The sequence below is a fragment of the Saccoglossus kowalevskii genome, chromosome 12 (genome assembly GCF_978046115.1).
Source record: "Saccoglossus kowalevskii chromosome 12, keSacKowa6.1, whole genome shotgun sequence".
Taxonomy (NCBI): domain Eukaryota; kingdom Metazoa; phylum Hemichordata; class Enteropneusta; family Harrimaniidae; genus Saccoglossus; species Saccoglossus kowalevskii.
The window spans coordinates 38,088,551-38,160,639 of record NC_140652.1 but is presented as its reverse complement, the minus strand read 5'-3'; the positions used below and the strand labels follow the sequence as shown (position 1 = coordinate 38,160,639).

Below are 72,089 nucleotides of genomic sequence, written 5' to 3'. Positions count from 1 at the left end.
TTCATGAGATGTATGGTAATGTAATTTTAGTGCCTCATTCCGATCCTCAGACTTGCATTTTCTCAAACATGCATCTCAATTTGTTTTACTTTCACTTGTGATCTATGTTTTTCTTTGCTATGTCTTAAACCGGAGGGGTCGTCACGCAACACGTGTTCGAAATTGATGTAAATAAACGATCTGTTGTATTTGCCACTTGGGACTCAAGTTTCAAGGACACGCTCGCGACAACCCCTCCGCTTTAATATGACTACAGTGTGTGTGCAGTAGATGTAAGCAATAAAAGCTTTAGAGTTTACATGAATTTTCCCGAAAAATTGCAAAAAAAACGCTTGAAAATCTCCTTCATTTGGAAACTTTAGTCTGAAATTTGGTTTTTAGCATTTTTGGATTTTTTTGCACCATTTTGGATTACTACCAAACGTCTGATGCCACTTTTATGGGAATATTTAGAAATTTGTTATTCTCTATTTAACTCTTTAAAGTTCAGATCAGTCACATGGTTTGACCACTATCTTTAATTTTTGGCAAAAATGACAACAATTGTGTGCATTTGCTTCTCATGAATGCTTCAACTGATCACTTGCCATTTTGCATGTAGTATGTATGACCAGAGCATCTTCTGAAAAAAATTACAGATATTAGCAAGTACATATTAAGGCATATTTAGCCTTCAAACTTGGACCCAACAAAGTTGCTCTGCGGCTTTAATTAATGAAATTTGACGCACATGAGATTTCGGGCATTCCCTAGACCTTAATATTTGTTGGACCAAATCTGCTAATTAGCTAATTTGCATACAATTTTTTAAACAATTGGGATTATCTGAACAACTTACAGGTAATGGAGTTTGTTTTAGTCAGCTGAAAATGTTTTGGTGATTGTATCATTAAATTTTAGATAAATGTCAAAAAAAACGTTATTGGGAAAATGTTTTCTATCATCATCAACAATGTGGAAAGCAATGAAACCTATGCATCAAAAGAACAAAATAAATTGTTAGACTGCTTTGCAGAAAAATTAAATTGCCCTGAAATATTTCACAGTATCTTATTTTATAAAAGTACGTTGAGACTAATACAGTATATGTAGTATTAATTGAGGATCACATTGCTTAGTATGTTTTTTGCCAAATTTTTTTAAAGATATATTGCTGAACTATTATTGTTTAAGAACTTTTTACAATTCAAATGTATTAATGTATGAAGGACATTAGATTAATACAGTACATGTTGTATAATGAGGAACATGAATAGTAATTAATTTGTTTGTGAAATTATGATGACTTTTTGGCCTGCATTTTCCACGCAAAAGAATTTTGAACATTCACAATCAGTATTTATTTATTGATTGCATCTGTACATTTATAACCAGAGTTATGGGAGAACCGGAATTGTAATTTCATATTACAGGGTATGACGTGTACAAATCTTTTGCAATCTGAGTGGTTGCTGGGGTGGTATGGCTTGTTAGCTTGTGTACATATCTGGTAGTGTCGACTTCGTGTGGGATTCGAATACGAACACATCGTTACCTCGCATAAAACTTAAACTGCAGTTGACCTCACTGTGATGACGCACACGTTGTGGAATATGGAAAATGAACCCAAAGCATGTGCACTGTGTATACAATATGCTAATAACTTTAACAAGGTTATGACGTAGGCATATCTAATGATATTATTTTTATAAATAGAAATATATATTATTATTAATAGAAAGCATTTATTATAAACACCGGAATCATGTATATTCGGTCTTGACACCCACTCTGTCTATTGTGGGTTAAAACTGTGCATGCTTTCTATAATACAGTGTACTAAATTCGTCAGCAAATTTAACAAGTCTCTGCTGTTTACTCTTATCGCGGACGTGAACGTTGACAAGCCTAACTAGATTTTGATTGTATACAGCACCACCAGTGGCTGTTCCTGTCTCAATGCGTCCAGTACAATAAATAGTTCAGTAGTTTAGTAATAACAAGCACTTTTGTGGTTATTAGGAGCACTCACATTTTTATTGGCGATCCGCTCTGCTAGGATTGCCCTTAAAATCACCTTTGTGTGTTTGTGTGTGATTTCCAGTGTTTTCACGTATTAATTCTTGTGTGATTTTTTGGGGGGCTTGGCCGATTTCGCTAGTTAGATTGTAAAATCTGAAAACAAATTCTGGCTCACCGTTTCTACGACAACAGCCAAAAAACTGATTTTTTAATACCTTCGCGCCAAATGTATGTCACCCTACATTTCTACGATTAAAAAGCACGGACGTAGCTCACTTTACTCAGGCAGGTCGTACCGTCACTAATTGGAAAACAATTCTGGCCCCAATGCTGCCATGGCAACAGCCAAAAACAGATTTTTAATACTTTCGCCCCAAATTTATTACCTCCTACCAGTTTTGTAATAGCAGTGTTCAAATGATCATGCTTTTTATTTTGGCTACGTTCAACATTGGTAAGAGATCACCGGCGCCGACATTGTTACGCTGTACCAACGTAATACCAATGCAACTTTGAACTTTGAATGAACTGTAAATGCTACCTTCAATCTAGAAAATACTATCGCAAAACGGTTGAAAATAATAAATTTAACAACACAATACGTCCTAGCAATAAAATAAAGTGACTTCTGAAGACTGAAATTTTTTTACGAACTTCGTATACGGGGCTCGGTTTTAGTTATAACCCAACGTTAGCTTCACGTTCATGTCCTATCATGGCAACAGCCGAAAACATGTTGCTTGTTTTTTGAGCGGGGCGGTTCGCCAACCAGCCTACCGGCTTGTTTGAGTTTATGTGTCGTTCTAAGCAGATTGGTAGCAATATCCTAAAAATAATTTGTTGTTATTTGATGAATAGGTTTTCAAGAATAACTGACCAACGTCTTTAATTTTAATCAATGCATATTGATTTTAGGGAACTGTTTGATATACAATAAATAAAATGCATAATTATTACATGTTGTTTCATTATAGATTGATCGTCATGTGATTCTATTGATGACTGATGAAGAATTGAGAAAGTACATACCAAAATATGGGGATCGCATTGCAGCATTGGGATACTGCAGAAGACTGAAAGAAGAAAAGGAGAAAGGGGGCAAACCTAATAGGAAAAAAAAGCTTCTCAAACCATTGTGTGGTAAATTGAAAATGAAGACAAAGGGTGCTTCTTCTAGGGAAGAATCAGAATCTGAAGATGAATATAGCAAAGGGACACATAAGATGCATAAGATGTATACATGATCTATGAAAGCATTGGGAAATAAAAATGCTAAGTTCAACTGAAACGTAGAGCTGGGTTGGATCAACTATAATGATCAAACAAAAAGCTTCAAGCAAATCAAAAAAAGAAATGATTGTGGAACTAGAACAGTGTCACTTAGCAAAACAACAAGAAAGGCTGATCTTATGAAGTTATTGTTATCTCTTTACTTTGATGTGAAAGACTTTCAAGAGAATAGGTTTGATGAAGTAACCACCATGGGTAAGCTATATTAGTCAACTAAGCTCACAACGCTGATGTTTTATTTGTCATCTGTCATAAAGGATGAATCACCTCCACATGACAATTCACAAGGTACAACTGTGTCTTCTGATTCATCAGATGAGCATGTCAGTACTGGTCAAGTACAATCAGAGATGAATGATCAAACAACTGTCCATCCAGATCCGGTAGAACAAATGCAGTCTGAGATTAGTGATCAAATAACCGTCCATCCAGACCTAGTAGAAATTGACACACAACATTATATTGCCAAACATGCTGGTGTGCCTGTAATTTGATACTGATACTGATTCCATGTTTGTAGACCCTGACATTGGGTTTGCACAATCAAGTTCATTCTCAATGGCATCCCACGTGGATGACACACTCATCTACGAAGAGTCAGAACAGAATGACTTAATGGATGTTGACTTTCAACCTCCCCTTCCATGGTAACATTGCAAAAAAAGGTCAAACACTATGGCTCAGATCCAGATATAATGAAGGTGGATATATCGATTGTAAGAGTATTGCCCGATGGCGCCACTGAATTGAGTGTAGGAAGCGGTGTACTTAAAGATACACTGCGTGAATTTTGGAGTGAGTTTGTACTGTACTGTTGGAGCACACTTTAAAGTACTTTATGTAAGGCATGACTATAGTCGACTCAAATAGGAAGCAGTTACACGCATTCTTGTGACGGGTTGGAAGACAAATGGCTCTTTTCCAATATTCATAGCTCCAGCGTTCATGGAGGAACTTCTTCATGGTACTGAGCAAGCTAGTTTACCAGAGACATTTCTGCTGTTTTTGTCTCCGTGTGAGAGATCAATAATTGAGGAAACAGTTAAAGATTGTAGTTCTGTGGATGAAGACGATATTCCTGAAGTTTTGTCATCAGAATTTAATTCTGTACTTAACAGTGGTGTGCGGGTATTCGATATTGCATAATAGTATTCTAGATTATGAATCACACATAGGTGTATCTCAAGATTACACCTCATTTAGTGACTTGTTGATTTGAACTTGTGAAATGTACTAAGCAGAATTTCACTTCGACAGTGGAAATATTTTTATATTGGCAGGACAAATGGTATAGAGCAATTATTAGTTGTATTCCTATGGTAAGATTGAGTAATGATAATTGCATTTCCTGAAATACAGCTGTATGGCTATACTTGTATAATTACCATTACTGATTTTTACAAATCAATCAAAGATGTTGGCGACAGAGAAATGTGATCAACCATAGCTTGGGAAATATGAAATGAACTTATTATAATTATATTTCTACATGCACACATGTTGATAGTGCTAAGCAGGCTAGGAGAGAGTTGTCTTTATATTTACATTATTGCATAGTCTTAAAGGACTATTTTCTATATTATGTCAGGATACTGTAAACACATTATTATTTACTAATTAGGTCTGCTGACAGCAAAGATTGTAACGAGACAGCAATTACTGTAGCATAAACTATATAAACTACCATATAGTTTTGATATGGCAAGAATATTGTAGTAACAAGAACATTGCAAATAATGAATATAATCTATACGACAGCGCAGTATGTGATGAGGGGAAATACTAGTGCCTTTACCATTAACTCACATGATTTTTTTATCAAGAAATTTACGAATTCTCCAAATGGCGCCCAAGTCGTCTTGAAACAGATTGGGTAATCATATTTCCATGATCATTAAAATTCAAATACTGGTCTAAAATAACGCCTAAATATTTAAAATTATCAACTACATTTTGAAATTATTATTTTGAATATTAAAATATTGAGCATGAAATATTTAGCCCCTGAAAATGTATTAATGACGTAAATAATGTAATATTTCTTTAATAAGTACTATGTTCTTTTACACAAACGATAGATTTACCTAGCTATAGGGAATATGCATGTCGTACGATCACATAGGGAAACAACCCTGGGAAAAGTAAGGCCATATATGAACGAGTACCACATGTGTGATCGAACTGACGTATCTAGTACATACCGTATAATCGTCTTAATAAAAAGATGTCAAATATAGTTTGTCATTACCCAATAAGCTTAATTTTCACTGCACATCTCATAGTAGTTACCAATGTAATGGCACATAATATTGCTCATGGCATTAACCCAGAGATCATCGACTTGTGAAATTGGTGTAATCACATTAGTTTAAGAACTTACAAACAAAATATTAGTACTAAATAAAATAACTGAACTGATATTTGTTTGAACAGGTCGATGCAATGCAGCGCATTTAAAGGATGAAGTTCGGTCATATACTGATAAATAATAAATAAAATATCAATAATGGCCTGTTTTGTTATGTATTTTGATACGAGTATAAACACATGCAGCATATGAAATATTGTAAATAAGTTATATTTCAAGTAGGTTCTGATGATTGAGAAATCTATAATGGGGCGTATTGCGTAGTGTCTTTTGTCATGAAGTATCATTATTGGTATTGCACAGTGAATATTGGCATGAGAAACCCATTATGACGCTGGAGGAGTGTGCTTAAGCCCATGATAAATATGGATAGTAGTCATCTCAAAGATTGAAAACAACATTTATTTCAATTCACGATCAATTACAAATCCACTGTGTGTAAAACAAGTTGTTTTTACATCGAATTCAAAAACTCAGCACGGCCCGGCACTGTCTACGCAAAAAAAATGAAATGGCAATAAATGTGTGGCAGATTCTAGAGGAATATTGCTTGAATTCAACCACATAACCCAAATTGATCTGATGTTCATGATTTTCAGATCGACACGTCAAAGTGAAGTCAAGGAGCGAGTTATCATATTATTAGGTTATATTGCATTATCGACAGCGACTCACGTGACATTGGCGGTTAGATTTGTTCTCTTTCATTCATGAAATAATGTACCTTTTTCAAAATAGCTGATTACTCGGGCACCAAATACAGCATTTGGCTAATGTGTTTTGGTCCTGCTTCAGCAATTCACTATCTTGCCAAAACTTGCCAAATATCTTCAATAGGCAGGGGGGGAAGATTTGTTAATGTAAAAGATAAAAAATATAATGTATTTAATTGAGCTTTCAAGGTGAAAGTTTGAATTCCTAAAGGGTCATGTATGTATAAAAAAAACTTGGTTAAGTCACAAATGTTGTTTATGAACTCTTAAAAACGTATTCTGTTGTTAAATTTATTATTTTCAACTGTTTTGCGACAGTATTTTCTAGATTGAAGGTAGCATTTACAGTTCATTCAAAGTTCAAAGTTACATCAATTTGCGACTGACCAAAGTGGAAATTCACTGGAATCATGATTGGAGTTGTCACAATTTGAATTAAACACATCGCACAATTTATTTCTAAATTATCTTATGTCTTTATTCAACCTCTTGTTTAATTGATAAAATATTATTTTATGCACTTATAATAATAATAAAAAGAAGAAGAGATATGGTAATAAAAAATACTCAAAAAATTAGTTTAGCAATTCTAATTATCTCTAAAAAGGATCGTGTCACAATCAAAAAGTTTCCAATTCATTTGCAGCGACTGTGACGACATGCGCAACAATCCAGAAACGTTACGAGGTTTACTGTGAACAAAAAGCTCAAGAATTCTGTGAGAGTCGTGGTGGCACTCTCGCCGATATAAAGAACCGTGTGGAGATTGCAGAAAGGAAGGTTTATCTTTGATAATGATATGGCTTCTTCTGAATGCGTAACAAACTATGAGGTCAAATCAGAAATACTGTGGAATAATAGATACATTTTAATTGGTGGAAAAACAGTGTGTTATTTACACTGGCTAAATAATGGGGTAAAGTGCATACAACATTTATTAAATACAGATGGTAATTTTATGTCATATGAACAATTTATAGAGAAATACACAATTAAGACAGATTTTGTAACTTTTAATGGTATTCTGCACGCAATTCCAGTTTATTGGAAGTCCAAATTAGTTGCTGGAAATATCAATGCGAATTTAACTAAAAAAATAAATGATACAGTTGTTGGTGGTAAAACAAGAGATTTTTATAAGTTATTAGTTGAAAAACGTTTTGAAACGCCAACATCCATGTCTAAATATGAAGCAACTGTGTATGTGAGTGATGCAATTGATTGGAGATGTATCTGGAAATTGGCGTACGTTACCACAATGGAAGAAAAACTGCGCATTTTTCAGTTCAAAATATTGCATCGAATTTTGGCAACCAACAATTATCTTTTCCAAAATAAAATCCGATTGGACAATTGTTGTAAATATTGTAAACAAAAAGAAACAATTGAACATCTCTTCTGGGAATGTACAACTACAATTTCGCTTTGGAAATTATTTCAAAACTATTGGGGGGCTATACCAGGAAGTGATGATATAGTTAATAAATAATAATAATAATAATAATAATAATAATAATAATAATAACTCTATTTAATTAAGCGCAACAATTCCAACATATGAAGATCAAAGGCGCTGATACAATAAACAATCAGTCAAATATTAAAAGCACATTTAAATAAGTGCGTTTTCAGTCTGGATTTAAAAATGTCTACTGAAGGACTAGAACGAACAGACAGAGGTAATTCATTAAAAAGTTTAGGACCTAAATTTTCAAAAGCACGGTCTTTGTATAACACCTTGGACTTTTTACTACACATCTGACGAGTTTTAATAAGAAACTTCGATTCAGATCTTAAACTACGACTCGGTACATAAAATTCGATTAATTCACATAGATAATTTGGGGCAAAACCATACAAAGATTTATACACTAGTAAAAGTATTTTGAAATTGATTCTTTGTACAACTGGTAACCAATGAAGTTTAATAAAAATGTCTGTAATGTGGTCATATTTTCGAGCACGAGTGACAAAGCGGGCTGCTGCATTTTGTACACGAATAAGAGGTTTTATCTTAGTTACAGGGAGACCAGACAATAATGAATTACAGCTGTCTAAGCGAGAAGATATGAAAGCATGTACCAACTTTTCAGTATCAGATTGGGATAATGATTTACGAATACGATTAATATTTCTTAGATGGGAATATCCAGATCTACAAATAGTAGAAATGTGTGTTTCCATAGATAGCTGCGAATCAAACAAGACACCTAAGTTTCTAGCACTTGACGAAGCACTAACCAATTCTTCACCAATTGCGATACTAGACAAAGGACACGAGTCTTGTGAGAATCTCCGAGACGACATGCACACAAATTCAGTTTTCGACACATTCAAAAGTAGGAAATTACAAGACATCCAATCGCTAACATCTTGAATACATGTCTGAAGTATCACCCGGGCGCGAATTTGATCATCTTCAGAAACCGATAAATAAATCTGTGTGTCATCGGCGTAAAAATGATATTTTACGCCGTGACGTCGCAATAACTCGCCCAATGGACGCATGTACATTGAGAACAATAATGGCCCTAAGACGGAGCCCTGTGGAACACCGGTTACTAATATAGACGTCATATCAGAAAATACATTTCCAATTTTCACTTTTTGAATGCGGTTACTCAAATACGACTCAAACCATTTGATGATGAGACCATTTAAACCAAAATTTGATCTCAACCTATCGATGAGAATCCTGTGATTCACAGTATCAAAAGCGGCTGAAAGATCCAAAAGTACGAGAGCAACTGAATTCTTAGAATTATCAATACTGCATAGTACATCGTTAGCGACCCGCAAAAGAGCCGTTTCAGTGCTATGTGCGGTCCGATACGCTGATTGAAACTCTTCATACAACGAATAATTCTCTAGTTCTAAGTTGTGAACGTATTCTCTTTGGATTTCCCCAAAAATGTATACTATTAAACCATCTTATTTTAATAGGTAAATATGTTTTATATATCTGCCGCTTTACAAATGTAACGCCTTCTCTTGATTATTTTATAAGGATTGTCAAAGAAAAGAAATCTATTGAAAAAAATGTCTTGAACGAAACAAAGTACGTTTTAAAATAGAGTGCGTTGGCATCGTTGTTGAAATGATCATCCCCTGTACTAAACTTTTTTGTAATGTTTTGTATGTCGTGTCTGTGACGTTTTTACTGTTATGTGAACATTATTAGAAAATAAAATTGTATTTGAAAGAAAAAAAAAGAAAAAAAACTATGGTTTTTGGATAGGATGGCAAGATGGCGATGGCGCAGATGAAGGAGTATACAAGTGGGGAGATGAAACCACACCTTGTTACGAAAACTGGGCAAAAGATAATCCTAACAATGTAAAAAAGAATGCAACAAGTGGCCAAGATTGTAAATAAAGGCGTTGTTCACCAGAATACCAAACATGTACTGTCAAATATTAAAAATGTTTGTGATGATAAACAATGATGACCATAAGCAAAGTAACACATAACGTAATACTAATCACACTGAGCCAATATTTCAGGATATTAGCTGATTATTATATATTAACTGTTACCTATATATGGTCCGCACACCCAATCCTCACAGTCGTATATATTTTGAAAACAACAATAATTCAAGCAATAAATATTCAAAATATACTAAGAAAACAACATATGCTATTTTTCAGGGCCCGGGATGACGAGTATTGTGACTACCGTCCAAAGGGGATTGTGTGTCAGTTTATTATAGGTAAGTTAAAAAAATAACAGCCCTAACAATTGACAGAAGTAAAAATTGTTTTACATTCACTAAAAGTTTGGCTTCTTCAGATGCATCAGAATAACGTGAGGATCACTACTTGTTTGCTTAATTATTCACTAATTAATTTAATTTGAACAAACTAGAAAAATAACCTATTTTCAGAATAAGGGTATTCTACACATGTCTCGATTGGAGATCTAGCAATACAGTTGAAAAGAGGCTATTGCTTGATAAAAGAGCGCCCTAAGGGTTCAATATGTTGTTCGTTTGTTTGTGCAACTCATCCTAATGCCATTTTTTCAAACAGACGAATATTTGATCTGATGGGACGACAGTTGACTTCCGATTGTGAAACTGACAAAGGATTCCGTGAGTATGTGACAATAAAACATAATAAGACATGAATGGAAAAGTAACTGAGTGTGTTTGGGTTTGTTCCCGTTAGGCGTTCTTCATTTTAAAATTAAAAGTAGAACATAAGTACATTCTTATGTTCTACCTATACGTTTAAGCATTTACTTCTACGCTATCGATAAAGAGCCATTGCTCGAAACGTCTAGCTATTTTTAATAGTTACTTAGAACTACGATTACCAAATATTATCTACTATATGTCGTTTTACATTCATTTTTCACGTGTTAAAAACAGAGGATGCAAATATTCTAGGCATAAGATAATATATTCGAAAGATAACGGCATTTTTTGTGGTGTTTGTGTTATGTGTAGAGCATAATCTCCAAGTTGTGCTGGCCGATTCTGTTCGCATACTGGGACACATCCATTATTATGTCTTACACAAATAATTTGAACGAGTTCAAATTATATAATTACACCACACCGTTTTATTATTATTATTATATTATTATTTATTAAGTTTTTTTTCCGATTTAGTACAGAGGCAGTATATTATTTCTCGAAGATGCCAATTTGGTATTATTATCATACATATTGGATTACAAGTGCAAGTGTGATGAGTAGTTTATAAGATTACAGTTAGTTTATTTGGATTATAATTACTATGTAAATAAAAGTCAATGTAAATAAATAAATAAATAAATAAATAAATAAATAAATAAATAAATAAATAAATAAATAAATAAATAAATAAATAAATAAATATGAAGATGAAATAAGAAAAAATAAGCACTGATAGATGGGTCGCTGTTTAAGTGAAAGAAAAAAATACGACTATATATCTGGTAAACACTAACAGTGCATGTGCTTTCAATATAATTATAAGGTTGATCTGACTGATCTTCAGCAGATTCAACGTGGGGCCATGGGTTCCCTGAATGTACATGATCATGCGTTTCTAATTATTCAATCCAGAAAATTAATACTGGTACAAGACCATCATTTAAAATTATTTGTAGCTTATTTGGTTTTTCATTATTTGATATTGTGTGTGGTTTGGAGAACTCTTGAAGATACCCCTTCAGAAATCAGTCTGAAATTTCTCCACGTTAAACTAATATGTTGAGAAACACAAGTATTTTCTAGGATTCTACTTTCTGACACTTTAAATAATTTATCTATAATTCAAACAATGGATGATATTTTTCATTTCTTTTCGCGTGTTATATCGGCTGATAGTTTCTAAACAATGACAGTGTTGACAACCATTCAAATGGTTAGTGAGCGAAATCATCAATACGTGTTTGAGAAAAGCCATGACCTAAGAAACAGATATATAACAATTAAGGCTAGTTTAAATCTTACTGTGCATTTGTTTTTTGCTCCTACATTGTAGACTAAAACAAAGGTGATTAATAATACTTTCTATTGCTCTCCCCAGCGAAATACCACATCATGATAATTTACATACTGAGTACATATCGCCGCGTTTAGTGTGAAATAGACAGCTATTGTGAATAATATGCACCATGCTCAGGTGATAATACGAGAGAACCCTACACCTTCTCTTGATGCGATGCATCCTGCTTCGCTTCGCTAGTGAAAGGACGGCCGCAGGATACACCGCAACACTCGTGAAAATAACTTCCATACGCAACAAAAGCCACGGGGAAAGTGTGGGATTCTGTTATTATTACATATGTACCATATTTTATTATTTCATATTACAGAAATAACGTGCAACAAAGCGGGATGGAATTTAGGTCGTGGAACGCCATTGCCCATTAATATGTTCCAAGATAGTGTTACGCCCTAGCAACGCGTGTCAGTGTAGAACGCGTGTCACTGTCTGTGTGAAAGTGTGAAAATTAAATAATCCGACGTCTAATCTGAGTCGATTCCCGAATTAATAACTCGTGGATGTTTAGTTGGGGCCACGACAGAACCAGAACTTGAACTGGTCGACTGTGATACAGTCTGTTTATGCTGAAGTTAAAAATTCATCCATAGATCTGTGCATTGGCAAAAAAAATGCCGTGCAACTGCGGTACTCTACAACTGCGTTTATGATGTTGCTTGCTGGTCGTGGATTGAATGAGTCTTGGTTACCGGTTAAAATGTTGCTCATTTGGCGTTGGTGATCTTTATTTGGAACTGAGTATCAATTTAGACTGCTGACATTCTAGTGAACCGGATAAAAATAGCAGACGAAAATTTGTTAACAAAATAAAAATAGTTCGGTTGCCAGTGGAAATGTTCATTTGCATATCGACCGTGAAAAGACCGAAAACAGTATTGCATGGATGATATGCAAATTAGTTTTAGTCAAAATAAGTTACTACCTAAAAGTGCCAATACTGTTGTTCAAATTTCATTTCACTCGGCAAGTATATTTATGTACCCCACGAGAAAAATATCATACTTCTAAATATTGTTTAATTTTGCTATGTTTCGAAAAACGACACTCTTGAAGGGACTACTTTGTTCGCTATCAAACTCATTTGCATATGGGGCTTGGAAATACCGATTTTGATTTCAGAGACGAATCAAATAAACTGCAGTACATATGTAATAATAGCTGATATTGTTACGGTTTAAACTCTGCAAAAAGACAAAGAGATTGTGTAGATGTATAACCTAATTTTAATTTAAAGCTGAAAACTATGTAAATGGAATAAGATCACATTTTGAAATGACAACTGAAGAAATGTAATAACATTTAAAGCATAAATGTAAATAACAACACCGAATTTACTTTTAAGATTATTTTGTGGTTAAGGTATCACAATCTGTCAATATATGTCACTCAGATTTTTCAATTTAAAATTCCTTTTATTAGGTGACAATTTGTAAAACTTCACATGAAGAGCTACTTTCTATATTCACGCCCTATATAACTTCTGAAGCCCATTTTTCAATTAGAATTATTCGTGACCTAGAATGTGCAAGTACGTATATCTCCATTATTCACAATGTCTAGTTCCAATTTGTTCTAACCTCTTTTAATAACTTACATTTTCTGTGGTATTAATCATGTCATATTAGACATTGACACCAATGTTGTATTGCCCAGTGGGTAAAAGGCCGTTTATCGAAGCCTTGTAGGGGGATTACACAACCTTGGGGGAGTTTAAGATAACATTTTCTGTAAACAAAAATTAAAAATATTATGTGCACCTGGAGCTGACTTGAAGATGATGTTTTCAATTATTAAGCAAATGTTAACTTACAATTATTAACTCCACTAATTTGTCATCTGCTTTTATTTCATCAGCTGGTAGTGGGATGACTACAGGTGGTTCTTCGGATTCAACCTGTTACAGATTCTACATCTGACTTTATGTTTCGAATAAAAATATCATAGTGTAACACATGTGGTATAAATGTATATCGGAAACTAATAAATGTAGTTATTTCGGTAACTTTAGTAACAGGACTTTAACTTCAACTATGTCCGAAATATGTGGAAAATAACCCAACTTAAGATAAAACTATGCGCCTATTCTAATGCGTTTGTGTGACCTGTTACTAACCAGTAGTGTACAACCAAGGTCGACGTCTCAAAATCGCGATATACTAAATTGTAGAATAATTGTCTTCAGCCATTGGTTGTTTACCCAGTCAAACAAAAACAGCACACAATTTGTCACACTTCATAGAGGAAACCCCGGTAGTATGTGTCATCCTTGAGGCTTGATTTCCACACCATTTTGTAGACTCCTTGACCCCGTCTTTGATTGGTGGACCATTCAAAGGATTTCGCAGTGCGTTTAGCAAAAAGACAGTTATGCCACAGAATGACATCATGAAATCTAAATTGTCCATGCATGGAATATGACGACTCCACAGTGCCGTCACTAGCTTGATTACGTTGTCAAATATAGGTTAATATGCTCAGATATTCGTCCAGCTGTGTTAAATAAACATCAGAGATCGAAAGCGTCGCAATTATCACTATGGTAACAGATAATCAGACCATGTTCTAGTTTCCAGCAAATTCCAAACAGACACGAAAAGCTGTTTTGAGGGGTCCACTGGCGGAAATATCTACTGCTCAACGCATTATTCTAGGTTGTAACAAAACTGTAGGCATATGAGGTTTAGTGTATTGGCTGTCCAAATGAGTGGGAATGTATGTACTTAGCTCTGAGCTAAAAGCAATAGCGCATATTCTCTGACTAATAACTATGTATGTATATAACTGTGTATTTAAGCTATCTAGGTTTTATTTAAGTTTAAAATTAAATGTAATGCCACACAACTGAACTATTCAAAAAATGCACACTTCGACTTTGACTTTGACATAGTATTTATTAGTATTGACATAATATTTAAGTCAATTTCGGCAGTGCCACAAAATCCAGTTCGACTCGTTATTTTGAGACTATTTTAACGATATATAGTTGGTTTTGAGCATAGTTATAATAATAATAATGTTTATTTCCAAAGTACCATAGGCCACCTGCCCTAAGTACACTCAAAGATACACCACTAGTATATGCGGTCACAGGTTACACATGGTTAAGATTAAACAAAGATTAAATACAATACAGTTAAATATCACTAAGAATTGTTTCCTCTAACAACGTTTCTCTATTACGAAAAGAATAAAATAAATATTTAGCACAATTTCTAACCAGTTTGTGGATTTTTGTTGGTCATTAGGTTAATGAACTGGTGTTGTAGGCGGGGCTGCTTAGTGTATATGTTTGAAATATAGCGCTGCCTCAGCTCGTCGTAGGCGGGACAGAGAAGTAAAAAATAAAAACTCATCTTCAACCCCATTACGACAAACTGGGCAGATCCTGTTTGGTCTCGGTATGTTTAGGTGGCGTCCCTTTTCAATCATTAGACTGTGTGATGATGTTCTGAATTTTAACATAGCAAGTCGAAAAGCTGTTTTCATTTCAATTACAAGATACGATTCTAATTCCAGGTGAAGTTTATTTAGTTTATATGAAGTCAATCTTTTAAATGAGTCTACAACACCACACCATTTTTGGAGGTCGATGTCAAAACACCGCTGACGAAACAAGCCAAAAAACGCATTTTCATCGCCCGCACCATGGTTGTACCACAACTCTCCAAATCCGTAACTGAATAGTATTTCTTTTAATGACTTAACCAAGCATGTTTTGTTTGAGTCAGCTAATGTGCATTGAAAATTGTAACACTGATAAACGTAACGGTTTGGGTTCATTTTAAGTATTTTCAGCCAATATTTCACCATTCTAACTAAACGACGAGAATACAGTGTGGGACGACCAAGTTCCCCTCTTACTGTTGCGTGAATTAATGGTGTATTACGAATGTGAAGCAAAAACTTACAAAATTTGATGTGTACATTTATAACAGCTGGAGACTCAAAATGACCCCAAATCTCGCTACCGTATTGCATTATTCTAACAATTTTTGTATCAAATATTTTAAAACATAGAGAAATAGGCACTGGTCCAATTTTACATATAATAACCATTAGTGCATGGAGCGCTTTTGTTGCCTGATCTGCTAGATGTTGTTGGCATAATGACCAAGAACCACGTAGTGAGAGTTTTATACCCAAATAAACGTAATACGGCACTACTTATTTTTCCATCGTATCGCCACTGCTCGTATCTTCGTAACGGTCCTCCATTTCTAAAAACTATTACATTGGTTTTGGTTGAATTAACTCTCAAATGATAATTATCACAATATGATTTCAACTTATTAAGTAATCTTTGCAATCCAATTGCATTGTAAGACATCAAAACTAACACATCCGCAAAAAGAAGATAAAATAACTTAATTAAACCTACAGAACAACCAACACTATCACATAAAAGCTCATCTGACTTAAGTTTTACGTGAAGGTCATTTATAAAAAAAAAATAGAACAGAAAAGGTGACAAAATACAACCTTGACGCACTCCAACAGGACAGATAAAGAAGCCTGCCAGACCATCACTTGTCAAGACACATGATTTTACTTATAAATACATAGAGTTAAGAATGGAATACATTTGACCTTTAATACCTGCTTTACCAAGTTTGAAAAATAAAGCTGCCCGATTGACTCAGTCGAATGCTTTTTTGAAGTCAATAAAAGCACAATAGAAACGTCCCCGTTTAGTTGCTAGATATTTTTGTACCAATGTGTGAATAATAAATACGTTATCTATGGTGCTATAGCCTGCCTTGAAACCCTGCTTGTTCTTCTCTAGTAAATTCAGTAATTTCATCCCATTTATGGAGCCTATTGTATAAAATTTTATTGAAAATTTTACTTAATATTGGTAGTAATGTGATACCCCGATAATTACAAGCCTTATTCCTAGAACCATTTTTATGTATCGGGAATATAATACCCTCACACCATTGCTTAGGGAAAATGCTTGTATCGAAAATACTGTTAAAGATGCCATTTAATAATTAAATTAATTGAGGAGAGCAAAATTTGTAAAATTCAGGTGGTATGCCATCACTGCCTGGTGATTTACCAAATTTCAACTCTTTGATACTAACCTCAATTTCAAGTTGGGAAATTGGACAATTAATAAAATCAGTAATTTGGTCCTCCTGTGAGTAGTTGAAATTACCATCCTGGACAGCAGATTCAATACTGCTCCACAAATTGTCGTGCTCATGGTCAGTGTTTCTTTCCACGTTAATAACTGGATTAAATAAAGAATTGAAATAATTAAACCATTCAGTTGGACTAATTGAGGGTGGTGTGCGCTGGTCTGTATTTCGGAAAAATCCCCAAAACGTTTTGCTATCACTGCCACGAGCGGCTTTTTCTAACTCGGATATTTGGTTATTTAGATAGACCTTTTTCTTTTTTATAAGCATATCACTGTATTCCTTTTTGCTAGTACGATAATCAGTTAAAGAATCAAGTGTTCTTGTACAACGAAATTTTCGTAGTTTTCTTTATAAATCTAACTTAGCGTTATTACATTCAGTGTCAAACCACCTAGCACAGTGAATGCTTACACCCTTGTTATTCTGACGCAGGTCGAGTATTCATAAATAAATCCGATAGTTTAGAGAGAGCACAATTTATATCACCATTATCAGTGTCGAACTGAATGATTTGGATCACGTGATCAAAGTCACCTTCTATCCATTTCGCTTAAAATATTTTACATGATTCCCGATTCACATAATATCTCCTAAATTGCGGCATACTTTTATTATTAACAGTTACAGTTTGACGATTACCAATAAAAAAACCATCTATGGTGCATTCTAATGGCATGTGGTCCGATTCAGTTCTACAGCCAACATGCAAATCAGATATAGTGCTAAAAATATTTTGTGACGCTATTACATAATCGACCGTACTCGCCCCATTGTAAGTTATGCATGTGAAGTGCCCTATGGTGTCAGAAGGTCCACGTCCATTTATGATCCTAAGATCAGTGGTTTTACATACACTCAATAACTTATCTCCATAATTATTGTTTTCTACATCACAGTTACTACGCACGCCAATATCAATATTAGCACTGTGTGTGTCACCAATAGGCACATGAGTAGAATTTTCATCTTCGATAAAGTCATTTAGTACCCCTGTCCGTGCATTAAAATCTCCCATTAATAACACATTTGCGCCATAATAACGACTGGATAGATTTGCTATATCAGATTCAATTTCTGCAAAAATAGAGTCGTTAGCATAGTGAGACCCAACAGGTGGTATGTACACAGCACCAAGAAATAGGATGTTTTTATTTGGCACTTCTAACTTTAGCTAAAGAATATCGTTATAATGGGGTGAAATTATCCTGTAGACTACTGCTGATGCCGAAGAGTATTCAATGAATGTGCGCACAACACAGGATCCAGTGAAGGTAGTGATACCCCAAGAACATATGTTCCTAAAGCATTCGTTATGCACGAAACCTCAGAGAACTTCACAGTGATGAAGAATGAATGGGTTCTCCTTTTTAGCCATCAATTATAAATTTTTAAAATAAAGGGAAAAGAGTGTTCAAAATGATGTATGATAAAGCAGGTATCCTAGGAAAGAACCATTCCGGAAGACGACTATTCAACGTCTTCATAACAAGGGAATCCCACAAAGCTACTGCAGGTATCCAGCCATAGAAATGTTGAGTATAAAACTTTATGACATGTTGGATAATAATGTTGGATATACTTCATCACATTGATCCAAGCATTCACTCTACAATATCACAAACATCGACATAACATCATCGCTATGCCCTTCCTCAACATTCCACCTCTACTAGAAAAATCTTGATGGTGAACGTTGCACGAGTGATGACAACCCCATCAGATCTAATCTGTCTGGGTTTTTTTCCAATAAATACGAAAGCAGCAAAATGAAAGGCCAAAGACGGAAGAGATTGTGCTAGATAAACAATAATGTTGGCTTCTGGGTCATCAATGACATCCACTCAAGGAATACAAGTAACATATGATTAGGCTTTATTAATGATTTATTATGGATTTACCTACATGAAAAAAAGACAGAACATACCATTACCGTGATTTGTTGACTCACATAATTCTTTTTACACTGCCCTGTGTTATTCAACACTTGCAAAACAACGCAATTGATCAGATATAGGTTTCACGTGGTATCGTGACCACAAGTGAAATGGTCTACTACCAGTGGGCACAAATGTGATGACGTTCCAGTGGGTGCACAGTTTTTTACAGTAAAAAATACTCAAAACTCAGGATATGTCATTTATGCTTTTCGTTGTCCTTTTGTCGCAATATTTGACTTTGTTAATTTTTATTTTTAAGTCTAGCTGTTGGTTTTAGTAAACAGGTTATTATGCGCGTGTTTCACAATGACACACTCGTGTTCTTCCGTTCCTCATTTATCGAAGCAATATAGGGAGGATGATTTGGATTTGACTGAATGACTTTAAAAACCTATTTTGACATATAAGAGCGTATTTTTTTCTGTGATATTCAAAAGTTAGTTTTTTACGTGTTTATATCAGTACATTGAACGAATGGTCCTCCAAATAACACAGTTCTCAAAGAGTCATTGAATCTACACCAAACCATATTTCATATTATCGGGGTACACACTTTCATTTACACCCACAGATGTATGTAAATTAATGAAGTGGAGGCTGTGATGTAAATAATAATGCAATAAATAATGTTTGTTAATTTGTCATTGCAATTATATTTCTAATAATCCTGCTGATTTTTTCCATGAAATATTTTCCTGTATTTAATATTTCTCACCTTAGATGTCACCGCCTAGTAACGATGAAATGAATACCATAATATAAACTAAAAGCGTAAGCGTTTTTTTTAATAGTCACACTAGACGGTAGGGATACAAAGATGGAAAATCATACTATACGAAGATAGGTAAACATGTATATAATGTGTTATAACAGAGGAGGCGGCATCTACTCATCTACCCCCCCCCCCCCGTGCCGCCGCCACTGTATAACTATATCAAATTTGTAACATTGAGAACAAAAAAAGAATATGAAATATTCATGTAACATGTTTTATACAGATATTTAAAATTTATAAATTATCAGTAAAATTATGACAATCCGAATAATAGGAGCAAATAATTCGAGAAACATATTGCAAGTTGCACTCATCATTTCGATTGACAATAGTTTACTATTTTGTATAAGTAATATTTTGTGTAATTAACATGTTACATTTTGAAAGTCACATCCCCCCTCCAGTCCATAGCCCGGGCCTTATTAAATAACTAGACTGTCACGGACAATTGTGATATAATATTGTTGCTACTCCAGACCATCGTAGTGCATTAGCCAGACTCTCCGGAGTCTTAGTTTATAATATAGCTAGAATGTTCCGGACAATAGTGATATAATAACGAGGCTACCCCAGACCATCGTTTTATGAAAGATACATTGACCCAGACCATCGTACTGTAATAGCTAGACTTCCCTGTTCCTTCGTATTATAATATCTAGACTGTCCTAGACATAAGGAACATGCATACCGTACGATCACAACGGGAAACAACTCAGGGTAATGTATTGCTATATATAAGACACATATGTGGATCGAACTGGCGTATCTAATACATACAATATGATTATCTGAATAACAATATGTCAAATATATTAGTTGCCAGATTTGTTTGTCATTACCAAATAAGCTTAATTTTCACTTTGCAAAAAAAATTAAAATCAAACAGTGGAATGTCTATTTCTCTACTCAGAACTACTGCACATCTCAGAGTAGTTACCCGTGTAATGGCATATAATAACGCTCATCGCATTTAACCAGAGATATCGACTTGTGAAGTTGATGGTGTATTCATATACATTTTAGTTTAGGAACTTACAAACGAAATATTAGTACTAAATACAATAATTAAACAGATATTTGTATTATTCCGGATTATGGCCAGGTTTTAGTTGATGCGATGTAATGTATTTAAAGGATGAAGTTCGGTTCGAATTTTGGATTTTGTGTATTTTTCATACGAGCATCAACACGTGCAACATATGAAATATTGTAAACTAGATACAGAAATCTATAATGACGTGTATTGCATGGTGTATGTTGTCGTGAAGAATCGATTTTGACGCAGGGGGAGTGTGCTGTGGCCCAATGATTAGAAACAACATATATTTGAATTCATGATAAATTATAAATCCACTGTTGGTGCTTATATGCGTGTAAAATAATACATATGTAATATGTTTTTACATCATAATTCGAAAACACTATCTGCTGTGCAAAACGTATAAGCCGGCAATAAATGTATGAAGGAGTATAGAGGGGTTTTGATTAAATTCAACCACAGAACTTAAATTGATTCGACGTTACCCTTCTTAATTTCCAGCTTGTACCGTCAAAATGAAGACATGCAGCAAGTTATCATATTACTAGGTTTTATTGCAGTATCGACAGCGACTCAAATAACATTGGCGATTGACTTCTTTTGTGATTTAAGCTTTATGATTTAAGTAATTCACTATTTTATTAGACTAAATAAATTTTAGTGAAAGGTGTTTCCTTGTGCCAGAAGGCCATTCCCTTAGTTAACTTCATTCATATTTGTCCCCATCCCTCAGAAAGCGTGTTAAAGCCCTGTGTTTTGGTGGTCTATAAATTGTCAGGTATATACGTTGCATAGTGTATCGTTGTTTGAACATGAATTGATCTTTATTTTATTTTAGTGTAAATGTCCAGAACGACTAATAATTTTTAAACACATGTACTTTGGTATACGGAGTGTTTACCCCTCCCCCCCTCTTCTACAGGTCACACTGAATGTACATGTGCACAGTATATCTACTTTGTTACTCGTGCGAATTGCTACTACACAATATTTACATGGCATGTTGATCAACAAAGATTTCACATCATCGAAAAACAACAATTGATGTCATAGATAAAAGGCATCTGCACCCTCTTTATTATCTTTTTGTTTTTTTATAATGTAGAATCCTCTTATGATTGTCTACATTTAAAAGTGTATATTTTAACAGGAGTAATGCAATAGCGCCCTTTGCATTGAATATTGTAACTTGATTAATAGGTATTATCACTCTCCGGTGCTGAATAAATTCATGAAGTATATATAAACGATATTGTGTATATGGGTCATTTGTCAACACTTATGACGGTCAGTAACAAACCAGAGGCCTTGAATTTTGTATCCGATCGCTCTAGAATTGTCAACCCCAACATGTTTCCTCTAAAAGTATTGTGCGTGCATCTATATAGAAAACCGCGTGAAATTTGGTCATATTATTGTGTACATATATGCACAAACATAATACACTCCCAAGTGAAGATATTCATAAACGAGGACAACTTTGATTATATTTATCTAACGCTTAGTTTGGACAATGTTTGAAGACTATAACATATACCTTAGTCACACTGAAATGCTCGAGACTAACTGAAATATCAGTTTTGTTTCATTTTGTTAAACTTGTAAGAATTAGTTATACTGAAACTGAACTTAAATGTCTAAACTAAACCTCCTTTGTTAAATATGGAGTATTAATATATCCACGCTGCCATATACATATATTGCCTATTTGTGCATAATATTTTACCTTGGTTTCGGAATTTTATACCTAGAAGATTGGGAACCGCTTTTTTTTATTTCTAATATTAACCCTGTTAAACCCTGTGACTTTGGTAATTTATGCCAGCAAACAATTTCTAATTCAGGTGAAAATTGGTGGATAATGTCTGGTTGATTTGAATGTGGACTTAGTTAAAAACTACTCAGAATAATCTAAGTTATATTAGTTGTTATTAATACTCGTGATTAAATGAGTATACCCCAACAATCTCGTGTGAGAGACTATGGTGAATTTGTATATGAACAGTATCTCGGGTTACTGTTACAATACCAATGTTATGTTCTTTGTCACGGTATCGTTCAGCGAAAGGCCATACAAGGCCTTACTATGATATGTGAGTTTTTTCCGTGCCCTGGGATAAAGGTTGGTCTGTACAATCTATAGGAATATTAAACTGAGATAGGTTACTTTGACTTGTCTGAAGTTTTGCAATCGGAGTGTCAATAGTTTGTTATGGTGTTATTATCATTGTGTGCACGCGTCCGGTAATTTGTGCAAAGCGTAACAGTCACAGTCACAGTCACGATTGGTTATTCACAATAATTGTTCAATACAAATGCTTCCTGGCCATGTGAATATTCGCAATACACTGTGTGTCTTTCTTATTTAAGAGACCACTTTAATCATTAATAACCACAGTGAAACGTGTGCATTCCGAAGTTCACGGGACGGCAGAGATATCTTATTTCACGACGTACTGGGGTCCAATTATATGATATGAAAATAGTCATTTCAAATCGGGGAGGTGTAGTAATCTTTTCTTGCATTATACAGTTGTGACATTCTTTTCATAGCACAATTTTGAAATGACGAGCGTCAAACGAGAACAAAACTAAACACACTCAGTTACTATTTAATGCACGTAATTTTTATTGTTACATGTTCATCAACTACTGCCACGGAATTCTTTGTCAGTATCACCTTCGGGAGTCAAATGTTGTGCAATCAGATCAAACACTTGCTTCAAGTTCACAGCCACATTCGTCTGTTTTGAAAAAAAAAATGGCAATATAAGTTGAACAAACAACTTATTGTACCTTGAGGGCGCGCTTTTATCACGCAATAACCACACAATTGATGGCCAACTTCTGTTCAATTGTATAGCACACCTATTTTTGTACATGTGTAAGATTCCCTTATTCTGTAATAATAACTCATTCATAAATAAAAAAGCTCACATAAATGTCACTAACACCTCATGTTGAGTTCCCATACTGTAACTTGGCAATGACAAAGATCTATGTTCGATAGTTGCTCTAATCAAATTATTTCGTGAATAATTAAGCAAACGAATAGTGACCTCACGCTATTCTGATGAATCTGAATGACCCAAACCTGTCTGAAATGAAGTGGCTTATTTTAGCAAGAGGATGTCACAACAAAAATTATAATACAAACCTGTATAAGTTGATGTTAAACTATGTTTCTTTTGTCATTTTCTAGAGGTGTTATTTACGCAAATACAATTTTAACTCACCAATAAACTGACACACAATCCCCTTTGGACGGTAGTCACAATATTCGTCATCCCACAATAGTCCTTTGCCAGGCCGGGCCCTGAAAGGTAGCATATGTTGTATAATTTAAATATTAATTTCTTGAATTTTAGTTATTTTCAAAATATAGTGCTACTTTCTATCATGAAATATTGTCTCAATGTTACTAGTATTGTGTTGAGTGTTACTTTGCTTATGAGTATCATTGTTTATCATTACAAGCATTTTTAATATTTGCCAATACTAGGTTTTGTATTTTGGTGAACAACGCCCTCACTTACCATAACTGAACACAGTCTTGACCACTTGTTGCATTTTTCTTTACATTGTTGTTAGGATTATCTTTTGCCCAGTTTCCGTAACAAGGTGTGGTTCCATCTCCCCACTTGTATACTCCTTCATCTGCGCCATCGCCATCTTGCAATCCTATCCAAAAACCAAAGTTTCGTACGCATTCTGGAGAATCCATTTTATTAGCATAGATAAACTTTCTAATTTCTGCATCCTCAGCACGGTTTTTTATATCGGCGAGAGTGCCACCACGACTCTCACAGAATTCTTGAGCTTTTTGACGATATGGACGATCATTTGCATCTTGTTCACAGTAAATCTCGTAACGTTTCTGGAGTGTTGCGCATGTCGACACAGTCGCTGCAAATGGATTGGAAACGTTTTGATTGTGACAAATTCATACGATTCTTTTTTAGAGAAAATTAGAATTGCTAATTTGTTGAGAAATTTGTATTGCCTGAAATGTATAATTTGTTTGAATGGTATGCTTCCTCCCATATATCAAGGCAGTGCAGTTTAAGGACGACGAACGAAGTTTAATACTTTGCAAACAAACATGGTAAATTGGTTGATCTATGCAAACACAGTTTTCAAAAAAGCGCACATGGAACCAAGGAAGGACTGACATGATGACCATTGCCTCGTATCAAAAGAAATAGTGTATTACTGAAAAAGGTATTAGCAAGTTGGCAAACTGTGTACTTTTTACATAATGAAAGTTTTTACCCAGCGGCTACATAAAGTTGCTTACTTCCATTAAGAGTATCCATATTTGAGGTCAGGCTCATTACGGTTGATATATGCTTACATACAAAAATTCATTTTTTTATATGGATGAGAGGGTGCGTACCAGATCATCTTAGAGTAACAAATCGGAATATGGCAAAATACTTACGAATACATCCGTGAAACTCTTCCTATATATGAAAAACGAAATTGAAGATTGGTCAAACGTTGAATGAATGAATGAATGAATGAATGAATGAATGAATGAATGAATGAATGAATGAATGAATGAATGAATGAATGAATGAATGAATGAATGAACGAACGAACGAACGAACGAACGAACGAACGAACGAACGAACGAACGAATGAATGAACGAACGAACGAACGAACGAATGAACGAACGAACGAACGAATGAATGAATGAATGAATGAATGAATGAATGAATGAATGAATGAATGAATGAATGAACTTAAATCCCAAAAGCAGTTAAACTTTCTCACCGTCAATGTCACATGATTCGCTGTTGATACTGCGATAAAACCTAGTAATATAATAACTAGTTCCATGTCTTCAGTTTAACGTTACGAACTGGAAATGGAAAAGGTAACATCAGATCAACTTGAGTTTTATGTTTTAATTCAAGTAATATCCCTTGCCGGTTTATTCACTTTGCATAGACATCGCCGAACCATGATTGATTACCTGAGATATGTAATGTGTTTTGGTTACATCTTATACTCTACTAATGTTGATAAAACTTGGCATGAAGAAGCTTTACACTCATCTGAACATTTGATAAAGTTGTGGGTAAAATGACATACTCAATTTTCTGACTGCCTTTTTAGAAGGAACTCTCCCAATGCAGCAGACTGTGTGAGCATAATTCAGTAGCTATGAATGTGGTAATGAGGATCTGACACACTAACAAAGTGAAAAATTATTCATGAACTCAACAGTTCATCTTTGGTCAAACTGATAGTTGTACATTTATCAGTGAAGTAGATCGTCTTGATTTTTTGAAGCATTGCAGTGGTATTTGTAAATTAGAAAGAAAAGAAAATAAGGCTACAATTTGTGTGTCATTTATTGTAAATGTAGAATCAATAGTTTGCCAGCTCTGGAGAAGTAGGTAGGTATGTACAGTTCTGTTATTGATTTTTGCAGGTTCTTGTTTACTAAACAATGTATGCCTCGACTTGCACACTAGTCGACATTAACTTTCTTCTCCAAATCACAGAGTAGGTGGACGAGTATATATTACAGCATATTCATTCCAGCTATTGAGAAGACTACACAAGTGTTGTTTTTTTGAGAACGTTTTTGTGTAAGCACGCTAGATATTTGAAGACGGCAATTTATACCCCTTAACACGTAACGTGTCTGGTCAAAATATTTACCCATATTTACGCGTTTTTTCTTACAAGGTTGTTTACCCGACATTTAGCCAAATTCCAGTTGCCCTCCAGCTCAGTCAGTGACATCGTGCGTGATTACACGTTGGGACAAAATGGGAGTCGGTTTAGGGTTAGTTTAGATTATCTCCAGTATGCTAGTAGGAATTTGGAATAGAATGTGATTACAGGTATTTTCAAGTTTCAACAGGTAAGGATCCATTTTCAGCTCAAGTTTTCGATCATTTTTCGGCGCCAGTATTGTAACTATTTATGACTCGCGATTTTTTATGTCAAACTAAAATATTTGGCATTATGCAAATTGTACTTTACATAGTATATAAATATTGTATAAATTTTGCGGATTTGTTAGGTATAAATGACGATTTGAATGCACATCGGTGTATCGGATTAAAATCGTCATGATTTACGCGGACTTAAGTCAGTATATATCTAGTGTGTATTAAACGACGCAGTGCGGCATGGGTTTACAGCCCAGTACCCGGACCGGCAACTAGAGTTTTGTCGTGATGAGTTGTACTATCACTGATGGGTCACCGTAGAAAAATGAATAGAAGAAAAACAAACGTGCGACACGAATCTATGCAATATTGGTCAGCTATAAGTTGAAACGTAGTTGAACTTTAAATTTTGGTCTTGCGGTATGTCAATTAAAGGCCGACATTTTTTACCCATGACCTGGGCGGAGCTTAGTATTCTAATTTGACTGATTATTCAACGACAACAACTGTCAATCGTTCATTAAATGCAGATAGTCGACGTCTGCGCTAATCTCTTGTTTATGTGTATAGTTACTGATCTGAGCTGTGTAAAGTAAAATAAACAATTCATTTCTGGTGAAGAGGCAGCTGGTTGGAGTCCGAATTCAAGTCGGGTATATACACAGTTCATTCTAAAGTTACGTGGTCTGTGCTGCAATGTTCAATAAATATAGTCACAGGCATAATTTACGTTGCGTAGGTTGTTTCCAATTATGTCTTGCAATGTTTTCTTCAATCAAAATTACTTTCTACCCCAGACAACTAAGAGGACTGTAATAATTGTCTGAGATTACATGTATATTCACGTAATATTTATGTTGATTGTCCTTGCATCATCTAAGGCGCTTGGAAAATCCCGGATCGACAAACGTGAATCCTCGGACCCAGGTGAAACGAAACGCACCCGTTCTCGGATTTGACCTCCTATAATCTTCCATGACCTCACAAGCAACAGCGGCTTGGATCCATCACCGGGTCGTACTTTTTTTATTCTACGGGAAATGGCTAGTTTCGCGTCACATGTTCAGTGCTGCTATCATTGCCAGTGATCATGTTTTGTTGTTGTTGTTTTTTTCTTCTTTCTTATTTTGGCTAGGCTTCACAATAACGAAAGAACATCGGCACCGACATTGTTTACATTTATAGTGGGACTTGCTACAATGTATCAAGATAAGAACGAGGTTCCCAGGCAACTTTGAACTTGGATTGAGGTCGCTCACAAACAACGGAGTGAAACTGCTCAAGATTTCTTTCGCGGCTACAAATCACCGTTTTCTTTTGACATAAAAAAATATAAACTGTGCCAGTCTAGTCAAACACTGGAATGCGTAAATATGCATTTTTATAGGATATATCAATTGGTGTTTTAAGTACCTGAGAGAGAGGAGACCGGGGACTGAGAATCAGAATGATACTTGGCACGCTACCAAGTCCGTTGAAAAGGCCATGAAAAAAATAGCCACAGGCCTGAAACGCAGTCACGGCAAAACTTGGCACGAGCAATTACGAGACAAAATTTACTCTGTCCGTACTCATTTTGCATACGCAATACGAAATTGCGAACATGATGTTTTGGTACTCCGGGCCAAATTAGACAACATCGTGAATCACTACAAAAAATAATCACCGACTGTGTAGTGCAGAATCGAGCTGCAAAACAAATCCTCACTACGAGCCGGAAAAAACTTTTATTACCAGCAAAGCGGCAGAGAATCTCCTTCGCGCATTTATTCAGATTTCTGTTATTTATAAAAACGCTGAATACTACGTCCGCGTTGAAAGCTTCAACAATTCGTTGAATGTTTTTCACGACAAGCGCATCGCATTTCATTCATTTCATTCGTTTCATAGTATTTTCATAGACATGGCCAATCACTGATCGTAAGTTTGTCCTTCAAGCTTTCCCGCCTTTTTTCACTCTGTTTTTGTGGGCTATGTTTCCTATGACGTTCGATTTAAGGGTATATAAGAATGAAACACACACTTCTCGATATGTATTTCTTCAGTTTGTAACTCGTTACTATGTTCCAGCATTCGCTGTTGAATAAACCATTAGTTTATTAGTTTCTTAGACGAATTGCTGTCTCCGTGTCTGACATTTGTATACCCCGCTCAAGGAGTCCGGTTTTTAACTGCATTCCCCCACACTCCTGAACATTGTATTATAATAACTAGACTGCTCCTGAACTTACGATCAGTGATTGGCCATGTCTATGAAAATACTATGTCGTGATTGGCTCTATAAATACCATGGTAACAAGACTAATTAAACATACGTAATTAACAAGAGGATTTACTTTTAGAATCCGGCTGGCTAATATAAAAGGCTGATATATAAACTATTAGTATCACAGCTGGTACTACATGAAACGGGTGTGGAGTCGCTTGTCCTTGAATTTCATATAACTCGGAGTAACTTTCTCCGACATTCTCCGCGCCACAAAAGGTGTTTACTGAAAAACTGAAATTCATTTCAAAATCAAAAAAAAAAAAAATTCGTGTCAATAGACCACAGAGTAAGTATTCAAAATAAAGAATCATGGGTTTCTATCTTGAAACCGAAATAATAGTAGTTAAAGTCAATAATAATTGTTAAAAGTCAATGGGGTAGCATTACTCAGTTCCTATATATATTCTGTTCTGCATTCGAACAATATGAAATGTAAAATATATAGTTCAAATGTTATACTAGTATCAAATTTGAGATACGTAGTCTGGCGGCTACCGCTGCATCCCTCGCTGGACGTTTAATAATTTCCTCATTGTGGGGAGGGACATCTATCGTCGGAGGGGTAGTTTGTTGGACTTCCGCCATCTGATCATCTGTTGATTGCGTTGTGTTTTCTTCGAATTCTTTGGATATAACCTCCAAAGGATATAGCTTATGAATGGGACGATTCGTTGGTCCCCTGGCTGTAGCAACTTCTGCTGAACGAACAAGTTTATCGTTCCCGTATATAAGTTTGGTAACTGTGCCAAGTTGCCAATTGAGTCTCTTTTCAGTGTCACTGTGAATTATTACAACCTCACCAACTCGTATAGTGTTGTGTTTACTTCCAGACGTCGTGTGTCTTTCACGGAGTGCCGTCAAATATTCTGTTGACCAGCGTGTCCAGAACTGTACATGGAGGCGAGACAAGTGTTTGTAACGGTCGTTAATTTCCTCGTGTTGAGTGTAGGACGGGTCGTAGATTTCTTCATCAGACACGTTTATATACGGTAGTGCTGTGACTTGTCGTCCGTGTAGTAAATGGTTCGGTGTCAGACCAACATTGTCATCCAAGTTTGACGATACATACGTTAATGGGCGGTCATTTAGTACGGTTTCAATTTCCGTTACAACTGTGGAAAGTTCGTCAAAACTAATTAGAGAGCGACCTAACGTCTTTTTAATTGCGTTTTTTGGTCAGTCCGATGAGTCTCTCCCAAAATCCGCCAAACCAGGGAGCTCTCTTGGGTATAAATGTCCACTGTACTCGATGTGTGGCCAAGTATTCGCGTATTTCCGGTGTATCGACGAGAGCACGAATCTCCTCGGCAGCGGACAGGTAGGTCGATGCGTTGTCTGAAAGCATCCGGCTTGGTAGAGACCGTCTCGGCACCAGAAATGTGGGGGAATGCAGTTAAAAACCGGACTCCTTGAGCGGGGGTATACAAATGTCAGACACGGAGACAGCAATTCGTCTAAGAAACTAATAAACTAATGGTTTATTCAACAGCGAATGCTGGAACATAGTAACGAGTTACAAACTGAAGAAATACATATCGAGAAGCGTGTGTTTCATTCTTATATACCCTTAAATCGAACGTCATAGGAAACATAGCCCACAAAAACAGAGTGAAAAAAGGCGGGAAAGCTTGAAGGACAAACTTACGATCAGTGATTGGCCATGTCTATGAAAATACTATGTCGTGATTGGCTCTATAAATACCATGGTAACAAGACTAATTAAACACACGTAATTAACAAGAGGATTTACTTTTAGAATCCGGCTGGCTAATATAAAAGGCTGATATATAAACTATTAGTATCACAGCTGGTACTACATGAAACGGGTGTGGAGTCGCTTGTCCTTGAATTTCATATAACTCGGAGTACACTTTCTCCGACAAGGAGCAGTCTAGTTATTATAATACGATGGCCAGTAGCAGTCTAGTTATTATAATACAATGTTCAGGAGCAGTCTAGTTATTATAATACAATGTTCAGGAGCAGTCTAGTTATTATAATACGATGTTCAGGAGCAGTCTAGTTATTATAATACGATGGTCAGGAGCAGTCTAGTTATTATAATACAATGTTCAGGAGCAGTCTAGTTATTATATTACGATGGCCAGGAGCAGTCTAGTTATTATAATACGATGTTCAGGAGCAGTCTAGTTATTATAATACGATGGTCAGGAGCAGTCTAGTTATTATAATACAATGTTCAGGAGCAGTCTAGTTATTATATTACGATGGCCAGGAGCAGTCTTGTTATTATAATACAATGTTCAGGAGCAGTCTAGTTATTATAATACAATGTTCAGGAGCAGTCTAGTTATTATAATACAATGTTCAGGAGCAGTCTAGTTATTATAATACGATGGCCAGTAGCAGTTTAGTTATTATAATACAATGTTCAGGAGCAGTCTAGTTATTATAATACAATGTTCAGGAGCAGTCTAGTTATTATAATACGATGTTCAGGAGCAGTCTAGTTATTATAATACGATGGTTAGGAGCAGTCTAGTTATTATAATACGATGGTCAGGAGCAGTCTAGCTATTATAATAAGATGGTCAGGAGCAGTCTAGTTATTATAATACGATGTTCAGAAGCAGTCTAGTTATTATAATACGATGGTCAGGAGCAGTCTAGTTATTATAATACAATGGTCAGGAGCAGTCTAGTTATTATAATACGATGGTCAGGAGCAGTCTAGCTATTATAATAAGATGGCCAGGAGCAGTCTAGTTATTATAATACGATGTTCAGAAGCAGTCTAGTTATTATAATACGATGGTCAGGAGCAGTCTAGTTATTATAATACAATGGTCAGGAGCAGTCTAGTTATTATAATACAATGGTCAGGAGCAGTCTAGTTATTATAATACAATGTTCAGTAGCAGTTTAGTTATTATAATACAATGTTCAGGAGCAGTCTAGTTATTATAATACAATGTTCAGGAGCAGTCTAGTTATTATAATACGATGGTCAGGAGCAGTCTAGCTATTATAATACGATGTTCAGGGGCAGTCTAGTTATTATAATACGATGGCCAGTAGCAGTCTAGTTATTATAATACGATATGGTCAGGAGCAGTCTTGTTATTATAATACAATGGTCAGGAGCAGTCTAGTTATTATAATACAATGTTCAGGAGCAGTCTAGTTATTATAATACAATGTTCAGGAGCAGTCTAGTTATTATAATACGATGTTCAGGGGCAGTCTAGTTATTATAATACGATGTTCAGTAGCAGTCTAATTATTATAATACAATGTTCAGAAGCAGTCTAGTTATTATAATACAATGTTCAGGAGCAGTCCAGTTATTATAATACGATGTTCAGGGGCAGTCTAGTTATTATCATACGATGTTCAGGAGCAGTCTAATTATTATAATACGATGTTCAGAAGCAGTCTAGTTATAATAATACGATGTTCAGGAGCAGTCTAGTTATTATAATACAATGTTCAGGAGCAGACTAGCTATTATAATACGATGTTCAGGGGCAGTCTAATTATTATAATACGATGGTCAAGGGCTGTCTAGTTATTATAATACAATGGTCAGGAGCAGTCTAGTTATTATAATAAGATGGTCAGGAGCAGTCTAGTTATTATAATACGATGTTCAGAAGCAGTCTAGTTATTATAATACGATGTTCAGGAGCAGTCTAGTTATTATAATACGATGGCCAGGAGCAGTCTAGTTATTATAATACGATGTTCAGAAGCAGTCTTGTTATTATAATACAATGGTCAGGAGCAGTCTAGTTATTATAATAAGATGGTCAGGAGCAGTCTAGTTATTATAATACGATGTTCAGAAGCAGTCTAGTTATTATAATACGATGTTCAGGAGCAGTCTAGTTATTATAATACGATGGCCAGGAGCAGTCTAGTTATTATAATACGATGTTCAGAAGCAGTCTAGTTATTATAATACGATGTTCAGGAGCAGTCTAGTTATTATAATACGATGGCCAGGAGCAGTCTAGTTATTATAATACGATGTTCAGGAGCAGTCTAGTTATTATAATACAATGGTCAGGAGCAGTCTAGTTATTATAATACAATGTTCAGGAGCAGTCTAGTTATTATAATACGATATGGTCAGGAGCAGTCTTGTTATTATAATACAATGGTCAGGAGCAGTCTAGTTATTATAATACAATGGTCAGGAGCAGTCTAGTTATTATAATACGATGTTCAGAAGCAGTCTAGTTATTATAATACGATATGGTCAGGAGCAGTCTTGTTATTATAATACAATGGTCAGGAGCAGTCTAGTTATTATAATACAAAGGTCAGGAGCAGTCTAGTTATTATAATACGATGTTCAGAAGCAGTCTAGTTATTATAATACGATATGGTCAGGAGCAGTCTTGTTATTATAATACAATGGTCAGGAGCAGTCTAGTTATTATAATACGATGTTCAGAAGCAGTCTAGTTATTATAATACGATGGCCAGGAGCAGTTTAGTTATTATAATACGATGTTCAGAAGCAGTCTAGTTATTATAATACGATGTTCAGGAGCAGTCTAGTTATTATAATACGATGGCCAGTAGCAGTCTAGTTATTATAATACGATGGTCAGTAACAGTCTAGTTATTATAATACAATGTTCAGGAGCAGTCTAGTTATTATAATACAATGTTCAGGAGCAGTCTAGTTATTATAATACAATGTTCAGGAGCAGTCTAGTTATTATAATACAATGTTCAGGAGCAGTCTAGTTATTATAATACGATGTTCAGGAGCAGTCTAGTTATTACAATACGATGGCCAGGAGCAGTTTAGTTATTATAATACAATGTTCAGGAGCAGTCTAGTTATTATAATACAATGTTCAGGAGCAGTCTAGTTATTATAATACGATGTTCAGGGGCAGTCTAGTTATTATAATACAATGGTCAGGAGCAGTCTAGTTATTATAATACAATGTTCAGGAGCAGTCTAGTTATTATAATACGATGTTCAGGGGCAGTCTAGTTATTATAATACAATGGTCAGGAGCAGTCTAGTTATTATAATACGATGGTCAGGAGCAGTCTAGTTATTATAATACAATGTTCAGTAGCAGTCTAGTTATTATAATACAATGGTCAGGAGCAGTCTTGTTATTATAATACGATGGTCAGGAGCAGTTTAGTTATTATTATACAATGGTCAGTAGCAGTCTAGTTATTATAATACGATGTTCAGGAGCAGTCTAGTTATTATAATAAGATGGTCAGGAGCAGTCTAGTTATTATAATACGATGTTCAGAAGCAGTCTAGTTATTATAATACGATGTTCAGGAGCAGTCTAGTTATTATAATACGATGGCCAGGAGCAGTCTAGTTATTATAATACGATGTTCAGAAGCAGTCTTGTTATTATAATACAATGGTCAGGAGCAGTCTAGTTATTATAATAAGATGGTCAGGAGCAGTCTAGTTATTATAATACGATGTTCAGAAGCAGTCTAGTTATTATAATACGATGTTCAGGAGCAGTCTAGTTATTATAATACGATGGCCAGGAGCAGTCTAGTTATTATAATACGATGTTCAGAAGCAGTCTAGTTATTATAATACGATGTTCAGGAGCAGTCTAGTTATTATAATACGATGGCCAGGAGCAGTCTAGTTATTATAATACGATGTTCAGGAGCAGTCTAGTTATTATAATACAATGATCAGGAGCAGTCTAGTTATTATAATACAATGTTCAGGAGCAGTCTAGTTATTATAATACGATATGGTCAGGAGCAGTCTTGTTATTATAATACAATGGTCAGGAGCAGTCTAGTTATTATAATACAATGGTCAGGAGCAGTCTAGTTATTATAATACGATGTTCAGAAGCAGTCTATTTATTATAATACGATATGGTCAGGAGCAGTCTTGTTATTATAATACAATGGTCAGGAGCAGTCTAGTTATTATAATACAAAGGTCAGGAGCAGTCTAGTTATTATAATACGATGTTCAGAAGCAGTCTAGTTATTATAATACGATATGGTCAGGAGCAGTCTTGTTATTATAATACAATGGTCAGGAGCAGTCTAGTTATTATAATACGATGTTCAGAAGCAGTCTAGTTATTATAATACGATGGCCAGGAGCAGTTTAGTTATTATAATACGATGTTCAGAAGCAGTCTAGTTATTATAATACGATGTTCAGGAGCAGTCTAGTTATTATAATACGATGGCCAGTAGCAGTCTAGTTATTATAATACGATGGTCAGTAACAGTCTAGTTATTATAATACAATGTTCAGGAGCAGTCTAGTTATTATAATACAATGTTCAGGAGCAGTCTAGTTATTATAATACAATGTTCAGGAGCAGTCTAGTTATTATAATACAATGTTCAGGAGCAGTCTAGTTATTATAATACGATGTTCAGGAGCAGTCTAGTTATTACAATACGATGGCCAGGAGCAGTCTAGTTATTATAATACAATGTTCAGGAGCAGTCTAGTTATTATAATACAATGTTCAGGAGCAGTATAGTTATTATAATACAATGTTCAGGAGCAGTCTAGTTATTATAATACGATGTTCAGGGGCAGTCTAGTTATTATAATACGATGTTCAGGAGCAGTCTAGTTATTATAATACAATGGTCAGGAGCAGTCTAGTTATTATAATACAATGTTCAGGAGCAGTCTAGTTATTATAATACGATATGGTCAGGAGCAGTCTTGTTATTATAATACAATGGTCAGGAGCAGTCTAGTTATTATAATACAATGGTCAGGAGCAGTCTAGTTATTATAATACGATGTTCAGAAGCAGTCTAGTTATTATAATACGATATGGTCAGGAGCAGTCTTGTTATTATAATACAATGGTCAGGAGCAGTCTAGTTATTATAATACAAAGGTCAGGAGCAGTCTAGTTATTATAATACGATGTTCAGAAGCAGTCTAGTTATTATAATACGATATGGTCAGGAGCAGTCTTGTTATTATAATACAATGGTCAGGAGCAGTCTAGTTATTATAATACGATGTTCAGAAGCAGTCTAGTTATTATAATACGATGGCCAGGAGCAGTTTAGTTATTATAATACGATGTTCAGAAGCAGTCTAGTTATTATAATACGATGTTCAGGAGCAGTCTTGTTATTATAATACAATGGTCAGGAGCAGTCTAGTTATTATAATACGATGTTCAGAAGCAGTCTAGTTATTATAATACGATGGCCAGGAGCAGTTTAGTTATTATAATACGATGTTCAGAAGCAGTCTAGTTATTATAATACGATGTTCAGGAGCAGTCTAGTTATTATAATACGATGGCCAGTAGCAGTCTAGTTATTATAATACGATGGTCAGGAGCAGTCTAGTTATTATAATACAATGTTCAGGAGCAGTCTAGTTATTATAATACAATGTTCAGGAGCAGTCTAGTTATTATAATACAATGTTCAGGAGCAGTCTAGTTATTATAATACGATGTTCAGGAGCAGTCTAGTTATTACAATACGATGGCCAGGAGCAGTTTAGTTATTATAATACAATGTTCAGGAGCAGTCTAGTTATTATAATACAATGTTCAGGAGCAGTCTAGTTATTATAATACGATGTTCAGGGGCAGTCTAGTTATTATAATACAATGGTCAGGAGCAGTCTAGTTATTATAATACAATGTTCAGGAGCAGTCTAGTTATTATAATACGATGTTCAGGGGCAGTCTAGTTATTATAATACAATGGTCAGGAGCAGTCTAGTTATTATAATACGATGGTCAGGAGCAGTCTAGTTATTATAATACAATGTTCAGTAGCAGTCTAGTTATTATAATACAATGGTCAGGAGCAGTCTTGTTATTATAATACGATGGTCAGGAGCAGTTTAGTTATTATCATACAATGGTCAGTAGCAGTCTAGTTATTATAATACAATGGTCAGGAGCAGTCTTGTTATTATAATACGATGGTCAGGAGCAGTCTAGTTATTATAATACGATGGTCAGGAGCAGTCTAGTTATTATAATACGATGGTCAGGAGCAGTCTAGTTATTATAATACAATGTTCAGGAGCAGTCTAGTTATTATAATACAATGTTCAGAAGCAGTCTAGTTATTATAATACAATGTCCAGGAGCAGTCTAGTTATTATAATACAATGTTCAGGAGCAGTCTAGTTATTATAATACGATGGTCAGGAGCAGTCTAGTTATTATAATACAATGTCCAGGAGCAGTCTAGTTATTATAATACAATGTTCAGGAGCAGTCTAGTTATTGTAATACGGTGGTCAGGTGCAGTCTAGTTATTATAATACAATGTTCAGAAGCAGTCTAGTTATTATAATACGATGGTCAGGAGCAGGATCAGTCTAGTTATTATGGTACAATGTTCAGGAGCAGTCTAGTTATTATAATACGATATGGTCAGGAGCAGTCTAGTTATTATAATACAATGGTCAGGAGCAGTCTAGTTATTATAATACAATGGTCAGGAGCAGTCTAGTTATTATAATACGATGGCCAGGAGCAGTCTAGTTATTATAATACGATGGTCAGTAGCAGTCTAGTTATTATAATACAATGGTCAGGAGCAGTCTAGTTATTATAATACAATGTTCAGGAGCAGTCTAGTTATTATAATACGATGGCCAGGAGCAGTCTAGTTATTATAATACGATGGTCAGGAGCAGTCTATTTATTATAATACAATGGTCAGGAGCAGTCTAGTTATTATAATACGATGGTCAGGAGCAGTCTAGTTATTATTATACAATGGTCAGGAGCAGTCCAGTTATTATAATACTCTCAATAATAATTTAACCTTATTTGCATACCGAGCACGCCTTTCACATATGTTTTGATAGATTACAATACAGCCGTTAATATTTTTCTAGTCATGTCCCGAGATACGAAACAGCTATCGTGTTACAATTTCCACAAATTGTCAATAGAGGGCGTATGTCAAAAAGTAAGTCACATGGCTTGATCACCACATTGGATTAACGAGAAACGGCTTACACATCATGTTCACTACTCGACCAATTACTTTTGTTTAAAATTACATCATTGGTTTAGTTAGGCCTCTTACAAGATCAACAACACCAAATCCACCATGACTGTTCACGTAGTTCAAAAACTTTGTTAGATTTAAGAAAACCAGGAAGTATTCTGTTCTTGTACTTACTGTGGTGGCTTGAGCAATTTGAATCTTTTCTTGTAACATATTTGATATATCTGTATTTTTTTCAATATTAGGCCAGACTTTTTTTTATTCCTTGTTTTTCGAGTTTTTGTTAGGCAATGTTTTTGCGGAGGGCGGAAAAAAATAAAATTAATTCTTTTTTTCCATTAGATTTTTGTGTGATTCTCAAAGAATTGTTAGTGATATCATTGATCGGAGAGAAGAAATGAAATAACATTTTATTCCATGTATAACCTGTTTCTCATCTGCGCGAGACTTCGGTACTTTGATCATGATACTCCCACAAAAATGCAACTTGGGTTTGTTATGCGGCGGGCGGAAAAAAATGAAGATAAAAATAAGTTTTTTAGCAATTTTTTGCACTTACAAGTCGGCGGACGCGAGAAATTACGCTGAAATAAAATGTTATTTTTATTTCATTTTCGGCTCCTGTTTATTCGGCGGGCTCGCGAAACAAGGGATAATAAAAGTCCGGCCTTATCAATAGCATCCATATTCTGTCACATGACTTGTCATACTATATGTAATTTCCGAAAAAATGGTATAACAATTAAATTAAATATATGTAGAAGCGTACTGTGATTGTCCACGTGGATTAGCAGTCATAATTTATCGTTGCCTTGTTAATTCAATCCAGAGATCTCCAGTAATCAAAAATCACCAAATGGTTATTATTTTATTTAGCGGGATTTACAGAAAACGTACGAGTAACCGAAACTTGAAGCGCCTGTGTGATTTCGTTACTCGTGCATCGCATACACTAAGAAGTATACTTATACAAATTAGAAATAGTTATAACGCATGATTAATATGTGTACCTACCTTCGTATAGTGTGATTGTCCAACTAAGAATCCCTACAGACTAGTGTGACTATTAAAGAAAACCTCACACTATTTATAGGAATCAAACCACGGGGGTACCACCCCTAAATACAAGTCAAGTGTTGTCTTGAATATTTTATGTTTCCAGCATATATTGTGGTGCATTATTCATCTCAGGTAAGAGTATTAAATACGGGACAATATTTAATGGGATAAAAAAGTACGTTTTTTAAATATATTTGCATTGCATATATTGATTTAATGCATTATTATTTACATCACATCCTCTACTAATAGATTCATTATTTTACATACATCAGTGGATGTAAATGAAAGTGTGTACCCCGATAATATGAAATATGGTGTTGCTGTATGTTCAATGACTCCTTGAGAACTGTGTTATTTGGAGGACCATTCTTTCAATGCACTGACAAAAACACGTAAGAACAAGGCACACTTCAAAATCAGAGAAAAACACTAAAAATGCACTTAAATGTCGTAAACAGCTTACAATACTGTGCCTTTTATTGACAGTCAGTCAATACATGAATAGGAGGCTTTCTAAATCGTCCTCACCATATTGCTTCGATGAATGAGCAGCGGAAGAGCATGAGTGTGTCACTGTGAAACACGCGCATATTTTTTACTAAAACCATCAGGTACACTAAAATATCGCGATTCAGAACGACGAAAAGCATAAAAGACTCGGTGAAGACAGATGACATACCCTGGGTTTTGAGTATCCTTTACAGGAAAGAACTGTCCACCCACAGGGACGGCATCACATTAGTGCGTTCATATAGTGGTCCATTCCACTTGTGGTGACGATACCGAGTAAAATCTATACCCGATCATTTGGGTTATATTTCAAGTGTTTACTAACATAGGGCTATGTCAAAATAATTATGTGAAATCACGGTAATAGTACTTTCTGTCTTCTTTTCATTTATTTTACTGTATATTCGGATAACATAGTCTTATAAACAAATGGCAGTATTTCATTGTACATATACATGAAACTGTAGCAGCAGATATGTTTACACTGAAATCAGCAAAGGCATGTAGTTTACCAATTATTTCGTATACTCAAACGGAAGTTACTCATTGTGTGAGCTTGTGCACTGACTTAGTAAGCTTCTATAAATTCTAGAACAAGAACTGTAACAGTCAAACTTGCAGTGACAGTGTTGATAACATGGGAAGGGACGGAAGGCAAGCTTGTCAGCATCCTTTATTCTATGTTTTTGTCGTTACCTCAAATCATGGAAAGAAACGGTGTGCATTGCCTTGTGGTAACTGTTATGAGGGTGATTGACAGGTCATACTAGTTTGCAACTCTGGAAGGACAATGGGAATCTACCAGGTGTGCTTGTTATTTACATAACAAAGGATGTTTACAACTCTGGAAGGACAATGGGAATCTACCAGGTGTGCTTGTTATTTACATAACAAAGGGTGTTTACAACTTTGGAAGAACAATTGGAATCTAGAAGGTGTGCTTGTTATTTACATCACAAAGGGTGTTTACAACTTTGGAAGAACAATTGGAATCTAGAAGGTGTGCTTGTGATTTACATAACAAAGGATGTTTACAACTCTAAAATGACAATTGGAATCTACCAAGTGTGCTTGTGATTTACATAACAAAGGATGTTTACGATCTCCTGAGTTGCCTACGTGAGACATTTGCTAGCAAGACCACATTCTGATTGGCTCATGTGGAAACTCAGGTGGTGTTCCTGAGTTTGGGCCATTTATGCCTATAAATAGGCTAGACTGAGGACAGTTGGGGTCCATCATTTCAAATTAAGAACCCGTGTATTGCTGCTGCGATATTGTGAGACAAGTGATACTGGCTTCAATCGTCGTTCTGTGAGACTTGTATGAACTGCTCTGCGATCTCCTGCTTTCGGCGGTGCCCTCCAGAATGCCCTCTGCAAGCAATACTCCGGTATTTCTTCGCTGTTGTGTTGCAGAAGCCATTGACTGTCATCAATTTCCACATCTTGGAACTGTGGCTTATCCCCAATGCACACTTCCCTAGACAATCCCCTATTTTAGTTTATTTATTCATTGTATTTTTCTGTGCTTTGTTTCTTGTAATTATTTTGAGAGGTATTAAAGCCAGGAGTGTTTTGGTGCATGTGTATTTCATTTCCAGTACTATTGTCTTGTTTACCCCATTCTAGCAGAGAAGGAACCTGTCCAGTGAGAGTTATGTGGGTGCTCCTCTCAATATTAATAAGCAGGCCTTACACTGTGACAAAGCTTCGAAATTTAGACAAACGACGTAAGCTTTGTTTATTCCTATTAAATTCCAGAGACGAAAATAAACATGCATCATTACGGTACGACAAGCTAGTGGTTGAAGGCGAGGTGTCAGATCTTTATATATATAGTCTCAATGTGCACGAGATTTGTAATAAATTGGACCTATGTGTTAAAATTACGAAATATACTTGGAAGGAAAACAGTCGTAAAGTTTCTTATTATTCATTTGGGGGACTAAAGGAAAAATACATTCGACTGATATATATTTTGGACCAACTAAATAGAGGTAATATTTCTAGGGCTTCAACTATTTTGGGGATATGATCTGTAGAGCTGCAAATGAAATCATGAACAAAACCTTTGTTAAATCTTGGTATGACAATGGTTGCACCAGTAGGAAGAGGGTTTGTACTGCGGCATTTTCTAATAATGACGCGTTTTGTAATAACTTACGCGTTTTGTAATAAGGGTGGCAGCGTTTTGTAATAAAATCACTGACGCATTTTGTAATAAGGGTAGCAGCGTTTTGTAATAAAAAAATACCGACGCGTTTTGTAATAGGTGGTAGCAGCGTTTTGTAATAATATTCATGTAATAAGATTACCTTTTGATTTCATCACTACTTTTTGCTATATGTGTGAGTTTAGAAAGATGTTACTTAAAATAAGTAATTATATAATTTAAATACGGCAACTCGGATGGTTGTAAAACTGCATTTATTACTTTATGAAACAAGTTTGAAAAAACAGTACCATCATATCTCTAGTGCTTGCGCCAGTGGTCGAATTTAAAGAGGTACTAAAACAGTTTAAGACCAGTCCCCAAATTATTTATATTATTATTACGTTCGTAGTGAAAAAAATGAATTATTATCACTTGCAATTAATATTAGACGGTCGACTGTGGATTACCAGTCACTATACAATTGATTGCATATGTCAGTTTTGTGTTTTGACCAATAAAATTAATTGCTGGATTTACTTCATTAACCTACTCGTAAAATAGAGAACCCAGATATTTTTCTAATTTTTAAAATTCGGTTCAAGATGGTTGCCTCATAGCCATTTTACTGATCAACAGTGTTAAAAAGATGCATGCATGAACTTGAATGATTGGTGCTTTGAATATGGGGGGTACGTACATGCCTCGTTAGATTGTGGTGGATATCTGTGAGTATTTATTGACTAATGGCATACAACTTTTTCGTTTTTTTATAAATTGTCTTAAAGGTTTTGACATAACGATTTACCAAACCAACGCTTTAGATCCATTTTCAAACTACACTTCGCACATTGTGTTTTCAAATACAACGTCCCGATAGTGTACGCAATCCGTAGTAATTTGCGGCCACGGTAATAACCTATATTAAAATTTGTAAATGTTAATTTATTTACAACCAGCTCCAAATTAAATTACATGGAAAGAGATTCCCCCATTACAATGAACGAGGCGTTTGAAGCGCTAAATAATAATAATAATAATAATAATAATAATAATAATAATAATAATAATAATAATAATAATAATAATAATAATAATATACTTTATTTCGAGCTCATATAAACATAACTAAAATTACAGAAAAATAAGAATAAATACCAAGAAAATGTACATAATAAATTTGTTAAAAAACATGGCTCAGCCAAGTACTCAAAAGCGTACTACATTTCATTACATCTGGGCTATAAATAGCTGTAATTATTGCATTCTTACTTTTTATAATTCTTAAAAAGAAGTTCGCCATTTCTTTTCTACGAAGAGCTTCACGATTATGTACAAGGGTTTGAGTCATACTAATATCCCTCTTGCCAAGCTTCAGTAAAATTCTAAATGCATTATTATAACACGAACTCGATTAATCTGCCCTTTAGTATGTATAGACCACAAATGGGAGCAGTACATAGTCGTACAGTAACAATTTAATTTTTATTTTTGAAGAGCAGTAGGCAAATCTTCGAATAAGCCAGTTTGCTCTAGCGTAAAAACTTTTCATTTGTCTATTAATAGCATCACTATCATCTCCATGTTTATTAATGACCACACCCAAATAGGTGTGCTTGTCGACAAATCGCACTGCAACACCATTCATAAATACGCATGGAATTTGTCTAATTCTACAACGAGGGGGTACCATAGAAATACATACATACTTTTTAGGATTAAAAATAATACTGTTTGATACAGAATATATACAGCAAATAGCAACTAGTCTTTTAAAACCTTTAACTGACGGACAAAGTAATACAATGTCATCAGCATAAAATAGGTGATTTATACATTGCCCACTTACAAAACACCCAATTTTCTCAGTCATTAGATCTTTACTCAGTTTATCCATATACACTGCAAAAAGACGAGGAGATAATATTCCCCCTTGTCTGACAACATTTAAAGCAGGGAAAGACATAGACATAGATAGTCCCCATCTCACAGAGAATTCCTGGTTTCTATACTAGAATACAAGTACTCGGACTGGAAACACAGGCATATTCCTGCCAAGAAGCTTACGAAACAGGATCCATTGATTAATCCTATCGAAAGCTTTAGAAGCATCTAAAAAGCAGAGGAAAACTGGACTGTTATGAGTTTTATAAAAATTTACAATCTCTTTCAATACAAAAATACACATATCAGTAGAGTTACGGATGATCAGTAGTTGTAAGAAAAGTTTCACATAGAGTCAAAATAATCAGTTCATACACTTTAGAGATAGATGTAGCAAGCGCAATAGGTCTGTAATTATTTGTATCTGTAGCATCACCCGTTTTATCTTTTATAATGGGCACAAGAATTGTATCAAGCATACGTTTAGGTAAAAGGCCATGTACATGGCACATTGAAAACAACAAGGAAAATAACACACACAAACGCTGATCTGCATATTTCAAGTGTTCAGCTGTGATGCCATCAGGTCCAACTGATTTACCTAGGGTCAATTTATTAATTGCACTTCGAATTTCAAATGGTTTAATATTCATGTCTTGTTCATATATAATATTAGAAATACTAGATCTAACATAAGATTCATTTTGGTTATCTTTAACAGATGAAAGTAAGTCTGCATAATGACACATATCAGTAATATCATCTTTTCCATCACACCCACCTACTGATACAGATAGAGGAGGTGCCTTATTATATGAATATACTTTCTTCCAAAAATTTCTCGGGTTCTTACTCGCATAATTGGTCGCGAGCGCATCAGCTTTCGCTTGAATTTTATTTTTCCTACAAAGTCTTAAAGCATGTTTAAATTTTGCTCGTGTTTTTTTCATCAACTCAAAAAACGGACCATGACGAGAACTTCTATTTTCACGCCATAAAAGGAAAGCATCGCGTGCTATAGTATGATACTCTTTTACATTATCATTCCAACCAGGCACACACCTTCCTGTCTTTTTTGCATTGAGGGGAATGCAGTCCTTGGCCGCCTTACATAGAATTTCTGTGATATCATTGTATAAATTATCAATGGTATTTAAATGCGTGGTGTTCTTACAATCAGTGTCCCTACAAACAAGAGCATCGGCAGAAATATCAATTGAAGCCAAACACCTATGCTTTAGAGTGGCGTATTCAGTAAGCAAATCGTCACTTACACTATACCAGTCAACACAGGTGGAATTACTATAATGAGTAGATGCAAAATCAAAACGTTGGCAACATTCCAAATCACAGATCACATTAAGTGGAAAATGATCCGAACCCAGAATATCATGTAAAATATTAATATCTGTAATAGTTTTGTGAGCAGCAGGTGTAGCAACGCAGTGGTCAATCCAAGACGTTGTATGATGGGCTTCACTGTAATATGTAAAATTACAGTCACCAGTACCTAATATTTGCAAATCTGACCAAACAAACTCATTATCATCACTATAGTTGCATACTTCATTACCAAAAGTTGAGTGGATATTCGCATTCCAATTACCTACAATCATAACACAATTTGTACTTGCCTCGTCCACAATAGCTCTAAGTTTACATAAATATTCAACATACTCGTGAAAATTATTGTCGCATTCGGTTGGCATATATACGTTGACAATTGTTAATTTTCTATCTGAATTGCCAATTTCCAGACCAATAAGTCTGCTATCACTATAACGTTTAATTTTGACATTGCCCAAAGTTTTTCGCCATAATATCGCAACTCCGCCATACGGCCGACCAAGCCTTATGCCACACTCTTCATAGCAGATTCACCCATTGCATTAAAATCATTACTAACATTTGATAACATACAAAGTTCTGATTTTGTGAGCCAATGCTGCTGCAATAAACAAACATCACTTCGATCACAGATATCCTTTACCGATTGAATTGAAGATTTAACTCCTCGGCAGTTATAGGAAGTTATTCTCAGCTTCATGTTGATTTTTGATTTCTTGATGGATAAAATCTTCGAATCAATATGTCATTAGGCCAGTTATCTGCGTCTAACAAAGTTTTGCTAGTGGCAAAACTCATTGTCAGCTTGCACGAGGCGTACGTATCAAATTTTGTTTTAAGCATGGTGACTTTCACGTCATTAATCCCCAGGGATCGCATAAAAGACAACATATCTTCGTTAGTAGTACTTGGGTGAAGACGACTAACGAATAGTTCTATAGGAGGAGTAGTTCTAACTGCTCTGAGGCTACTTGTAACTTCATTCTTAGTCCCAGTAATTATTCCGCGATTGCCATTGCGACGTTTATGTTTAACAACAGTAAATCCATTGTCACTGGAGACCGATGATATGCGAGAGGCAGGTGGTTTAGCTCTTTGATTGGCTCCTGAGATATCACTATTACTTGCAACGGATATCGGTGTTCGCTTTAATGCTTCACTATATCGTTTCGGCACTTGCAATATTTTATCCCCGATTTGATTATTCACAACTATGTCATTAGTATTATCCAATTCGTCAGATTTTGTAAATGGATCTTTATTAGTTTTGTCATCACATGTTATTTTGCAAGCAGTAAGATTTTCAGTGATATCATTGTGCACATGTTGCTTCAGTGACGCTTTCAATTCATTCATCTCTTTACGTAATAACAATAGTTCAGAAAGCACGCCTTGATTGTCCCGTTTATTTTTATCATCATTTTTAAGTTGTGCAAACTCATATCTCAGGGATTTCATTTCTTTCAAAATTACAGTCACGTCAATATTAGTTATATCAACAGGAGGTAATTTAGCTAGATCTTGAGCGACAAAACAAGGTACATTGACATCATCAAGCTCGTGCATCAATATTATCATATCATGGATGTTATTTGCTCGCTTGTTTTGACCTTTTCTTTGTATCCGTCGATTACTGGAATCGGATTCACATGTCTCGTATAATATTTCCTTTGTGTTTTCAACTTCTTTGTCATCATATACATCGACGGATAATTTAACAATCACGTCAATTCGCAACACGTCAATTTTATTCCACAGGAAACAAAGGAGCTCATTAATAATAATACCGCCCGTTACCTGCGAATTTCTCGAACGTGTAGAAATTTCTCGATTTTTCTCATATTCTTTTTTTCTGGCAATTTCAGGAAAACGAACCTCATTACAGTTCTCACATAATTCCAGGTCGCCTTTACACAATTTGACCTGCTGAGATACCCCACAGTCCACACACCGTGGCATCCTATCGTCAGCTGCATGCAATTATGTCCGACTTCGTCGAACTATTGTGACATTCAGAGAAGTATAATCTAATCTTGACACTTACGGCGATAGAACAGCACAGATCAAGTTTAAAAGTACACCAGTTAATGGAGTTGATATTCATAGACACGCCAACTTACAAAACACACGGGTAAAATCATTAGTTGATAAGAAAGCACTAATCAAACACGGAACTGATTTACTATCACCTACTTTCAATATGGCATTTATCCCAGGGTAAGTTGTCATCGTAATTCCAGAGCTTCGCTTGATGAAATTCACACTAAACACTTTTTATTTCAAATGGGAAAATAAAAAATTGGACACACCTACAAGAAATTGGGTTTACTCCCAGACGATATCTATTTTGGCACGGCATAATTTCCGCTATACCACTAGAATGGAGAGGTTGTACCTTTTTTGTTAGACCAAAATAACCTATTGGTCTGTACATTAACAACATATTTTGTCCATTGAATACGGTAACATGTAAAGTAATACGGAAAGCTTATTTTCAGCAGTTGTTTCAATTAAATAAAATCAAGTGGGAAACTATTTTTAATTTACCAATTAGAGTTACCATTGAAATAAAACTACAGTAGAAACTAAATCATAATGTTTTATATACGAATACTATGCTTCACCGTATGAGACCACCGTTCGTGACCTCTGGTCTTTGTTCTTTTTGTCATAATAGCGATGAAACTCTTAACACATTTATTCGTTACATGCAACTGTGTTGCTGTCCTTTGGACATCTATATGTAATAGATGGGATGAATTTTTAAATACCCCAGACACTTTCACAGATATTCAGATTTTGCTGGGCGATGATCAGTTTTCAAGTTTATTGAACCATATCATCATTATAACCAAACAAATGATTTATTCCTGTAAACTAAATGATACTCCACTTTCATTTCGTCTGGTGGAAAAAAAGTTATGGAAACAAAAGAAATGGAATATTGTATATGTAGTAAAAAATAACACTTTCGAATTGTTTCAGGTGAAGTGGGGAAACTTTACCTAATGTTGGTTTGTGCATCCTACAATTCACAAACTTTATAGCTTTATATATGATTCAGTTACTTGGTAATCTGTCTTCATTTATGTTTTTTTTTCCTTTATAATTCTTTTTCACAGCGTAAATTACTGTATTTATTTCCTTAAGTTCTGAGTAATAAAACTTTGTAAATGAAGGAAAAATTTTCAACATTTTCAAATGTTTGTTTTATAGGTTTTTACCATTTTTTTAAATATGCAATGATCTTATTTGAAATTTGCATTTTATATTTTTTAGCAAAAAGACGGAATTTGCGTTATGACGATGATAATTCGCGGCTAACCAATAATTCGGAAACCATTATTTTCCGTGAGTTTCCGAATTAAGCCGAAAGCGTCATAATGCCACTCGGCCAACAATGATTCAACCAGACGCGTAAACGAAATTACGATAAAAAAATTTAAAAACATGCATTTTACAAATTGGTCTACTTTGCCGGTCGCAGTTGTGGCGGCATACACACTTCAAAGACTGTCGCCCAAAGTTCTCGCCAACTGAGACGAGCTAGTAAGGGACGACGGACCATTCAATAATTGAGAGGAGGCCCATCTTTAAAGATGGACTGAATTATTCGCATATGTATAGAATATGTATATGTCTCTACTCTCCGTTACTCGGCTGTGGCTTTATACATGTCGCTTTCAGTGAATAGATTCTGCTGGGAAAATCCCACCCTCTACGAAAGTGTGTGTACTAGTAAGTCACAAATAATAACCAATCATCGTACGGTGTAGAAATAACTGACAGCAGCGCACGCGTCAAGCCAATCAAAACTAATAACTGTGTCTTGGACAATAAGTTGTATCAAGTGTTATTTTGGCGGGAAATTCGGGCAGTCTTATATATATGTATGACGACCAAATTGTAAAAACAAATTGTAAAAACAAGTTTCATATTTGAAATTGAATATTCAAAAAATATATAGAAAAAACCTGTATAACAAACATCTCAGTTATTAGAAATTTGAACTTTACTCCTATTTCATATGTATGATCAGGAAGTTTGATATTGGTTATTACCGTGGCCGCAAATTACCACGGATTGCGTACACTATCGGGACGTTGTATTTTGAAACACAATGTGCGAAGTGTAGTTTGAAAATGGATCGAGAGCGTTAGTTTGGTAAATCATAATGTCAACGAAACTTCTATAGTCGTTCAGATTACGCCTTTAAGACAATTTGTAAAACACGAACAATTTGTATGCCCATTAGTAAATAAATACGCACAGGTATCCACCACAATCTAACGAGGCATGTACGTACCCCCCATATTCAAAGAACCAATCATTCAAGTTCATGCATGCATCTTTTATGGGAGTTTTAACACTGTTGATCAGTAAAATCAGGCAACCATCTTGAACCGAATTTTAAAAATTAGAAAAATATCTGGGTTCTCTATTTTACGAGTAGGTTAATGAAGTAAATCCAGCAATTAATTTTATTGGTCAAAACACAAAACTGACATATGCAATCAATTGTATAGTGACTGGTAATCCACAGTCGACCGTCTAACATTAATTGCAAGTAATAATAATTCCCGCAGTCAACTGAATCGGCTAAATATCATTTTTGCACTACGAACGTAGAGCAAAATGATGGTAGCGTTTGCTCCAATCTGATTAAAATCTGATGTAGTGTACGGGCTTTAATTATTTTGGCTATAAACTTATTTTAATTTTATTTTTTATTACTTTTGTTATTAATGCCTTTTTATTTTATTATTTTACTTTGATTTTGATTTTTTTTAATTCCGCCCTACATACATCTGATCCGACGCCTACGTAAGTCCCGTTCAAATCTCGCGTAAGTAACAGCCAATCACAGGCCCCCTTTTATAGAGTCTGTCGGTTGCTTACTTTTCAGTGTAGCGATACTCTACGGGCAATCTTTCTGTACATTATATTTTGCCCACTTGAATAAACCATTAATAGAAAATTGCTAGTATATTTTTATTTACAAAAGAAATTCCACAGCATTTTCCAATTTTTGTCATTACATTGAATATTTTGTTCACTTCCAACAAATGTGTACACTTCCTGATACATCTTCGCCAGCCAAGGTTCGTTTATTCAGTCATCGCTTCAATTTTACATCAAACACTGAGCATAATTATCTAGAATGGAAGCAAAAAAAAAAGTAAATCGTAATGATTAGAACACTGTAAACAGCTATAGTAAACAATGCAAATTTTAAATTGTATAACGGTCACCGGCCCACGGCATCGACGCAGAAAATTGGAGCAATAAAATATTTCCTGATCAATTGCGATGTGTTCCAAATAAAAAATATTTTATTCCAGTCCAAATCAGCTCAATTACTTTGATAAAGAGTTATTGTATAATGTACAAAATGTTGATACATTTTGATGAATATTTACAGCTACGGCTTCAATACCGTAGACGGTTTTGACCCGATCGTCAACAAAACATCACCCGTCTCCAGGGCAAGCGACTGGAAAAAGACACCGGTGTTCGGTCGAACCGGTGGAAACAAAATCGTCACTCCCAGAATAACTACGCAAAGTAACGATCTAAACTCGAACCATTCGAGCCACAATATAAACATAAAAAAATGACTTTCGTTGCATTTGACAATGATAAACTTACCGAAAAGCCATGTTCTTCTCGGTCCTAACGTCGGTATAATCCGCCATTTTATGTTTGAGTGTGTTTGCCACCTGACTCTGCCCAGTGACGTCATCATGTGCGCTATAGAAGAAGGTCTGTGATTCGTTGACTAAAATCGTCGACAGTGGGTCTCGTTGAAATCTCGTTACATAGGCATCGGCTCAGATGTATGTAGGGCGGAATTTTAAAAAAATCACAAAATCAAAATCAAAGTAAAATAATAAAATAAAAAGGCATTAATAACAAAAGTAATAAAACATAAAATTAAAATAAGTTTATAGCCAAAATAATTAAAGCCCGTACACTACATCAGATTTTAATCAGATTGCGTTTGCTCGAGCGATTCGCTCAAGATCTTAAAGTTATACTCGTGCTGTACGATTCAGTAGGGTGTTCGGTACTAATCGACGTTTGTATTTTTTTCGAAAGTATGTTGATTGAGACGACTTTACAAAGTTGTCGCTAAGAACAAGCTTTATAAAGTCAAAAAACAGGCACGTAATTAACCACGTATGTATGCAGGACGTTCTAGTTGCTGTTTTATTTTGTCGTAAATATTTGTTGTGGACAAAACTTGTTTTCACAGGCCACAGTTATGAAAAAAAAAAAACGAGGTCGATATAATCTAATATCAATAAAACATCCACTGGCATGGTATACTACATCGATTTTTGTACAGAAGCTCTCGATATACGAGCTCGTGTAATTAAGTGAGCTTGAAATAATACAGTTGAAGAATTTCCGAGATATTTCCAAGAACAGAAGGACTGACTTAGGGGCGGACGTATACCCCACCTCGTCACACTAGCCTCAGGAGAGAGACATGACCGTGTCTGTAGCGTAATTGTCAATGATTGATATAAACACAGTAATATTGTAAATAATTTTGGGACTGGTCTTAAACTGTTTTAGTACCTCTTTAAATTCGATCACTGGCGATATGATGGTACTGCTTTTTCAAACTTGTTTCATAAAGTAATAAATGCAGTTTTACAACCATCCGAGTTGCCGTATTTAAATTATATAATTACTTATTTCAAGTAACATCTTTCTAAACTCATACATATATAAAAAAAAAGTACTGATGATATCAAAAGGTAATTTTATTACATGAATATTATTAGAAAACGCTGCTACCACCTATTACAAAACGCGTCGCTATTTTTTATTACAAAACGCTGCTACCCTTATTACAAAATACGTCAGTGATTTTATTACAAAACGCTGCTACCCTTATTACAAAACGTGTCAGTTATTACAAAACGCTGCTACCCCCTATTACAAAACGCGTAATTATTACAAAATGCCGCAGTACATGGTTGTACGTAGAACATTAAATCACTTTAGAAGTAACATAAACTTTTGACAATTTAAATGAATATCTATTTACCTAAAATTAAGAAAATTAGATTGTTGCATCAATAAACCAAATACTAAGCAGTTTGTTTTAGTCAATGCTAAGTTCTGGGAAAATTGATCCATCAACAAATATTAAATCTGAAGAAAGACCGTTTCTCAATTTTATTTCTAGACCAATCAGAAAATAATAATTTTATCAAGGGAGTGAAATTATTTCTTGACGAGATTAACCCTATTATGCACCTCGAATCTGAAGTGACTTGAAACTTGTCTAGCGAGATTAAAAACAAATAAAGCCGTAGGAATTGATGGTACCACTCCAGAATTATTATATTATTTTATATTGTATTGCCAAAGCTATTTAGATTCTTGTAGTTCTTTTTCTAAGCAGTAGATACAAGGGTTAATTGTGTCATTGTTTAAAAACAGTTCGGAAGACGATGTCAAAAATTATCGGGGAATGACTTTGCTATCAGTATTTAAAAAATTACTGTACATTAGTGAAGGAACAAGCTGGATTGGCGGTGAAGTGATGGTCGAATAAACGAATATTGGCTTGCAAAGATGGCGGTGAAGTGAGGGTCGAATAAACAAATATTGGCTGGCAAAGATGGCGGTGAAGTGATGTTCGAATAAACGAATATTGGCTGGCAAAGATGGCGGTGAAGTGAGGGTCGAATAAACAAATATTGGCTGGCAAAGATGGCGGTGAAGTGAGGGTCGAATAAACAAATATTGGCTGGCAAAGATGGCGGTGAAGTGATGGTCGAATAAACAAATATTGGCTGGCAAAGATGGCGGTGAAGTGATGGTCGAATAAACAAATATTGGCTGGCAAAGATGGCGGTGAAGTGAGGGTCGAATAAACAAATATTGGCTGGCAAAGATGGCGGTGAAGTGAGGGTCGAATAAACAAATATTGGCTGGCAAAGATGACGGTGAAGTGATGGTCGAATAAACAAATATTGGCTGGCAAAGATGGCGGTGAAGTGAGGGTCGAATAAACAAATATTGGCTGGCAAAGATGGCGGTGAAGTGATGTTCGAATAAACGAATATTGGCTGGCAAAGATGGCGGTGAAGTGAGGGTCGAATAAACAAATATTGGCTGGCAAAGATGACGGTGAAGTGAGGGTCGAATAAACAAATATTGGCTGGCAAAGATGACGGTGAAGTGAGGGTCGAATAAACGAATATTGGCTGGCAAAGATGGCGGTGAAGTGAGGGTCGAATAAACAAATATTGGCTGGCAAAGATGGCGGTGAAGTGAGGGTCGAATAAACAAATATTGGCTGGCAAAGATGACGGTGAAGTGAGGGTCGAATAAACGAATATTGGCTGGCAAAGATGGCGGTGAAGTGAGGGTCGAATAAACGAATATTGGCTGGCAAAGATGGCGGTGAAGTGATGTTCGAATAAACGAATATTGGCTGGCAAAGATGGCGGTGAAGTGATGGTCGAATAAACGAATATTGGCTGGCAAAGATGACGGTGAAGTGAGGGTCGAATAAACGAATATTGGCTGGCAAAGATGGCGGTGAAGTGATGGTCGAATAAACGAATATTGGCTGGCAAAGATGGCGGTGAAGTGATGGTCGAATAAACGAATATTGGCTGGCAAAGATGGCGGTGAAGTGATGGTCGAATAAACGAATATTGGCTGGCAAAGATGACGGTGAAGTGAGGGTCGAATAAACGAATATTGGCTGGCAAAGATGGCGGTGAAGTGATGGTCGAATAAACGAATATTGGCTGGCAAAGATGGCGGTGAAGTGATGGTCGAATAAACGAATATTGGCTGGCAAAGATGGCGGTGAAGTGATGGTCGAATAAACGAATATTGGCTGGCAAAGATGACGGTGAAGTGAGGGTCGAATAAACGAATATTGGCTGGCAAAGATGGCGGTGAAGTGATGGTCGAATAAACGAATATTGGCTGGCAAAGATGGCGGTAAAGTGATGGTCGAATAAACAAATATTGGCTGGCAAAGATGACGGTGAAGTGATGGTCGAATAAACGAATATTGGCTGGCAAAGATGGCGGTGAAGTGATGGTCGAATAAACGAATATTGGCTGGCAAAGATGGCGGTGAAGTGATGGTCGAATAAACGAATATTGGCTGGCAAAGATGGCGGTGAAGTGATGGTCGAATAAACGAATATTGGCTGGCAAAAATGACGGTGAAGTGATGGTCGAATAAACAAATATTGGCTGGCAAAGATGGCGGTGAAGTGATGGTCGAATAAACAAATATTGGCTGGCAAAGATGGCGGTGAAGTGATGGTCGAATAAACAAATATTGGCTGGCAAAGATGACGGTGAAGTGAGGGTTGAATAAACGAATATTGGCTGGCAAAGATGGCGGTGAAGTGAGGGTCGAATAAACAAATATTGGCTGGCAAAGATGGCGGTGAAGTGATGGTCGAATAAACGAATATTGGCTGGCAAAGATGGCGGTAAAGTGATGGTCGAATAAACAAATATTGGCTGGCAAAGATGGCGGTGAAGTGATGGTCGAATAAACAAATATTGGCTGGCAAAGATGGCGGTGAAGTGATGGTCGAATAAACAAATATTGGCTGGCAAAGATGGCGGTGAAGTGATGGTCGAATAAACAAATATTGGCTGGCAAAGATGACGGTGAAGTGAGGGTTGAATAAACGAATATTGGCTGGCAAAGATGGCGGTGAAGTGAGGGTCGAATAAACAAATATTGGCTGGCAAAGATGGCGGTGAAGTGATGGTCGAATAAACGAATATTGGCTGGCAAAGATGACGGTGAAGTGAGGGTCGAATAAACAAATATTGGCTGGCAAAGATGGCGGTGAAGTGAGGGTCGAATAAACAAATATTGGCTGGCAAAGATGACGGTGAAGTGAGGGTCGAATAAACGAATATTGGCTGGCAAAGATGGCGGTAAAGTGATGGTCGAATAAACAAATATTGGCTGGCAAAGATGGCGGTAAAGTGATGGTCGAATAAACGAATATTGGCTGGCAAAGATGGCGGTAAAGTGATGGTCGAATAAACGAATATTGGCTGGCAAAGATGACGGTAAAGTGATGGTCGAATAAACGAATATTGGCTGGCAAAGATGACGGTAAAGTGATGGTCGAATAAACGAATATTGGCTGGCAAAGACGGCGGTAAAGTGATGGTCGAATAAACGAATATTGGCTGGCAAAGATGACGGTGAAGTGATGGTCGAATAAACAAATATTGGCTGGCAAAGATGGCGGTGAAGTGATGGTCGAATAAACAAATATTGGCTGGCAAAGATGGCGGTAAAGTGATGGTCGAATAAACGAATATTGGCTGGCAAAGATGGCGGTAAAGTGATGGTCGAATAAACGAATATTGGCTGGCAAAGATGGCGGTGAAGTGATGGTCGAATAAACGAATATTGGCTGGCAAAGATGGCGGTGAAGTGATGGTCGAATAAACGAATATTGGCTGGCAAAGATGGCGGTGAAGTGATGGTCGAATAAACGAATATTGGCTGGCAAAGATGGCGGTAAAGTGATGGTCGAATAAACGAATATTGGCTGGCAAAGATGACGGTAAAGTGATGGTCGAATAAACGAATATTGGCTGGCAAAGATGGCGGTAAAGTGATGGTCGAATAAACGAATATTGGCTGGCAAAGATGACGGTAAAGTGATGGTCGAATAAACGAATATTGGCTGGCAAAGATGGCGGTGAAGTGATGGTCGAATAAACAAATATTGGCTGGCAAAGATGGCGGTGAAGTGATGGTCGAATAAACGAATATTGGCTGGCAAAGATGGCGGTGAAGTGATGGTCGAATAAATGAATATTGGCTGGCAAAGATGACGGTGAAGTGATGGTCGAATAAACAAATATTGGCTGGCAAAGATGACGGTGAAGTGATGGTCGAATAAACAAATAAAAGCAGTTAAAGTCAATGCGATAGGCGGGAAACAACAGTGATTTTTATGTAAATTCTGATGGAAAATTTGCTTCAACGCGAAAAATACGTACATACCTATACTTCAAATGTCAACAAAAACGTGAAAATAGATTTTAAAAATAAAAGCGGATTAGTAGAAACGAAAACAGATTTAAAAAAAAAATAGATTTTAAAAATGAAAATGGATTTTAAAAAAGAAAATGGATTTTGAAAACGAAAATGGATTTTGAAATCAAAAATGGATTTGCGGCTAGAAAAACCAAAATATCTCTGCCATGAACAGGTACAATGCACCCATTCTCCTCCCTAGAGTTCCTTGCGGCTAGAAAACCAAAAATATCTCTGCCATTTGGGGGAGCTCACCTGCATTTTTGAGTGGGAGTTCTTCAAAGCTAGTTGGAAAATGAACCGCTAAGGATCGAAGTTGAGGGCGCTCTTGAGTAAAAAATCTACCACCACACACGACCATTTTGTCGTCAAACGCCATAAATTTAATTTACTATGTGTATTCCTAAATTTATTTTGGGATAAGGGTAAATACAATAATACAATATCCCATATCAAAAAACACACAAAAATTATATAAGACGTGATATTTAGAAAACATATACGTATCCGTGTTGAGAACTAATTTTACAACTCTGTTCTTGCTATTATACAATCGTACATAATATTTATACATTAAGCTGCGCCTGAAAGCCTCAAAATTTGGTATATTGTTTATATTTTTAAAGGGCGGCAGTCGTCGTGCCGCGTCCTGTTCGATACGGGACTCATAGCGACGTATACAACGCGTGTAAAATACATTGTTTATTTACATTAAATACGAACACGCGCTGCGCGACGACTACCGCGCTTTAATATTTTTTACTAAAATTCCACCATAAATAGGAACAGTATATGTAAATGCAGAACGTGCGAAACAAATTGAAAACATGTGAAGTACATAAGCATATACATAGAAAGACGCGTAATATCAATATTATCAGAGAGAAATCTATCAACATGTTAGTTTTTTTTCATGTGGTTGATTACTGGCATATTTGATTTCTCATTTTTGAGCCATGTTTTCAAATTTGTTCATCATTTTCATATAGCAATCTCGTAATATGTTAACATTGAGTTTCAATTAGTGGTATGAGACCTGAAGGAGCAGTTTGCCTAGGACCACCTGGGATTGTTGTTTTGACCATAATTATGGCTTTATTTACCGGAATATAGTCATTTTTGGCAGATCTCATCTTACATATACAAAGTTTACTTTGACCTAAATATTGTAACTTTTGACCTCATTTGCCCTTGCATAGATCTGATACATTTCTGGCTTTGTATTTAACTATCTAGACACAAGGGAGTATTTTTTTTATCCAGAAATGTCATACGAGTTTCACCCATTTCTGTTAATCTCTTATATTTTGGTTGAAGAATTTGAAAATTTGTAATCGGTATATTTTTTGCCCTAATCGTAATAATTTGGTTTAGGTTGGGCTGTGGTCCTTAAATATAAATGTTTTTATAAAACTAGTCTAAAAATGTTATTCATTCATCAATGAATTATTCATGTCACCACTAATTTCAATGGCTCTAGGAATTCTGAGAAAATGCTTAACCCCATTTTATGGGATTTTTGTCTTATTTTCACATTATGGCAGACAATCTTAACAATTTGTAGTGCGACCATTACTAATTTACCCTATTCAAAGTTTAATGAAGTCAAAATCCCAAATATTCAAATACATTCTCAAAATTGTGTTGTGTATCTTGTCACTGACAAGAGATTTGCATACTGTCAGTATATTAGCCAATGTATATTAGCTTTTTGTGATTACTTTGCTAATTAGTCCCATCTTGAGTTTATTATTGAACAGCGCTTGTAAACCCCCCCCCCCCCCAAATTAATCAGAAATGCTGTTGATTTGGATTTAATTTGATCAGGGATGTGTAATATGAGTATTTTATATCTAGACCCTTTTCTGGTTGGTATATTTTTATTTTTTTCTAAATCATAAAATTGTTTCTTTGAACTACTTTTTTTTCACATAAGATTTGATTAAGCTCTTGTGTAGAGCAAATTCCATGTGTGGCCATGGTAAGTCAAACCACTGTTGTGTTTTGGTATATCCAAGGTTGCCCGTCACAGGTCTCCGGCCTAAATGCAGATGCCGTGGAATTGTTTTTTGTTTTTAATTAATTGGGAGAAATAATGAGCTAATGAATTGTGACATTTGATTCAATAGAATTTGTGTTTTTTTCATAATTATAGTGATAAACTACCTTTAATAGTCTTCAGCGCAAGGAATTATATAATTCGTACTTGTGTCAATTCTGACAGTTTTTTCTTATCCAAATTTTGGATTAATCTAAGACGTTGTATTTATTATTGTTGGTGTTTGTTATGTATGTTATATGGGACATTTTTGACCTGAAATAAAGGATTAATAATAATAATAATAATAATTTTATGTATTATTTTTAGAAATTAATTAAAATTACTAATCATGCCAAACGTTGGTCTGTACTTGTTTGTGGCGAATGAGGACATTATACTTTACAGTACTGCATCCAAGAATCAGGCTTATATTCATTGCCTACCATCTAATTTGGTGTTATTCTGAGTGTGTACGTTGCCAATTCCTACAACTAATTGTCTGGGTATAGGGTACCACCAAGTGGTAGATTTTGATAAATAACTCCCAGGGTTTAAATTTTGGGGATTTTTTTTGCATGGGAAATTCAATTTAAATGCCTTGCAAGAACCAATGAAATTTTTTTTTTCTCAGGTGCTCCCTGTTTGAGGGCGTGATCACCTGGGTCAAATGTGAGACCAACTTGTGGTCTTTTGTTTACTACTTAGCGGCTGTGTACCGCTGTGGGTTTATTCTGCGTGTATTTAGATGTTCTAATCTTGGTGTTTTTCCAGTGATTTCTCTAGGTGCAATCCAAATACAGTAGGTGTATCTTGTTTACCTGAGATTTGCAAGAGTTTGAGCTGGCCAACATGTTAGTTTTTTTCATGTGGTTGATTACTGGCATGTTGATTTCTCATTTTTTAGCCATGTTTTCAACTTTGTTCATCATTTTCATATAGCAATCTCGTCATATGTTAACATTGTCGTCTATGGATTTTCAATTAGTGGTATGAGACCTGATTTTTAGTTCCAAGCCTCGTTTTCAGGCCCACATTCGCCCACTGCAACTATACGACATGATAGTATGACTCGTCGCCAATATGTTCGGCCAGTGTGAAGGCAAGATTTGGAACGCAAATAGTCATCAATAGTCATATTAAGATAAAATTGAATTACAGCAGAACACCTATGTACTAAGATCTATTGAAATGTGACAATAATTGAGATATGAACATCAGATACGTAAATAACACCTCTTGTACGGTGCCTTCATTAAAATACTAGTTGAATGTCTTTGTCTGCAACATTACTTGAGACATCACATGACATGGATATAATGATTTGATATGTTAACCATATGTTTTCGTTATGACACTGGCTTGAGATATGGCAGTCATGAACATTAATAAGGTAACATAAACACATATGGGCATTTGATATGTCAGTCATATATTTGGTCTAATGCCTTCATTATAACACTGGGTGCATGTCCCTATCCGCTCTAGTGCTTGACATGTGACAGTTATGCATAGATTGGTCACATGACCATATGTGGCCATATAATACGTAAATCATCGCTTATCCAGGCCCTTCTTTATAACCCTGGTTACATGTCTGTATCTGCTATAGTGCTTGGGGTATTCTGCATAATAATGCATTTTGTTTACTCCATGCCCAATGGCAGAGTCAAATCATTTCACATTTTTCTGTTTTTATGTGACTTGTTCTATTGTTACACACCTTGCTCACAAATGTACGACATTTTGTGTTCTTTGTTGGGCATTTTGTTTTTATGTGACTTGTTCTATTGTTACACACCTTGCTCACAAATGTACGACATTTTGTGTTCTTTGTTGGGCATTTTGGGCGGTTGTTCAGTGTTGAATGTTATTATGCCGGACAGTGCCTTTAAAGTATTGTCTATTCAGTTACAAACAAACTAAACAGACCTGTGGATTATGGTGTATCATCAGAGCCATAAATAAAACCATGACATAGTAAAATATAACAGTTAAATTTATAATATAAAAACGGATGTCAAAATATGAACATTTAAGTTCAAAATATGAGCATTTAAATTTAAGATATGTAAAAATATGAGCATTTAAATTTGAATTTGAACATGGCAGATTTGAACACTCCTGCACATATATGCAAATAGACTTTTGCCCTGACACCGAAATGAAATGGATAAACAATTTTTGTGTTGTTTTTTTCCTTCAAAATTTTCAGACATTATTGCCATGTTGCAGCCGACATACACGAAGTTTCGTGTAACATCGATAAAACCTACTTTTCCCTTACGAAAAAGTTCTATAAAACTTCTATAGACTTGTATAGACTTCTGTAGAAATCTTATAGAATCTGAATAGACTTGACTATTCTGTAGAATTTGTATAGATTTTTTTTATAGCATTTCTATAGACATTTTAAAGATTTTTTATAGGTGTTTTATAAACTGATTGTATGTACATTAATTCTAATGAGGGGAGGTTACTTATATGATTTTTCATGTTTAAGTCAATATAGTGTATTATTAAAGTCTTATTTCTGATTAGTAGAATTTGTATAGAATTTCTAAAGAATTTCTGAAGAGCAGATCAACTCTGTTTACACAATGAGATTTCATTATTAAATTGTATTCATGTTATTCCCTCTTGTAAACTCAAATCAGGAATGGAAAATGGTTATAAGAGATGTTTTTCATTCCTACAATTTATAAAAAAAAATATCTATCAAAAATCTATAAAATTCTTATAAAACTTCTATAAAACCTAATATTGTATTTCATAGGCCCTAAAATAAAAGCAAAGCCAGCAATTGTAATTTCCACTAATTTGTAGTGCTAAACTGAGGTGGTCAGGACATGACATACATGTAATTTGTTTTACATTTTACTTTCATTCATATTGGTTTCTAGATAAATATTTTATAAAAAAACTATACGATTCTTATAAAACTTCTATAAAACCTAAAATTGTATGTCAAAAGCCCAAAAATAAAAGAATGAGCCAGCAATTATTGTAATTTCCACTAATGTGTAGTGCTAAACTGAGGTGGTCAGGACATGACATACATGTAATTGTTTTACTATTAACTTTCATTCATATTGGTTTCTAGGTAAATATTTTATAAAAAAACTATACGATTCTTATAAAACTTCTATAAAACCTAAAATTGTATGTCAAAAGCCCAAAAATAAAAGCAGAGCCAGCAATTATTGTAATTGCTACTAATATGAAGTGCTCAACTGAGGTGGTCGGAACATGTGTTTTAAAATTTGTTTTCATTCCTACATTCTGTCAATCTATCCACCCCTCCCCCTACCGAAGCGCCCTCAATTTTCTTCCTGACCAGACTTGGGATCCCATAATGCAATGCAATTTTCAAAATGGCCGACTGTTGTTTAGTTCCTTTGTTTACCAGTTTTAAATATGGCGCCATGCATAAATTATGCAAATGGTTGTAAAGTAAACTTTACAATGACTGAGCATGTGTCTGGGTCTGGTCCTTGACAACTCTGTATTCTTAATTTGATTTTCAAAAATAATGATTTATGAATTGAGTGTCACATTGTGTAATTTAAAACTTTTTATTTTTAATGACTATGAGCCTATACAAGGATACCATTTTCTTTAGATCCAGAATTAATTGTTTTGCATCTCGCATGTAAGTTAAAAATGTGTATAATACAACTTCTTTAGATTTTTTGTAAGTAAAAACAAAATTAAAGAGAAATTCAACTTTCATGAAAAAACAATAAAAATTTAAGTTAGAAAATAAATGCATACGCACAATCATTATTGAATTAATGCTACAGAATTTGACTGATACAACACCCATCTAAAGCCCTGCCCATGGGTGAAAGTATTCTAATTTAGGAGTTATTTTTAGAGCATTTCAACTTTGTTTCATGGTTATTGATGCCCATTCAAGAATACAAAATCATGACGAACATAAATAGGTAAACTCTGTTTAACAATTAGCTGATATTGTGCTTAAAAGTGTTAAATACTTTTTCAATTTATCAAAAATTCCTGGATATGTTCAGCCCTAACCCTAACATCTAGCATTCTGAATGGTTAACAACCAGTTTGACTTATCAGGTCAAATAACGCATACAATTTCAGGTCAGCTGATGCATAAAATAAAGGCAGGTTTTATTTTACATTGAGTTTGTCTGTGCAGCGACCATAAACATTTGCTAAAATGAAAATAAATTTTAGTTGTACATGTACTTCATGACAAACCAATAAACTGATATTTTATATGCTTTTATGATCACGACCGAGTAATAATCAACAATTGCAACAACACAATTAAGTTTCACCTGTGAAATGGCATGATCATTTGCTCCTAACGTAGTACATTCATGTTTCTTTTTATTTGAAACTTGTTTTAACTTATATTTACTAACCCAAATTAAAACCAGTGCATATTATTACATTAAAGTCGCAGAATATTTTTTGTTTTGTTACATCTACTGTTAAATGTTGAAATAGGTACATGTCATTTTAATGAATTTGAATTTAGGTAAAGCACCAACAATCTTATTGTGAGAATATACTTAATTTTAAATTAGCGAATTCTTGAATTATTGAAATTATGGTTTATTTAAATTAGCTAAAATAACATGCTTTAAAGTATTTTAGAACCAGTTGAAGGTCTTAATTTTATTCTCATTAGACTTCTAAAATATAATACCGACTGCAATATTCTTGATATCTGCAACCCCTGTCATGACAATTGTATTCCAAATAATTTGGTATATAGGATTTAGGGTTGTGTTCACCTTGAACCTAATCAAGTTTGCTATTTTGAAAATGAGACTAAATATTCCATGCACAAGAATGATACAATACTACTGCATCATAATGACATCAGTTGTATTTAGCATCATACTCACTGTATATGCAAGTAGAATGCTGCTATAACAATGTGTACATTTATTTATGTAGTTATTTTGTTTTGTTTTATTTTATTACAGACTGTAGTATCAGCAGTTCAAGTCCAAAGAGTATGATGCAGTTGTAATCATAAGAAAGAAAAGCTTTTTACTCTGTTATCGCAATTTCTAGCAAAAAACTATTATGCAGTTCCTACCATTTACACCTACTTAACCACATTGCCATAAGTATAATTTATGGACAAAGTATATATTTATATATTGCAATTTTTGTTGAGTCTGTATGAACCTTCAGAAGAATTATTTAATACATGTATATCACATAAAACATGTATTGTGCTTGTTATTTTTTCAAGATTGGATGTGAATTCTGTATGTAAATGCTACAGCATTTAACTTTGATAGACATTGTATAAAATTTCTATAGAGTTTTATAGAATGTCTATTGGAGTTTTATAGAAAGTCTATAGAAGTTTTATAAAAGTCTATAGGAGTTTTATAGAATGTCTATAGAAGTTTTATAGAATGTCTATAGAAGTTTTATAGAATGTCTATATAAGTTTTATAGAATGTCTATAGGAGTTTTATAGAATGTCTATACAAGTTTTATAGAATGTCTATAGGAGTTTTATAGAATGTCTATAGAAGTTCTATAGAATGTTTATAGGAGTTTTATAGAATGTCTATAGAAGTTTTATAGAATGGCTATAGAAGTTTTATAGAATTTTTATAGAATGTCTATAGGAGTTTTATAGAATGTCTATAGGAGTTTTATAGAATGTCTATAGACGTTTTATAGAATGTCTATAGGCGTTTTATAGAATGTCTATACAAGTTTTATAGAATGTCTATAGGAGTTTTATAGAATGTCTATAGGAGTTTTATAGAATGTCTATAGGAGTTTTATAGAATGTCTATAGGAGTTTTATAGAATGTCTATAGGAGTTTTATAGAATGTCTATAGAAGTTTTATAGAATGGCTATAGAAGTTTTATAGAATGTCTATAGGCGTTTTATAGAATGTCTATAGGCGTTTTATAGAATGTCTATACAAGTTTTATAGAATGTCTATAGGAGTTTTATAGAATGTCTATAGGAGTTTTATAGAATGTCAATAGGAGTTTTATAGAATGTCTATAGGCGTTTTATAGAATTTTCTAAAGAAGTTTTATAGAACAACGGGCGAAAATGCTATAAAACTTTTATAAACTTTCTATAGAAATTCTTCGAAAAATTTCTATAAAAATCAATAGAAAAATGTTGATAGAAGTCTATAGAAAGTCTATCAAAAGTTTTATAGACTTTCTATAGAACCTTTTCGTAAGGGTTGATTAAAAGTATCAGACATTTGTGCACTGTTAGAAGGGAAAGCATATCAAAGCCGGAGTTGAATGTTTCACACCTGGTCAGGTTTCACGTCAATGTTGGAGCGTATGTGCGTCCGCGTTATATATATGCAAAATCCAACAACACTCCTCAAACCTCAGGGTAGGTTTGCTCTGCAGCTGAGTGAGTGAGGCGAATTTGCGTGAAAAATTCGTGCAAGCAACTACGTGTGAACTTGCACAATGAATATCCGTCAGGGTTGTGAAACACGAGGCAAAATCAGCTTAACGATGAGGGGACAACACATGGGCTGAAACAGAAAGATTAACAATCTGAATAACAAAACATTACATTGCAGAATAGAATAGAATAAAATAGAATAGAATAAAAACAAAACAAAAAATGTGACAAACAACAAACAAGAAAAAGTAAACTACTGTGTTAATATTATTTGTTCTCTTATTGTATATGCTGTTTTTATATATTTAATTAACCCCAGTAATTGTTGTCTAGTATGGGCATTCTAATAGATATAAAGTTGTCCTTGTTTTTGATACCGTCGATGTTATCAAACAAGGAATATAATTCCTGTCTTTCAGATTCATAAAGTACACATGCTGTGATAAAGTGTATTTCATCCTCTGACTTGCCATTTGATGCATTTTCTGTCCTCAATATTTGTTTTTGGTCGTGTATGTCTACCTGTTTCTATATTTAATTTTTGTTACGTCTTGACAGCCAATAATCATGCTGAGTGTGATTTTGCATTTCAATCAATGCATTGTATTCAATATTGTCTTCCTACAATAAAATCAAAGATCTGAAATATGCAAATAATAAGAGGCAGCCTACCGAAATCCATTAAAACTGCTATGTTGTTGCTAAAATTGAAAATATGTTTACAAAATTTGTGGTGAAATTTTTCACTACATGTTGTATCCCATTTTTTATTTGTGCACAAGCATATGTCAATATTGGAATTTGTGTGGTCTCAAAAAGTTTGGTTTTAATTGAAGTGCTGTTGATATCAGCATTGAAGATTGATGTTTGTGCTTTTTCTGCTCTTCTGGCTTTCTCAGCAAGTCTGGTAACAGCAGAATCCATTGTGTCAATGGTGTTGAAGTTGACACTAGGTAGTTTCCAATGAGTTCTGTTCCACATATTATGTCAAGTTTCTCAGTTTTGTATCCATTTATTGTAAATATCATTGATTTTGTTTTTTCACGTTTATTCAGTCCCCATTATATGAAAATTACTACATGCTGTTAAAAAATAAAGTTAGCCCATCGGTGCGATATACAACTGATTTATATTTTTATTTCCTTTTACTTTTCTTTAAGGAGGTGACCATTAGAAACTATGTGGGCGATGGTAACATTAGGAAACATTAAATTGCACCGGAAAATTTCCCTGGAAAAAATCAATAAATAGAGAAATGTACGTCTAAATCTTAGAGAAAAAGGGGAATAAAATAGCAAAAAACTAAGTGAATGAAAAAACAAATCATTGAAAATGACAGTCCCCGTTAAATTTTTCAAAGTTCTCTTTGTGCTCGTCATTGAAACTTGAGTTCCAAGTGGCGTATACAACAGATTGTTTATTTACATCAAAACATGTGTTCCGTGTAGTAGTAATATGGCCAAAAATAAAAACAGCCGTTATTCGGCCATCTTTGATCTGATTATGCAACACACTGATATGTATGATGTATGTGCCAAATACGAATGAAAATGGTACATAAATTGTGCAAATATAGTAGTAAAGCCAAAAGTCAGATGGCCGTCAATCGGCCATCCTTGACCAGATTTTGAAACAAATTGTCATGGACATGCATCCTAACATGTATAAAGTACATGTATGTGCCAAATTTGAATGAAAACTGACAGAGCATGTCCAAGATACCGCATAAAAAAAACAATCAAAGAAAGCTTAGAAAAAACTCCCATGTGCTGAGAGTATTGGAGACACATTAAATATAATTCGAAATTACTTAGCTGAAAACTAATTATGCAAATCAGAAAATTAATATGACCAGATTTGAGTGTAAAACTAATGAGGTCTGCGCAATGTAACAGAAAATCTATGTCTCCAAGTTTAATTGAAATGTGATTAGAACCAAAAAATTATGAATTATTATGCTTATTAGGGAATTAATATGAACAGATTTTTACCCCAAACTAATTAGGTTTGTACATTGTCCTAGAGCATCTTTGTACTAAGTTTCATTGAAATGGAATAATTAGCACCGTGAAAACTCCAAAATTTCGACCCCTCTAAAAATTTGACCGCCTATTTATTTTCCGGGTTTCGGTGTTTTATTCACCTCCAAATTTTCGACTCCACTAAAAATTGCCGACTCATTCTTATTCGAAAATTGCGACCAGTTTTAGTTTTCCCCCAAACGAAAAAAAAAACGATGTGAGCGTTCAAACGGGACCTTCCTCAAAGGCATGAATCCGGGTTTCTGATTGACTGAGAGATTTTTATTTTATTGGTAACGAAAATATATTCTAAATAAACGAAGTTTCAAATAAAAACGAACACAAAAATCTCGGCATGCTGCGTTTCTGAATTGTTGATTATTACTGTACTCAGTAGTGATTATAATAATGTACACAAAATAAATTTGTTGAATGGTTATGAAATACAAATAAAAGTCAACTTAGTTTCATCGTAAGCGAATGATTCCGATCTCGTATAAACGTTTGATGCTGTAGGATATCCGCCATGTTCTCTTAGGTCAAATAGGTCAAATCGCTAATTAACCAATCAAAAAGCTGGATGATGCGAAAACGGCATGATTTTTTTTAAATAAAAAAATTAGTTGTTTTTAAAAAATAAACTGGTCATCTGAAGAATAATTTAACATTGTTCACAGTGATAACAGCTCATTCTCGAAAGGAAGCTTACCCGCTCACGCTAGTCACGATAAAAATCATACACGTGTACTCTTGAATAGACAGACGTCAATGACTACGGTAAAACTTAGACTCTATTTTAGCCGGCAGGATTGATTGAAATGTCCGAAAAATGACGCCAAAATACACCTTAAAAGTCCCATTTTATTTTCTTAAATCCCATTATATTTTTTAATCCAAGGGCGAATTTACGGCAGAATTTGGTCCCTCAAATCACCGGTACGGTGCTCAAATAAGGGACACGTGAGCTTTGATTCTAACCGGATACATTGCACTGGGTCGGGGAGATCGTTTGCTAAACTTCCATGTATCTTTTGTCCAATGGGTACCTGTACTTCGAACATTCGCAAGTTTTCCTAGGTAGTGCGAGACAGCTTTGTCTTTTGACCTATTAGTTTTGTGCTGACCTCTTCTCCGCGTCTTGATGTTTTGTTTTGCTTGTCATAATACTCATTACCAAACGCTTCAGCGTGGTATTAAGAGTTTGTTTTCAGGGGTGGGTGATACCAAGGTGGGAAATGGATGCACATATGGGGTTAATTCCTTGAATTGCAATATAGAGGGTTCAGGCTGAAATACAATATAGAGTGTTTTCATGTTTCGTCTGATATTTCTGTGGTATTCTGCTGCTGTAAGTAATGCACGATTTGTTCCGAAATTCAGTATATTGTGTGTATTCCAGGGTTATTCGTTTTTTGCTGAAAACACCCCTATTTTTTAGTGGCAGAGTTTGAATAGTCTCACTCCCACTGGGAAATCTGCATTGTTGCTTGAATGTGAGTTAATTAAACACATTTTCCAGACCGGCGAAAGAGTATGCAACAGCCAATTTTAACAGCCTGTCACGTGATTTTAGTCTGAATGTCAACATGAACAGGCTAGTCCATTTTACGCAGGAGTAATTGGGAGTAGAATATGTGAGGGATAGTATCAACAGAGATGTGTATAGTGAAAAGTAATATCTATCCTTCATTTACATCTCTGAGCATTTCTGTTTTAGTATATTGGTTTGAAAATGTTGAACTTGCATGATTTGCAATGTGTTTTTTTAATGGGACTCCCCTATTGATCGAATCCCGGGTTTGAACGAGAACGGCACACCACGTGATTCGTTTGAATACAATGCTGATGGCAAACATGCCGTGTTAATTGCGGTACTCCACTGACGGGATGACTTACTGCATGCTACAACTTCGCTTGTGATGTTGCTTGTTAGCCATGGATTACATGAATCTTGATTACCAGTCAAATGTTGCTCATTTGACGTTGGTAATCTTTATTTGGAACTGAGTAACTTCCTGGTACTTCGTACTATGATAAAAATCAGTCAACATACATCAAGTTCTCACAATCGTAGTATTCCATGTGATGTACACCTAATATGCCAAAAATGTTGCTGAACGATTTGAACTGAATAAAAATAGCAGACGAAAATTTGTTTACAAAATAAAAATACTTCGGTTGCCAATGAAAACCGGTAAAAAACAAGCAATATGTTTTCGGCTGTTATCATGGAAGGGACATGAACGTGAAGCTAACGTCTGTTTATAACTAAAACCGGGCACCTGATACGAGGTTTGCAAAATAACATGGCAGTCATTAGAAGTCACTTTATTTTATTGTTAGGACGTATTCAACCGTTAAATGTATAATTTCCAATCGTTTTGCGATAGTATTTTCTAGATTGGAAGCAGCATTTACATTTTATTCAAAGTTCAAAGCTGCGTTGGGATTCCGTTGACAGTGGTAACAATGTCGGCGCCGGTGATCTCTTACCAGTGCGCAACGTAGCCAAAATAAAAGGCATGATCATTTGGGCACTGCTATTACAAGACTTTGGCTGTTGCCATGGTAGCGGTGGGTCAGGATTGTTTTTCCAATTAGTGATGGTACGACCTGCCTGTCAAGTATGAACCGTGACAAAATCAGCCAAGCCAAAAAAAAAATCACAGAAGAGTTAAAAAGCCATTCCTGCTGAACAGTTACTTTAACTTCGGGGTCAACTTTCTCATTAATGAAAAAAGATATCAAAAATTCAAATAGTAACTTTTTGCCCACACTCCAGCCGAGGACAATGAGCTATGTCTGAGGTGTTGTATCACAGGGAGTTGGACAAACTTGTGTATTTTAATAAATTATTGAATAATAAAATGTTATATAACTTTTCTTTTACCCCCCTCCCCTTCCTGGTATCTATTTCAAGTATTTTTGTCAGGTTCAAATCGTTCACCAGCATTTTTGGCATGTTAGATGTACATCACATAGAATACTAGGATTGGGAGAACTTAATGTTTGTTGACCACCTGGAATCTGAGTTTTATAAATCTTGAAGGGCTCTCGGAAGATCCACCCGCTGCCTGGACCCGCAGTAAAATCTCCGATTAATATGGAGCCGCAACCATCAACATCGATATACCATGAGGTTTCTGCTGGCGACGTTGCGGCGTTACTCAGTTCCAAATAAAGATTACCAACGCCAAATTAGCAAAATTTAACCGGTAACCAAGACTCAGTCTATCCACGACAAGCAAGCAACATCACAAACGAGGTTGTAGTGTGCAGCTCACGAGTCAGCGACGACCGATTTCAACGAAAGTCATTCCGTCAGTGGAGTACCGCAGTTGCACGGCATGTTTGCCAATGTACAGATCTGTGGAGGAACTTTTAACTTCAACATCAACCGTGTATCGTAGTCGCCCAGTTTAAGTTCTGGTTCTGTCGTGGTCCCAACTAAAGGGCGACAGTCGTCGTGTCGCGTCCTGTTCGATATGGGACTCACAGCGACGTATACAACGCGTGTAAAATACATTGTTTATTTACATGAAATTCGAACACACGCTGTGCTACGACCACCGCGCTTAAACATCCACGAGTTATTTATTCGGACAATGACTTAAATTAGACGTCTGATTATTTTATTTTCACACGTACAGCGACACGCGTTCTACACTGACAAGCGTTACTAGGTCGCAGCACTGTCTTGGAGCATATTAATGGGCAATTGGGTTCCCCGATCTAAATTTCTATCCCGGTTTGTTGCACGTTCTTTTTTTAATATTGTGACGTTAAATGCGGGGGGATTTTTATGGGGCTACACCGTATTCAGGATCGGGGAGCTTGTCTTTAATACCGGTCTAATAGTCTTTGTCTTTGGTAGCGTGCTTATCTTATAAGTTTCCTCCCTCTCAGCTCGTCCGCTGTCACAGGGTGGGGATCGTTTGGTGAATGTATATCACCACAACTGAGACTGTGCAGAGAAAGAAATATACCAGTAACGATTATAACAAATCAACACAACACAATATATACGGTTTCCTGTACTTTAATGAACAAATAACAGCAGGGGGTGGGGGTATACAGTACATAAATAGAATTAAAAAGACTTGATCGAGGCTGCAAGGAACACTCCACTCTCCGGTGAACAGCAATGTACCTGGTTGCGTTCCTTCGTATCTGGCACACTGTCACAGCAGCTGCACTACAATTTAAACTCGTGCTCTGTGTCCAGGGAGTATCGGCAACTTCACTGCTATCTGCTGCTACTGGTAGCACCGGTACAACGGGAGTAGTTCAGGCAGTGAGCTTCAGTGGTTCCTGTTGATCAGCAGGGGTTACTGCACAGCACGTCTGCATGTGTACCACAGTATAGGGTACAGCTCACTGGAGTCAGGAATCAGCGTCTCAGGATGTTATGGGACCAAGTCAGGTTACCTTCCTGACTAAAGATTTTCCCTTATGTCTCAACTTAAATACCCTATCTAATTTATGGCCATGCAAATAATAAAATGTATATAACGAAATGATTGGTTATCTCGAAATAGTCGACAAATCAGTGTACAGAGGATGCCAATTTTGGTAGTGGAATAAACCACTCTTAATCCAAGCTCTACCAATTTAAAGTAGGAGACTCGGGTCAATGATGTCATATCTATTTTCATTGCCAACAACACTGGGCTCAGCACATTCCAAGGTATTTCACAATCACCATGTCACTGTCTGAGACATACCATTATGCCACAGGGAGAGACAGGATGTATGTATCTCAAATTCTGCTGACAACACAATCCAGTGACTGTATCAGCAGTCTTAAAAATAAACATGTGCAATGGGTTGTTGCAAAGTATCCAAACGTGCGCTTTTATTTCACACAGCCAGGGCTCTGTACTTTTCACTTACAATTTATGTCACATTATTCCCCCCTGAGTTCAACACACCGGGGTTGATTTCATAGCATTTTTTCACAGACATAAATTATCTTGGAAAATTTAAATTGGTTATACTTTGGGGTGATAATTAGTATCTGAAGTCTATCCTCTCAATTGAAATAGTACACAAAATCAAGGACACAAGACACAGCTCAAGTTGACTTTTGACTGCCATTTTGTTTGTCAATTTAACCTCTCTCCCCAAACTCCCAATGCTGGTCTGCAGCCCAGCAGTAGGAATGTGGTTTGAGATCTTTCTGGCCACAAATAAAATAAAAACTAGTTTTCATGAATACGTCAAAAATAATTAAATATGGAGTAGTTTATTCTTCACGCACAAGTGCGGGTTTTCTACTTTTAAATTTCTAGTTACACTAAATCCAAATGGAAATATATATATGCCACCCAAATAAAGGTAAATACATTTTTCACGGCAGTGCAAATTTCCCATACAGGGTTATTCACTCACAGTTTATAGTTCAGTTCTATTTCATGTCTTCCTCATCTGATTCCACAAAAATGCACTTTGACTGGTTCATAATTTTCGCTTTCATCCGATCTCTTCTAATGTCTTTATCACAACCGTCGCATACTTTCCACCTTTCTTTATTCCGAGTTGCTTCCAGCTTCCTCAATTAACTCTCACGGCGGGCGCCAACCGTGACATCTCTTCCTATTTTGGTCTGATTCCGCATTCCTTCGCCCTCTTTACTGGACCTATTTCCGCATCAGCCGTCTGGGCTTCCTTTATCTGATCACTGCTCACCTTAGGTTGAATTCTGACAG

At 35.3% G+C, this 72,089-nt stretch overlaps 2 protein-coding genes and 1 long non-coding RNA gene across 3 annotated transcripts; all 3 read right to left on the bottom strand.

Annotated features, from left to right (window-relative positions):
- Positions 1-23,370: 23,370 nt before the first annotated feature.
- On the bottom strand, positions 23,371-38,948 carry LOC100368384 (chondrolectin-like). Its single transcript, XM_002739062.3, has 6 exons — positions 38,917-38,948; positions 25,543-25,630; positions 25,207-25,228; positions 24,302-24,671; positions 24,002-24,081; positions 23,371-23,509 (listed from the first exon to the last, which is right to left on the bottom strand). Exons 2-6 carry the CDS (start codon positions 25,606-25,608, stop codon positions 23,475-23,477), a joined length of 573 nt encoding a protein of 190 aa, XP_002739108.1. The 5' UTR covers positions 25,609-25,630; positions 38,917-38,948; the 3' UTR covers positions 23,371-23,474.
- A 6,607-nt stretch (positions 38,949-45,555) lies between these two features.
- Positions 45,556-46,818, bottom strand: LOC100368535 (uncharacterized). The gene has a single exon (XM_006821910.1). It carries the CDS (start codon positions 46,816-46,818, stop codon positions 45,556-45,558), a length of 1,263 nt encoding a protein of 420 aa, XP_006821973.1.
- Positions 46,819-49,837: 3,019 nt separating this feature from the next.
- Positions 49,838-50,838, bottom strand: LOC146735847 (uncharacterized). Its single transcript, XR_014931203.1, has 2 exons — positions 50,509-50,838; positions 49,838-50,015 (listed from the first exon to the last, which is right to left on the bottom strand). It is a non-coding gene; the product is annotated as an uncharacterized LOC146735847 (long non-coding RNA).
- Positions 50,839-72,089: the final 21,251 nt, after the last annotated feature.

Coding starts and splice junctions, on each gene's coding strand:
- LOC100368384 (XM_002739062.3), bottom strand. CDS start 25,608: ATGGAACTAGTTATTATATTACTAGGTTTTATCGCAGTATCAACAGCG. Junction 24,082..24,301: donor CAAGACTGTGTTCAGTTATG/GTAAGTGAGGGC, acceptor GCTACCTTTCAG/GGCCCGGCCTGGCAAAGGAC. Junction 23,510..24,001: donor GATTGTGTGTCAGTTTATTG/GTGAGTTAAAAT, acceptor TTTTCAAAACAG/ACGAATGTGGCTGTGAACTT.
- LOC100368535 (XM_006821910.1), bottom strand. CDS start 46,818: ATGCCACGGTGTGTGGACTGTGGGGTATCTCAGCAGGTCAAATTGTGT.